Below are 72089 nucleotides of genomic sequence, written 5' to 3'. Positions count from 1 at the left end.
ACTTTTTACGTCAAATAATGTTTTAACGTCGTGTCGTAAATATACGAGTGGTTATACTTTCTTCAATATAACCCGGTTTTGAGCGTTCTTTATGTTTTTGGAAACCTTGGCATGATATCAAATATTTGAGGCATCCCAACTTAGATACTTGAACACTTTATTTTCGAGGTTATTTCCGTTGTATTTGGCTTTCGAGTGTTACAATGCTTTTGGAAAATATAGGGTTGTCACATCATCCCCCTGTTAAGGGAATTTCGTCACGAAATTTAATCTAAGATAGAGTTTACAGTTTTAGGAAAAAGATGCGGATACTTTTGTTTCATCTGATCTTCGTGTTCCCAGGTGTATTCAGGTCCTCGCTTGGCATTCCAGCGGACCTTTACAATGGGTATGCGGCTTTGTTTAGTCCTTTTGATTTCCCGATCCATGATCTCTACTGGTTCCTCCACAAATTGGAGGTTTTCATTTATTGCAATTTCGTCTAGAGGGACGACAAGGGTCTCGTCGGATAAGCACTTCTTTAGATTCGATACGTGAAAGGTAGGGTGTACGTTGTGGAGCTCCTGAGGTAGTCTAAGTTTGTAAGCCACTGGACCGATCCTGGAAAGGATCTCGAATGGTCCGATGTATCTAGGGTTCAGTTTTCCACGTTTTCCGAAGCGTATTAAACCTTTCCAAGGCGAGACTTTGAGTAGGACATGGTCTCCAACTTGTAATTCCAAGGGTTTTCGTCTCTTATCTGCGTAACTCTTTTGTCTATCCCTTGATGCTTTTAGACGTTCTCGGATTTGAACAATCTTCTCCGTAGTCTCCCTTATGATTTCTGGCCCAGTGAGCGTGTTGTCAGTTGCTTGCCCTTTTGCTAGTTGTGTGTCCCCCACTTCGGCCCAGCACAAAGGTGACCTGCATTTGCGGCCATAGAGGGCTTCGAACGGGGCAGCTTTGATACTGGTGTGGTAGCTATTGTTGTACGAGAACTCGACCAAGGGTAGATGTGTGTCCCATGCTTTGCCAAAATCGATTACGCAAGCTCTCAGCATGTCTTCCAGGGTTTGTATAGTTCTCTCGCTCTGACCGTCGGTTTGTGGGTGATAAGCGGTACTCATGTCTAGTCTTGTCCCCAAAGCTTTTTGTAGCGACTGCCAGAACCTTGAGGTGAATCTACTATCTCGGTCCGAGATAATGGATATGGGCACACCATGCAGTCGTACAATTTCTCTGAGGTATGTCCTTGTTAACTTCTCCAATTTATCCGTCTCTTTGATTGGTAGGAAATGCGCTGACTTAGTTCACCTATCGACAATTACCCAAATGGTGTCGAGTCCGCTTGTTGTTTTGGGTAATTTTGTTATGAAATCCATGGTTATCCGCTCCCACTTCCATTCGGGTATTTCTGGTTGTTGTAATAAACCCGAGGGCTTCTGGTATTCCACCTTGACTTTGGCACATGTCAGGCATTTGCTCACGTAGGTAGCAATTTCGGCTTTCATGTTTTGCCACCAGTACAACTTCTTGAGGTCGAGATACATCTTATCGGATCCGGGATGTATGGAGTATCGTGTTTTATGGGCTTCGTCCATAACGATTTCTCTGAATCCACCAAACTTCGGTATCCAAATTCGATCCATGAAATAACGAATCCCGTTGCTCTTAGTCTCAAGGTTTTTATCCATTCCCCTTAGGGCTTCTCCTGTCACATTTTCGGATTTCAAGGCTTCTATTTGGGCTTCCTTGATTTGTGTGAACAGGTGTGATTGGATCGTCATAGTTAGGGATTTTACTCGGCGACCTGAGTACTCCTTCCGACTGAGTGCATCAGCCACTACATTAGCTTTTCCAGGGTGATATCGAATTTCGCACTCGTAATCACTTAGTAGTTCTACCCATCGTCTCTGTCTCATGTTGAGTTCCTTCTGATTAAGGATATGTTGGAGGCTTTTATGATCAGTCAAGATGGTACATTTTGTGCCGTAGAGATAGTGTCTCCATATCTTCAGAGCGAAGACGACTGCTCCTAGCTCAAGATCATGCGTTGTGTAGTTCGCTTCGTGCGTCTTTAGTTGCCTTGAGGCGTAGGCGATGACCTTCCCTCTTTGCATTAAGACACACCCAAGTCCTTGGTTTGATGCATCACAATAGACCACGAAGTCCTCCGTTCCCTCTGGCAGGGTTAAGATGGGCACACTACATAAGGCTCGCTTTAGTGTCTGAAATGCGCTGTCTTGTTTTTCTCCCCAGTCGAAGGTCACATTCTTCTGGGTTAGGGTGGTAAGTGGCTTGGCAATCTTTGAAAAGTTCGGTATGAATCTTCGGTAATACCCGGCGAGTCCCAAAAATTGTCGGATTTCTGTAGGGGTTCTTTGAGTAGTCCAACTATTTATTGCCTTTATCTTGGAGGGGTCCACGTGTATTCCTTCTTTGCTTACAACATGTCCTAGGAAATCCACTTCCCGAATCCAAAATTCACATTTGGAAAATTTTGTGTAAAGTTTCTCTGCCCTTAATGTTTCCAGTACTTGGCGAAGATGTTGGCTGTGTTCTTCCTGGCTTCTTGAATAGATGAGTATATCATCTATGAATACGATAACGAATTTATCCAGGAAGGGACGACATACTCGGTTCATCAAATCCATGAACACTGCTGGAGCATTCGTCAATCTGAAGGGCATTACTACAAATTCGTAGTGACCATAACATGTTCGGAAAGCCGTTTTGGGGATGTCTCCCTCCAGCACTCGCAGTTGGTGATAACCAGATCTTAGATCGATCTTTGAGAAGTAGCTTTCTCCCTGTAGTTGGTCGAATAGATCGTCTATGCGCGGTAAGGGATATCGGTTCTTGATCGTGAGTTTGTTTAGTTCCCGATAATCGATGCACATGCGAAAGGATCCGTCCTTCTTTTTCACGAATAGGACTGGCGCTCCCCATGGTGAGAAGCTCGGTCTGATGAATCCCTTGCTCAGCAACTCGTTTAATTGACTCGATAGTTCCTGCATCTCGGCTGGGGCTAAACGGTAAGGTGACTTTGCTACAGGGGTAGCTCCGGGGATTAAGTCGATTCTGAACTCGACTTGACGTTCCGGTGGGATTCCTGGAAGATCTTCTGGGAAAATATCCGGGAAGTTGTAGACTTCCGGAATATCTTTAATGTTTTTCGATTCTCGTTTCTTGTCTACTACGTGGGCTAGAAAGGCATGATATTCCTTACGAAGATACTTTTGTGCTTTAATATAGGAAATGATTTGTAAACTTGAACTAGGTTTGTCGCCATAAATGACAAGAGTTTCGCCGTTTGGCAGATTTAGGCGAACAGCCCTTTCGTGGCAAAGGATATCGGCATGGTGAAGGCTCAACCAGTCCATACCGATGATGACATCGAAACTTCTTATGGAAATGGGCATAAGATCGACTCGAAACAAGTGCTCGTTTAAATTTAGTGTGCACCCTACGTACAAATCGTTTGCGTGTTCTGTTTTACCGTTTGCCATTTCTACAGTGAATATTTTATTGAGTGGTTGGGGTTTTTGATTAAGTAGGTGTTTGAATTTATGACTCACAAAACTTCTCTCCGCACCGCAGTCAAAAAGTATGCATGCATAAGTGTTGTTGAGTAGGAACGTACCCGTAACCACCGTGGGGTCCGCTATTGCTTCATTTTGTCCTACTGCCAGCACTCTCCCCACACCGCCAATATTCCTTTCCTTGGGACAATCCCTCCTGAAGTGTCCAGTCTCCCCGCACCCATAACACGCCCGGCTTACTCCAGTGCCAGAAACTTGAGTGATTGGTCGTGCCGGTGCTTTACAGAAACGGGCTGTGTGCCCTTTCCTGTCACAGTTCTTGCAGTGCATCTCGCGACAAATACCATGGTGATGGTAGTTGCACTTGCTGCACTTGGGCAGATTCCCCGCATATGGTTTTGTTGGTGCAGAGGTAGCAGGAGTTATGGTGGGGGTAGTAGCAGCATGAACCGCAACCATTTGCTTCTTTGAAGGTTCTTGCGAAGTTTGCCCCTTCCTTTTGTTTCAGAATTTCTTCTTGTTGTTGTTGTTGGCATTGATCTCGTTGTTGCTGTTCCCTTTGGTTGGTTCAGCCATAATAGTCGCGACTCCTTGACAGACACCATGATCAACAAGAGATTGCGCTAGTTCCTTGGCGCTGGCGAAGGTCAAGGGTTTGGAAGCTAATACACTTCCTCGAAGTTGGGGTGATAGTCCCCAGATGTATCTCTCGACCTTTTGGCTTTCTAGGGTTAACATTCCTGGGCAAAGTGTTATTAAGTCACTGAACCTGTTGGTGTAACCTGCTATGTCCGAACCTACCATCGAGAGGTTCCACAGTTCCTGTTCAAGCTTCTGAATCTCGCCTCTTGGGCAGTATTCTCGAAGGAGCATTCTTTTCAGGTTTTCCCAACCCATGGAATTCGCCACCACTAGGGTTAGTGTCTGGACGTGGCCGTTCCACCATGTCAGGGCGCGTTCAGAGAAAGTAAAAGCGACAAACTTTACTTTGCTTTCTTCAGGACATGCACAGATTTCGAATACAGCTTCCGTTTTCTCTATCCATTGAGATAGAGCCAATACTCCCCCAGTCCCGTAAAGGGGAATAGGTTTTCCGTTGGTGACGTCTTTGTAAGTGCATACCCCTGAACGGCTTTGACCTTGGCCATTTGTAAAACTGTTTGTTCCTCCCCCCGATCCGTTGTTGCTTATTTGTGCCATTGCTGCAGTTACAGAAGCGGTTATAGCAGTCTGGAACATAACAGTGTCCATAATTGGAGGAGGTGGTGGAGGTGGTGTTGAAGTTGAGTTTCTGCGTGTTGATCTACGAGGAGGCATGTTCTGGTAGAGAAGAATAAGAATGAATACTATAAGTTTCTAATGTTTTGACAATCGTGTGTTAGTTGTATCTTGTAATTTGTTTTGACTTTAGTTTATGGTTTCAAGGTAGGCATAGAAATTTAAAACTCGTAATTTTTGAGAGGTATAAACTAAGAAATACTTCATATTCATACATATAGGTCACACCTGAGGTGTGTTACATTACATGTTTTTGTTTGGAAATTTTGATCCTCCTAGAGGTCTCCGATTACAGATACAACAGGGAAAATAAGGGAAATAAGGGAAAAACTTTTTATCCGAAATCCTAATCTATAACAAAATTGTTGGGGCTCGAACAAGTTCTACTTGCGGCGTTTGGAGCTAGATTCGGCATCCGACCGTTTGACTTCCATCAGTCGCCTCTCAAGATTTGCTCGTTGTTCCTTCATCTCTCTTATATCTGCCAGAGCCGTTATTATTTGGTTCTAAAGTGTCCCCGTGTAGATTTGGGTATTCTCATGTAGTCCTTCCAAACGGCGGATGTCAGCGGCGTTACCTTGGGTAGCAGCATTGACCTCGCGAACTCTGGCTGCTTGCCTGTCCGTCTCGTAGTTCTGGGTAGCTATAGCGTTCACAATAACAGGAAGTGCTCGATCAGCTGAGCTTCCCCCACTGACATTGTAAAAATCTCGGCACATACCGAAAGGAGGGCGTACACCTTGCTGGCGGCTCCAGTAGTAGAGGTGACTTCCCCACATGGGAATGGGTCCCGGTTGATATGGTCGGATTTCGGGAGGATGAGGGATGGGAGGGTCGAACACTTCTGGCTCGGAGTCTGTCCCGCTAGAAATCTCCTCGATCTCTTCGTCGACTTCGAATTCCTCTCCGACTTCGACTTCGAATTCTCCCTCGATAACCCCTTCGGGTTCTTCCTCGACCTCTTCTTCGATTTCCTCTGGGTCTTCCTCCGGGTCTTCTTCTATCCAACCGTCGTTGCCTTGGTTTGGGTAGTAGGGATCTCCTGGTAAATGGAATCCGGCCATTTGTCTGTACTAGGATAGATATATGAGAACTTTATAAAAAAAGAAAATTCTATTTAACGACTTACTATTTTTAACTATAATTTTTACAACTATTTTTAATAATACTCCTATAATATTTCAATTTGGCGAAACTAAAATAATTTGTATTTGGTAAGTTCTTGGCTTGTTGTCCACTACGACCATTCCTCGACGTACGTTGGTCAAATCCAGGATAAATATAGTTGATCAGGCTATATTTATTCTCGACCTGATTACATACCCCAGGGCTCAATCGTAGTGTCGTAACTTGCCTTAATACTTTTTAGTAAAACTTGTTATGATACGAGATTAATGCATGCTTGTAAAAATGTATATCTTTAAAAGAAAGTATTTTTTTTCATGAAAATGTTTCATCAGAGGGTTTTTGGTCCCCTTTGCATTTATAGTTTGTATATCGTATGTAGTTCGATATACTTAGTTCACTATACACAATGCTCTGATACCAATCTGTCACACCCCCAAACCAGAATGGCGGAAACATTCGGGGGTGGATGACTTCATGTAGTATCACAACCATTGAATATTGTAAAGAAAGTAACACAACCATCACATATATAATGAAAACGTATGTTGTTGCGTTATACATATTAGCAAAAGAATATTACAATAAGATGATAAATGTTCAATAATAAAACATCCTTAGTGTTCCCTTCTCCAAAAGCCGGTGGTTACCTGTATTACTGATTCCCTGAGAAATACAAGTGGTTTCGAAAAAGTGTCAACAATTAAGTTGGTGAGTTCATAAGTGTTTTGCATTGAAAAGTATGTCCTTTTTGATAGTAAATCGATGAACGAGGTTTTTAGAAAATCCAATATTTTCTATAAATGATTTGAAAAGTTTCCCGTGTTGGAATGCGTTAGTGTTTTCCATACTTGAATAATAGTGATAAAATTTGTGTTAACAATAAAATGGAAAACTGAAATGCATATATGAATCTCGTAAATCAAACTTGTTTTTATACTTTTATGTGATTTTTATAACCATACTATTGACACTGACGGCCTGTAACAACATTCTTCAGGTATTGTAGTGTTATGACATTTGTCACCCCAGACCTGCCGGTCTAACTATAGCTAATAGTTTAGGTGCGGGGTTGTCAATCTCGTATAGATCTATACACAAGTATCACGTTCTCTCTCCTAGAGATTATGGTATATAATACAGGACTTGAAATGCATACATACGAGTACGTTGAAGTTTAAATGTCTCACATTACTTGGTATAAACAGATTTACGATAATAAAGACTTTACTTCTTTTGAAAGCATTTCATTTATCGAGATGCATATGAAAAATGTATGAATCACCTGAATACTACACTCATTATAGTTTCTCAAAAGTATGTTTCCATTTAGTAAGAACAACTTGGTGATATAATAGCCCTTTAGACATAACGTTATTTTTGCATCAAAACCCTATAAGAACGATATTATAATTATGTTTATGAAATGATACTTTGGCTTGTAATGTACTTGTATTCCCCCCCCCCCCCCTAAAGCGTGAAAAGAATTGAAAAGTAGGGGTATGAACTCACCCGTTAAGTTTGAAGAGAGAGGCTAGAGTTGAGCAGAGTTTCGACCGCGGAAAGTTGCGTCTTCGGGTTCTCGGGAATCTCTGCAGCGTAGATCCTTTGTCGGGGGCTCGAGTGCGGAAACCAAGGTAAGGAAATGGTCTCTGGAGCTGGGAGAATGGCTGAGGAATTGTGAAGGTGTGCCAAAACTCGAAGCTCATGCCATCTATTTATAGTGCTGGAAGAGTGAGTACGCGGGGCATAATTTTGGAGTACGCGGCGCGTACCTCGTTACGCTGGGCGTAATATGGCGTCATGGCTTACGACTCCTGGCTAGCTGAGCGTAGAGGGGGCGAGCCGATGGGACTCGACTCTGGATCTAGTACGTGGGGCGTACTCCCAGAGAATGTGGGGCATAATCCGGCCTGTCCTCCTCTAAATTCCGTAACATTCGCGTACGAGCTCCGTTTTTCGTGTTCTTTATATCCACGTGTAGGTGAGATTATGCTCTACAACTTTCATTTAGACTCCGTCGGCTAATTTTGACTTCATTTTTAATGATATATTTTTAATAGGCCGGGCCTCCTAAAGTTCGTAAGAAAATTCATAGGTTCTTTATTCGACGTCAGTTTTCGTTTGTCTTTTTATCGTTTTATTACCACTGAGGAGATCTTCAACTTCCATTTAGGTGGCGATAGCTAAATAACACTCGATCTTCAATCCGAGTTTTTAGCCCTCTACTACTATTACGAAACTTTGAAAATTCGTAACTTCTTCATACGAGGTCCAATTTGGGCGATCTTTTTATGCACACTCACCTTTCAACGAGATCTACGACTTTTGTTTAGATACTTAAGGCAAGAATGTATTTTATTGAGATTTTACTTTTTACGTCAAATAATGTTTTAACGTCGTGTCATAAATATACGAGTGGTTATACTTTCTTCAATATAACCCGGTTTTGAGCGTTCTTTATGTTTTGGAAACCTTGGCATGATATCAAATATTTGAGGAATCCCAACTTAGATACTTGAACACTTTATTTTCGAGGTTAATTCCGTTGTATTTGGCTTTCGAGTGTTACAATGCTTTTGGAAAATATAGGGTTGCCACAAGGGAGGATGCTAATTTTTGGCCCCAGGGTTTCTCTTGGAAGCAAGTGGCCGAAAATTGGAGCCTTGGGGTCATATGTATAGTCCTAGCTGCTAGGGTTTCAGTCTAAACCCTAATGGATAACTTAGCCACCAAGAAGCCCAAGGAACCTTCTGGACTAATGCCCTTGGACGAAAATATGATGATCCCTCATCATAATTTCGTTCCCCCTTAGTCCAATGGGTTTCCTTAGCACAAAACTCAACTATCATACATTTGACAGCTTATGCCCCTTTATTTAATTAATCTCTTTTAGTCACCAAATTAATTCCTAATTAATTTATGACCAATACTAATGAAATAAATATGATTTCTCCTTTAATATATTATTCTTATAATATATTAATAAACAATAATATCCTCTCTCTCTCTCCTCAAATTACCTTGTCAAGTTGCTTCTGTAAAGGCAACCTAAAAGGACCATGCACAACCGGGTCAAGTACATACTAAATATAGTTACAGACTTAGACACTAATCCAAAAGGAAGTGGGGTCAGGACCTACTCGACATGTCAGAAGTATCCACTCGGCGAATAGGAGCTGAAGAAAGAAAACCCTAGGATGACCCTCTATCAGTCTCCAAACCCTAAGAACGTCTGTGCAAAACCCTAATCCCCATTCTATTTTATTTTATAGGCTAGAGTGTATTGTGATGTTTAAAAAGAAGGAGATAGTGAGAAGAAGAAGAAGAAGAAGATCCAGTAAATCAAGCCCTCATTCTTGAACTTGACCACTTGGTGGACTGTGGTAAGTCCACAAGATTCGATTTTTATCTTAGGACACGGCTAGATCGTGAGTTTGCTCTTCATTTTCATTCATTTCCATTGATTGCATGCATGGGGTTCATAAAGTTTGCAACTTTATGAATCTCCAGGGAAAAATAGTCCCAAGGTGGGCTAGATCTAGCTTTTGATCAAACACGGAAGCCATACAAGAGTCTTAGAGCATAATTTCCCTTTTTTGGCCATTTTGACCTAAAGACATGCATTATACGTGCATGTCCATAAAGTCTCCATCTTTGGAATGTTTTGAGGGCTAGAAACTCCTCTAGAAAGGAGGGATTCCAGATCCCTAAAGTTTTGGGTATGCATGACAAGACTTTAACCTTTCCAACCTTGGATAAGGACCATAGAGCATTTGGAGTGGTTATAGAGGGAAAAGTTGGAAACTTTATCCCTCTAGACATAGATCTAATCCATGAAGTCCTTGCATTTGGTGAAACATCATAGTAAGCAAACAGGGAGGAGGACTCGACGAGTTGTGGAATATCAAGTGAACTCGTCGAGTTGAGGAAACAACTCGGTGAGTTGGCTAGGGTTTGATCAGGTTGTCTGGACTCAGTAGGAACTTGACGAGTCGCTAGATGCACTCGACGAGTTGAGGTCAACATGGACTGTTTACTTTGATTGTTGACCATGAATTTGACCATGGTTGACTTTGAGGGTAATTTTGGGATTATGACAAGTCTATCTTATGATGCTTACAGGTAGTTGAGTTGGAGCGACAAGTGGCACATATCTGATTCTAGCTTGTCAGTTAAGAATTCGTGAGAGGTGAGTCTCCTCACGATACCAATGGGTCGAAGGCACCAAGGCCGGCCCATTATTAGCTATGTATATGCTAGTGGAATATGTGATATGTAATATGCTAGTTGTATCTATGATACTTGTATGGAAGAGCTCGGGGGGTTCCCGGGGCACTTAGGTATAAGACCTTGGAGGGTTTCCACGGCATCCTAGGTCAAGACCTCGGGGGGTTCCCAAGGCACTTACATGTAAGACCTTGGAGAGCCTTCCTGGCATCCTAGGTCAAGACCTCAGGGAGTTCCCGAGGCATTAGGCTAAGAACATGTGGGGGTTCTTATGGCACCCGGAGTAAGACCCTAGAGGCTTTCCAAGGCTTCCTTATATGTTGTTATGTATGGCTTATGTGATATGTGTAGCTTTTATGGCTAACATGATATGTGTTATGTGGATTGTATGTGTGGTATGCTTTGGGGAACTCACTAAGCATTAGCTTATAGTTTGTGAATTTTTTTCAGGTACTTCTGAGACCAAGGTCAAGGGCAAGGCTTGATGGCGCAGCGTGTACTCTCTCAGACATTTCATGGGACACTCTGATGTTTTGAAAATAAAATTGTATTTGATATGGCCTTTGAAAACAATTGTACTTGAATTTTGTGGATTATGGAAATGTATTTTGACTAATCAAAAATGAAAATTTTCTTTTGAAAATTGGATCGTTATAAGTTGGTATCAGAGCCTTTTTTGAGGGATTCGGGTACCCCCTCGGGTGAGTCGGGACAGAAACTAAGCAAATGGTAAAAAAAACTGTTTTCAAAATAATAAATAAAAGTCGGAACTTTTAAAGTTAGCAAAAGAGGAGAGCGCAACATGCGTGATCAGCCGAGATAAGTAAGTGTTCCCCCATTATGTTAGCCATATTATACTGATATTTGAGTTGTGATAACCATCTGAAACGTGCTATGTGTATGCTTTTAAAATTGTATACGGTTAGGAGCTTATAGCCTTAGAATGATTGATTTGGCCTTATTTCTTGTTCCTTGTTTGGTTGTGGTCCTAGGGTAGAATCTATTATTTGAAAGTCTATTTGATCCTTTTATGTGTACAATTTGCATGCATACAGGAATCATTTTATGATTGGTGTGATTGATGTGGGTAGAACAAATTTTAGGGCAACCTAGGATTTAAGCTATACGGTAGCCTACGACATATGGTTTGTTTTGGAATTAATTAGAGTTTTCAGGTATAGCCTTGGGGAAAGGTACGGGTAGTTGTGGAAGGTAGTATTGGGCCCATACTACCGAAAGCATGTGACCTGTACCCGAATCGAGGTCAGATCTGGAATCTCTAAGGAGGACCGGTGTGCGAAGATCCCCTCTATTGATATCCTGATCATTATATTTGTGATATTATAGTACAACATGGTGGTGACATGATTTGGAGGAGGATTTGGATCGGGGTCAGGATATCGATCTGAGTCAGGTGACACTGTTGAGCCCATTGACGACAGGTTGCGTGAGCTCATCGCAATTGAGGTTACAAGGGGCATCCTTGACGCTACCCCAATTATCTTTGAGACGATCAATGAGAGTATGATGGAGATCATGGGAGAGAGGCTCAGAGCATTCAGAGTTGAGATTGTTGTGGGCCAGGTCGGGGCCCGAACTCCCTCATTTCGGGAGTTCAAGGCGTGTGGGGCGTCAGAGTTCTCCGGGGTCAGGGACCCCATTGTTAGCCGATGTTGGGTGACGGATATCGAGAACGCCCAATGCACGAGTTCTTTCCCCGAGGCAGCGAAGGTGGGTTTTGCTTCATGTATGCTGAGAGATAGAGCCCGAGATTGGTGGGGAGAGGTGACTAGTGAGGTGGGAGCAGCCAGTGTGGCTGGGATGACATGGGCCGAATTTGTTCGTTGATTTGATCTGGAGTTTGCACCACCGATTGAGGTGCAATGACTAGTGAGAGAGTTTCATGACCTGCAGACCACCGAGATTGTGGCGGAGATCACCGCCAAGTTTCAGGAACGAGCATTGTTGATTCCTTAGTATGCCACCGATGAGGACATGAGGAGGACGGGATATCATTCCATGCTGAGGGATGATATCTGGGAGTTTGTGAGCTTCACAGGGTGCAAAACCCTGAATGAGATGGTAGAGAAGGCCCGTGAACGGGAGATGGAGTTGGACTTCTGCACCAAGCGGAACCCTGAGCAGGCGCAGACAACATTAGTTCAGGCTAAAAATCCTAAGACCTTGGACTTATCCAGTAAGAGCCAGCAGGGTCGGGGTCGGTGTGCCAAGTGTGGGAGATCACATGGGGAAGCATGTCGAGGGCAGGGCATGGTGTGTTATACTTATGGTCAGCAGGGCCATGTAAGCAGGGACTGTCCCAAGAAGGGCTTGATTTGTTTCCACTGCAACCAGACCGGCCACAAGCGGGCCAATTGTCCGAAGTTGCAGGGAGGGGGAGGAGAAGTGGTGATGCCTGCGCCCTCCACACTGAGGATCACAGATGCCCGCCTTGCTAAGGCGGATGCTCCATCGGTGAAGAGTCGTGCGTTTCAATTGACTACTGAGGAGGCTCCGTCGGTGCCGAACGTTGTAGTTGGTATGTATTTATTATCCCGCTCCATATTTATTTGTATTGCTTATGTGTGTATTGTGCTTATGTATAGGGACCTTTTTGTTCAATGGTATGTCTGCCCATGTATTGTTCGACTCGGGGGCTACCCGATCATTTGTGTCTCTTGTGCTTAGCGAGAAGTTCCGGGATGCTCCGGGAACTTTGGATTCCCCACTCGAGGTAGAGGTTACAGATGACCGCCATGTGAGTGATGCGAAGCTATATAGGGACTGTGTCCTGAATGTTCTTGAGGAGAGGTTTCGTGTTGATCTAGTCCCGATACCGCAACGAGGACTGAAGGTTATTGTTGGGATGGAATGGTTGGGGGCAATGGGGCCATGATCGACTGTGAGCTCCAGCTGGTGAGGGTTCGAACCCCAAGTGGGGGAGAACTGGTTATTCATGGTGAAAGGGCCTTGCAGGGGCCGACCCTTTGTTCAGCCGCGAGGGCTAGGAGATTACTTCATCAGAGTTGTTTGGGATTTTTGGATTACATCACTGACACGAGGGTTGAGACTACGTGGGACGCGGGAAACATCCCGATTATACAGGAGTTCCAGGATGTCTTTCCCGAGGAGTTATTGGGGGTGCCTCCGGAGAGCGGGTGGAGTTTCGCATTGATTTGGTGTCGGGTGCCGCCCCGATAGCCAAGGCACCATACCGACTAGCTCTACCTAAAATGTAGGAGCTATCTATGCAGCTTTAGGAACTACTGGACCAAGGGTTCATTCGCCCGAGTAGTTCCCTATGGGAGCACCAATCATGTTTGTGAAAAGAAGGATGGATCACACAGGATGTGCATTTGATTACCGAGAGTTGAACAAACTAACGGTGAAGAACTGTTATCCGTTGTCTAGGATCTATGATTTGTTCGATCAGCTGCAGGATGCGTCTTGGTTTTCCAAGATTGATCTTCTGTCGGGGTATCATCAGATGAGGATTCGGGATGAGGATATACCAAAGACAGCGTTCAGGACTTGATATGGGCATTATGAGTTTGTTGTGATGCCGTTTGGGCTCACCAATGCCCCCAACAACATTCATGGATCTCATGAACAGGGTGTGTAGACCGATGCTAGATCGGTCGGTGATCATTTTTATTGATGATATCCTATATATTCTAAGACCAGAGAGCAGCATGAACATCATCTGAGAGAGTTATTGGAGACCCTGAGGGCGGAGAGGCTGTATGCCAAGTTCTCCAAATGTGATTTTTGGCTACGAGAGGTACAGTTTTTGGGGCACATCATAAACCAGGAGGGCATTTCGGTTGATCCACCCAAGGTTGAGGCAGATATGCGGTGGGAAGTACTGAAGAATGCATCTGATATTCGTAGCTCCTTGGGTTTAGCGGGCTATTACCTGAGATTTATCCAGGATTTCTCTAAGATTTTTGTGGCATTGACTCGCTTGACCAAGAAGAATGTGACATTTCGGTGGGGCACGGATCAGCAGTTGGCCTTTGAGACTCTGAGATGGAGGTTATGCGAGGCTCCGATCCTAGTACTACCTGAGGGGTTAGACGATTTGGTGGTGTACTGTGATGCACCGATTTCAGGGTTAGGTGCGGCACTAGTGCATAGGGGGCACATGATATCTTACGCCTCGAGGCAGTTGATGTTGGGTTTTGAGCATTCTAACACTCCTAAGTGTACATGAAACCCTAAATACCTTGGATCTATGTTTTCTCTAGTATACATGCAAATATGAACTTTCCAAGGTATTCATCCTAATTAGCATAATAACATTGATTCATATGAATATCTCAAGTTAGAATTACATACCTCTTTGATGTAGAATGTCTTCATGAAGCTTGAGTGCCTAGTGCCCCAAGTGTGACACCTCAAATGGTTCATACAACATCAAATACACATGGAATACTTGAGAGAAATTGGAACACTTCATAAAATCGTCTAGCCCTCATATTCACACACTAGTGCATGATTTATTGAGCCATGGGATTCTTTTATATGGTGGCTATTAGGGTTACACTATGTAACTCATAACTTTACCCATTCCTTATGCTCCATGGATTTTAACATCCATGGAGTATCCATGGGTCACCCCATGGACTTAGTCCAACATAAGGAATCTTGGATCACAAGCCCACATATATAAGAATGAATGATTTACACAATCAACCCATATATTTAATTAGTCTCCTTTTGATCACTTAATTAATTCCAAATTAATTCTTGATCAATACTAATTAAATAACCTTATTAATATATTAGAACTTCTAATATATTAATAAACCTTAAGTGTTATTTCTCTCATTATAGTCTATCCAAATGCATGATGTCATGCAACCCAAATGGACCATGTCGGGTCGGGTCAAGTCTTACCAATTATAGTTATGGACTTAGACATTAATCCAACAGTCTCCCACTTGGATAAGTCTAAAACTATTATTGCGTATGACTTCAAGAACCGACTGGCAATCGTAGCTCTCAAAAGCTTTTGTCGAACTTTGACCTTGCCGATGATTTCTGACCTTTGTCAATGACTTGTCCATTAGATAAGGGATCATATATTCCTCCATTCTAGATATCATATGGACTGAGACATGGATTAAAATCATTCTCTCTGTCCATTTGTTGTTTCCCTATTTCCGATTCATGATGACTGACTGATTGAACAGATCAAATCAGTCCTGGCTTGGCCAAGCACTCACACGTATCATCATTAAATCATCAAGGGGAGCACAAATATCGCTTTTATCCCGAAGGTAAAAGGAATGGATAAACTTCGACTCATATGGCTTGTTCTACTACTTGTTGAATCATACACAAAGGCACGTTTTATAACATCGAGTTACCGAATGCGTTTTCGTGCAATCAATGTACAACCAACTCATAGTAACAACTCATATCTCTAGGTTTGAAGAATATAAGATATTATCGTCTCATGATCACTCGTGATAAAATCCATGAAGTGATTCCAATGAGCGCGGGTTGAATCCAATACTCAGAACTTATGAGCACTCATGAGTGTTGTAGCACAACTTTGTCCACCAACTTGGACCTCTACAAGCCAACCCATGACAGTCTTGATTCATATCTACTTCCAACATATGACCGACTGTGGATGGTTTGAATAACTTAGTCATTCCGGAAGAATAACCTAGTTTATTCTGGAAGTCAAAACATGCAAATAGAAACACAAGAATAATTGAATCTAATATGGTATCAAAACCTATGAACATAAATAAAACACCTTTTATTTATCACCATATGATTACACATTATTCATTGCATACTGTTTCAGCTATCAACTTTATTCTTGAATTAAAACAATAGTTGTCCCATGCTCCGAGCATTTACACTATGTTTTTCTAAACAATAGCTTTGCCATACACCAAGTATGCACTGTATATTTGTCTATGATCCTTACTTTGTGAAATAAACCAACTGACCAAACTTTCAATGATTCTAGTTTCACACTCCTGAATTCTTATGGAAAACGTAGGAATTCCAAATTCATGCCATTTTACCGAAATCTGTTAGATTCTAAACTTATATGCAATGATTCTCTTGTAATGATTATGCACAAAGTCACAAAGACTTGACAACAAGCATTAAAGAGCATTCCAAAGGAGATCAATTCCTTGGAAACATCCTTCTTGCATTAAGTTTCCTAATCTTACATAGATTTATTGAACAACTTACACGTATGGGATCATTTCCATATTCCCCTTTTGACTATCACTTCTGAACAATAGTTGCCTTTTTTCAGACTATGTCAATATGGTCCTTCCAACAATTAACACTATACTTCCAACTGTTCCTGAGAAACCAATCTTTAGTAAACCTTAGATTTTCCTCAACAATTGCTTAATCATTTTAGTCATATCTAGTTCTAGACCTTTTCCCTTCTTAATGCCCCGGGCATTTGGAAAATTTTAGAAATGATGAATATAGCACATGTAATCGATCCTATATTCGAAGCATATGGGACACGATTCATGATGTCTCACATAAAGACTAAACCACTATTTTGCTATAATATTTCCATTTCTATTTGCCAAGTTCTCATCATTCAGATTATGAAAAGGGGTGTTGTAATCATAATCGAATTTTAGAACGCAGATAATGAACCCATATATAGAATTTACTTATGTTGAGCCATTCCAACATGAAATTCATATATATATATATATATATATATATATATATATATATATATATATATATATATATATATCCTTGACTAAATTTGATTAAAATCTCAATATAAGCTTTTAGAATTGAAATGAAATATAATTTCCTCTCCCTTAATTATAGCAAAACAATTTTTTCAACCCCTGCAGCCTCACAAATTGAAACTTTTGTTTTCTATAATTAACATTGCTAACTTGAAATACTTATCATAATTATCATGCTCCCACTAACATGATGATTATTAGCATAACACTTACGCTCCCACTAGCTTTGACATGTACTCAGAAATCAGCTGGACTTCTTACCAAAGTTCAGATTTCTTTTACTAGATTGCTTTGATAAGACTTTATCAAAATCATACACCTTTCATTAGATAGCTCACAGGTGTGTCTAAGCAATTTAAGAACTATGAAAAGGCATGTCATAATCATAGTCTCAATTGTTTAGACCTTTTCCACTTCTCACAAGTCCATGTTAGTGTGCCGGTTAACCACACACACTCCACTAACGACTTTGAGAATGCAAATATCACAATTGCTATCTAGTTAAAATCTACTTAGTGAAAGTGTTTCCTCACCATCATTTTCATGAATTGGAGAGAAACCTTATGACACTTAGATTTAATGGTGTATGTGTTCTTATCCATGTGAATTGTCTAAACCATAATCACAAAATCCAAACTCATATGGATTGAACTTGTGCAATCTTAACTTCTTGCCACTTGGAAGCAAAAGGGCCTGCCATTGCTTCCAAGTTGTTATGCAACTAATTGAGAACTCTAAGAACTCATATGCAAAGTCAACTTTAACTGGAATGGGCACAGAAATAAAAATATGTCAACACGATAGGTTATAAACCTTACGTTGTGTGCTAGCGATAAACTTATAGGTTTTTATTCTTGATTATACTTTCAGGATCTTTAAGACTCCCACTATCCTCTTGACACATAAGACTCACTTGCCAAATATTCAAGAGATAATTTGGATTCTTTATCAAGACAAACACTTTACTCAATTGGCCTTAGTTGGTCTTTGTTTTATCCAAAACATCACAACTTACCAATTTCAAATGTACAAGAGTAGGACACTTTTACTCTTACATTTGAAAAGTGTTTTAAACCTTTCTTTAAGATATGTCACTCAACTTATAGTCTTGGAGTATGACTCTAAGACTTGTTTTGGAACGAAGTATGACTCATCTTCTTGATTTGACCACTTCAACAATTCATAGCTCCTCTTCTTAGATATCAGAATGTACTTAGAGGATGAATTGTGATAAGGTCTCTTAATCATTAAGATGATCATATAACATGATACTAAAGTACTCTCCTATCTTTTCAGATTTTAGAAACTTTTATCCTTCTGTCTAATTTGATTCTTGTCATTCGTTCTGCCATACATCGAAAATTTTCCAATGTATCATAATTACACTTAAAATTGTAAGTGTAACCATATTTACTAAACTTTAGTAAATCATGGAGAATAGTCTTATAGATCTTTTGTGGTGGACTTGGCCAGTGCACAAGAATGTGTACTCGATCCCTTAGTCCTTTACTTGACTCACTTAAACAAGTGAACAAGGAATTAGTCTTAATTTTCCAAAGCTGAAAGTTCTCATTCATCATACTATGCAACTTGCATGATTCCAAGTTTCTATCCAACTGAAATGTGGGTGATGAGAATGTTTCCTTATTTGGAAAATTTAGACACTACCACAAATGAAAGAATCAAATTCATATTTCCACTCTTGCTATTAATGGAATCATATAAGCTACAAATTTTTTTTCAAATGTCATTGTAAGGATATTTTAAAATAAATAAAATCATCATTTTTCCTTTTATTTTAAAAACTTTGTGGAAAAAACTATCCTTACAATGCAAAAGAGCATGAAAACTTTGTTGTTATCTATTCCTAAGCAATATATCATAACTCCTAAGAAGTAGCTCAAGAATCCGATCTTCAAACTATGCAATAGAAAACCATCTACGCGATCAGATTCAACATATTCTTTCTTTAAGTTTCTTCACTTTTCTTTGATTCTTACAAACATCAACATGTGACCCAGTCACATCATGTATCAAGAATCTCAGTATAGAAACTTAGCAGAGTTAGATAGTGGATTTTACCTGAAGTAGGGTCAAACTTATTGACTTTAACATCCTTAGGTAAAATTGGCAGCTTCGCAACTAATGCCCCTTCCATTGGCAATATAAACATATGGACCCTTTGGTAATGGTACCGGTACTATCACAGACTTAGCTTTTCTCTTTACCATTTGGTCAACCGATTTGACTATGGCTGATCCCTTTCCATTGGGAAGAGAATGCTTTTTCTGGATTTCCAGTGTCTTCATTGTCAATGTCCATAAAGTTTTTAGGAAGTTGATCTTATCAAATAGATAAGATCATTAAGGTTCTTGTCATTGTATGTTTCATAGGGGTCCCAAAGGAACTCACTATGTCACTTAGAAAGTGATTGATCATCCAACTTTCTCAAGACTTTGACACCCAACTCTCCCGGCTTGTCAATATGTGACTTCATCTCCAAGATGTGATCACACCTAGACCTTGCCTTGCCAATAGGGCTTGAGTGACCTTGAACTTTGTGGGTTAGGGAGAATAATTGGAGGAGGTGGAGGAAGTGAAGTTCCAAGAGATTTGGGAGGATCATAGATGTCTGAACCAGACATCTTTTGGGAGACATTCAAGATAGTTGATTAAAAGTCCTTAATATAACACCCAATATGAAATATCAAGGCTAGGACCCAACACAATATTTTTATAACTTGGAAGAGGTATGCTGTAATCCAAGTTATAAAATATTTGAAGGTAGGAGAATGATGATTCACCAATTTCCACCATGAAAACGAAATAATTTAATTAGCTTTTACTTGGATTTGAAACTCCTAAATCTTTTGAGATTCATTGAACTGTTCAATGGCATGTTTCAATCTCGAGTGTGACCTTCAGGTTTTTGTGACTGGGATTCCGAGGATCACAAAACAAGGTGTGAAGTAACCATGCAAATATACTTGGTACCCTTAATATTTACCCCTTGATCGATGTGCCGATAAACCACACACGCTCCACCGATACTATGATAAATATGAAGTTACCCTTTGCCTACCTTGTTAAGTCCAGGTTAGTGTGCCGGTTAACCACACACGCTCCACTAACGGCTTAAACAAAGTGCAAAGTGTAATTTCATGGATTAGAACCGTATTCACATTTTCCTAAGTAACTAAGATTGATTATTAATAAGAGTTTAGATACTTAGTATTTATCATTAATACTTCTAATTAAGGGAGAATTCTAGTCCTTGTCCTACCCGTTCGGCTAATGACCCGCCACCGATCAAGGAAGCGGTGGGTGAGAACCAGCCATTAAACTGCCATTTTATAGGCAGTAATCTTATACCCACCTTATAGACCAGCTTCGTGAATGAGGCCTACTAACGGTAAGACTGACTTTACTCTTATACATATATATATATATATATATATATATATATATATATATATATATATATATATATTATTAACTTATAATATTATAAAGTATAAGGGTTGAATTTTAACTTTTAAAATTCTAAGGGCTAACTTGGAATTAAAGTATTCATAAGTGAAAACTTTTCCAAATTCCAAAACTTGAGGGCAAGTTTTGAAACTATTCAAAACTAATTAATTCCATAACTTATGTGTTTAAATTAGTTTTAATTAAAAGACTCTTCAAGTTCCATAACTTGAGGACAAGTTATGGAAGACTTTAAACTAATAAAAGAATGTAACTTTTTTTATTTTGTAACTTATGGAATTAATTAAGGTTACACATTTTATTACTTAATGAAGTGACTCTTGAACCTCCATAACTAGAGGACAAGACTCTTCATTTTTTGTAACCATTGCCAACTTTTATGAGTTTTATGAAACTTAAATGTGACTTTTCATATAACTTGAGGACAAGTTACAAAAACACATTTTAGAATCAACTCTTAGATTAAAATGGATTGAAAACACGTAATCAATTAACTTTTCTATTAATCTAAGCAACTCATAAGAACAAGATAATTCAAATCAAACTTTTTCATGTAATTAGTCTAAACTTTAAACTAATACAAAACATGAATCTATTGACAATTATCTTTGAAATTGGATTAGCATGAACATTACCACATCAAAAACAAGTTTATAAGTCCAAAAACATCTTAGGGTAATGTTCCTAGTCCAATTCCAATAAAAACAATTGAATATATGTTGTCTGGGGGTCCAACTCGTTGAGTACACGAACCAACTCGGCAAGTTGGATGCTTTTTATCTTGGACTCGGCGAGTCTATCAGTGGACTCGGCGAGTCTGCTGAGCAGACAACATAAAAACTCGATTTTTCAGCCAATTTTGCAAGTATAACAAGAAAACAATCCTAGGCTCTGATACCACTGTTGTGTTTTGAGCTTTCTAACACTCCTAAGTGTACATGCAACCCTAAATACCTTGGATCTATGTTTTCTCTATTATACATGCAAATATGAACTTTCCAAGGTATTCATCCTAACTAGCATAATAACATTGGTTCATATGAATATCTCAAGTTAGAATTACATACCTCTTTGATGTAGAATGTCTTCATGAAGCTTGAGTGCCTAGTGCCCCAAGTGTGACACCTCAAATGGTTCATACAACATCAAATACACATGCGACAGAGGAGGTGGTTGGATGTGTTGAAGGATTATGATTGTGAGATCCTATACCATCCAGGGAAGGCCAACGTAGTGGTCGATGCTTTGAGCTGCAAGACGGCGGGGTCCCCGATTTGGAACATTTGTATGACGATGATGGTGATCTCTCCATTGTTGGATATGATCAAGGAGGCCCAGGTCGAAGGAGTGAATAAAGAGAATTGGAAGATAGAGCGAATGCGGGGACAATATCCTTTGTTTGTCAAGGATAGTCCTGGCCTTTTGACACAGTGTGGCCGAGTATGGGTACTTCTGATCCCAAGGGAAAGGGCTAGGTTTGATGGTGTGGCACGCACTCTCTCTGACATTTCATAGGACACTCTGATGTTTTGAAAATAAAATTGTATTTGATACGGGCTTTGAAAACAATTGTACTTGAATTTTGTGGATTATGGAAATGTATTTTGACTAATAAAAAATGAAAATTTTCCTTTGAAAATTGGGTCGTTACACCCTCAGTTTCCTTCTCTTTCCATCTTCCAAGCTCTTTCTCAAGTAATTCATCAAACACATCAACTGAAAAAGTCATATTGTTACTTATCCTTGAATGTTGGATTTCTAGATTTACTCAAAATGTGACTGCTTTTTCTCCAACTCAAAAAGTTAGCTTGGATTCTCTTACATCAACTAAAGCTCGAGAGGTCCTCAAAATGGCCTTCCAAGAATAATTGGGACTTGTTCGTCTTCCTCCATGTCTAAAACAATAAAGTTTGCGGGAAAAACAAACTTGTCAAATTTTACTAGTAAGTCTTCAAAAATACCTCTTGGAAAGGTCATTGTCTTGTTGGCTAAATGGATTACCATGTGGACCGGTCTAGGTTCAAGAAGATCAAGCTTCTTGAAGAATGAGTATGGCATTAGATTCACACTTGCTCCCCAGTCGCTTGAGAATGGCTTGTAGCTAGATTTCCAAATTGGGATGGTAGTGTAAGCTTCCTGGATCACCCATTTTCATTAGTAGCATATTCAACATCACAGCTGAGCTAGTTTCATTTAGCACTACCCTTGACAACCCCTCCATCTTCTTTCGGTTAGTTAGGAGGTCTTTGAGAAACTTTGCATATTTTGGCATTTGGGCCAAAGCTTCAAGGAACGGAATGTTGATTTCAAGAGACTTTATGTGATCTAAGAACTTCATGTAGTCTTCAACATTCTTTTCTTGGATCGCTTTACTTGGGAAGGGTAACGGTGTATAACATCCCAAAATACGATCCAAAAAATTCATTTTAATTATTCATAAAAATCATGAAAACATAAGTAATGTATCTCAAATCATCATAACAAAATATTGTATCAAAATCATATGTCAAAATATCAGAGTAAATCATCCCAGGCTGAAAGCTTTTGTGTGTGCCATGCAGTCATTCCGAGCTCTTCCCCTTGCTACTAGAAGTAACTGAAACCAAAATTGAAAAATGTAAGCACGAAGCTTAGTGAGTTTCCCCAAACTACCACATACCATACACATAATAACATACTGCAAACATTAGGCCTAGCCTGCTACCTCGAGCCCCGCCCGGCATCGGAAGAATCCCGCATCAGGCCTCGCCTGGCATCAGGCCCCGCTTGGTATACAAATATGTTTCTACTAGGCCCCGCCCTGTATGTACATACAAATATATAATCTTAATCAAACTAGTACATAACATATAATCACTACACTATAACTGTTAGTCTCAAGGATCCGCCTATCTGGGGCCCCGCCCCTACTCTGCTAATAATAAGATATGGAACCCCATCCACACTCGGCTAGTGATGAGATACGGTCCCCCGCCCACACTCATCTCCCTACCAGGCACAAACAAGTATCATAAAGACAACAAGTATAACTAAACATGCATTCCTTCCTCAGGTACCACCCGGCATCGAACCGTAGTTCGAAAACATACAAATGCACCTTCATTAGGCCTCGCCCGACATCGGACCAAAATCAAGAACATATAAACTACATCGGGCTAACCCTGACATTGGATCTAAATCTGGTATACACTAACATACATAAACGGTCCGGCATTGATGCCTTCGACCCGTTCCTACTGGAGAAAACTCACCTCGCAAAGCAGAATGTAGAATCCCACGGATAAACCTCTGGCTGCTAGCTGGCAGATCCCCGAACTGCTGATCTCTCGACCCCCAAGCTACTAATCATCAGAATAACACTCAGTCAAAAAGCAATAATCCTTCTTAGGGTAAAGTTACCATTTTACTCCGGATCTAATTTGGTCCATGACACAAGCCCAAATCCATAACATGAAAGGTCCAATACTAGGTAGATTTCCTAAGCCCACTAATAACCCACCAATGGCCCAATTTTCTAAATTGGGCCCAAACCCTTACATGGGCCTTTTCCCAAAAGCCCATTTACTTTTCTGAACCAATGACTTTCTTTTGGCCCAAAGGTCCAAGCCTATTGGGCCTAATCAAGGCCTAACTACATTGGGCCCACTAAGTCCTAATTCATCATCCAAGGCCCATTAGGGCAAGCCTAGAAAGGCAAGCCCAACCAGAAGTCCATTACTCTAAAATCCTTAGCCCATTATGAGCCAAACCAAAAGACAAGTCCAATACCAAGCAAGCCCACAATCAAAGAGTCCAAAACTTGCACAGGGGTTGCTCACATCGTGAGCTCTTTATGCTCACGTCGTGAGGTCATGGTTTTAGTCCAGGAACTTCCTTGAATACATTCTCACGTTGTGCGGCTTCATTACTCACGTCGTGAATCCAGATCTGACCAAAATGGAGCATTAAACTCCTAATCCATTAAGCCTTAACATGGGACAGTCTAGAGGGTCATCCTTGACCTCAAGGGCCATAAAAATCGAACCTTGTCAGTCACATATGTCCAATATATGATATAAACACCAACTTGGGTCAAAATGAAGTAAAAAGGTCCAAGAATCAAACTTGGAGTCCAAAACCATGACCAAAATCCAGATATGCGACTTATAAGGCTTAAGGTACCACCATGATCCATAAAGTTACCAACTTTATGGATTCCATGCTTGCTAACCAACATTACAAGCCATAAAATGCATGGAAACTTAGATCTAGCAATCAAAGAAAGGAAAGGTATGAGCTTAAGGACTTACAAAGGTCCAAAAGCTCCACACCTAGCTAATGATGAAGCCAAGAAGCTAACCAATGCACCACCAATGATCTTCTTCTCCTTAATGAGCTTCAAAGCCTCCTAAATCTCTTAAATAACACCAAAATGACCAAGAACTTCAATAGGGGATGAGATTAGGGTTTCTAGAGGTCTTGGGAGTGTAGAGCTCAAACTGCCACTTTACCGATATACCCCTTGGCTCCAAGACACAACCCAAACTCCCGGATCACCTGAATTACATAGTATGTACCTAAATGGTTCTAGATCTTTCTTTTCCAAAGGCCCTAAGCCTTATGATAACCCATATTCAGGCCACAGTCCCGAATTAGGAAATCGATTCGGAACAGGGCGTTACACAATGGGCGGTATGGCTTAACGGGCTCACGACTTTTCTTTTCAGATTCCTACCACATCGTGGCGACTGTTTAACTTTTCTTATTTGACTTTTTTCTCGGCTTTCCTGATCAACATCCGGGTTGTTTCTGTCAATGGGAGTCATATGGGTAACAATATTCCCACTTCTAGTTGTTATAGCTTGGATGTGAGCTCCCTGTGGGTTTTGTACAGTATTTCGTGGAAGTCCTCCCGGTGATCTTTAATTAAATTGTTTAGCTAGTTGCCCAAGTTGTTTTTCGATGTTCAAGATGGAAGCTTGTTGATTTATGAGTAGAGTTTGCTAATCCCTCATTAAAGCTTGTTGTCATCTAATTGTTGCTTCGGTTTCCTCGTGCCTTTTTTCGGATGCAGCTATAAAAAAACGGGTAAGCATTGACTCAAAATCGGGCTTCTTTTCAGGAGTTGGTTCCTCACGTTAGTAAAAGCCTCTTCCTTTTTGTTCATACTTCTCTTCTTTGGCTTTATTGTATTCATCATAAGGTAACCACTCCTTCTTGGGCTTTCTCTAATCTTCATCATAACGATCACCGCTCAAGTAGAAAGCTTGAACCTTTCGGTTTCCATTTTCATCAAGATCACAATCTTTGGTCAAATGTGGCGCGTTACAGTTTTCACACCTAACTCTTATAGCATGGATTGTTTGATCATCTTAGTCATACTTCTATCCATATTTTGCAACATTGCTAAAATCGCCGACATGACTTTTGAAGCTGAATTTTCAGACCCCTTGTTACATCATTTTGTCATTTTTTCAAGTAGACAAGATTCAAAACTATTATCCAACTTTAGGTCAAATGAATCCAATACCCTATCCTTTTGGAGTTGGCCTATGCGCTTCTTGCTTACATGTCCAAGACGACAATGCCATAGTGATGCTTTATCCAAGTTAGTGGAAGAATCAATACACAATACATTATTACCTAGGTTATCTAAAACCGACACAGCTTCATACACACCATCACAAGGTAATGCTTTAAAATAAAGAACATTATTAAAGAAAGCATTAATACTACCATATTCATTATCAAAAGAAAAGGAAAACCCTTGTTTGTAAAAAGCATGAAAAGAAATAATATTCCTCGCCATTTCAAACGAGTAACAACATTTATTCAAATCTAATGTTAACCCACTACTTAGCAACAAAGTATAAACTCCAATCTTGGTAACAGGTGATGCTTTCATATTCCCCGTGATTAAGCTTATCTTCCCATGCTCCACATCCTCACTTCTTCTTAGTCACTGCAAGTCAGAACAAATAGGAATACCACAGTCCGTATCAAGGACCGAAGAATTAGAAAGGGGTGAGTTATTATACAATATAGTGTAAATACCTACATGGTTGGGTTTCACTTTCCCACCCTTCACATCTTGCAGATACTTTGGGCAGTTTCGCTTCCAGTGCGACTTTTTGTGGCAATACAAGCATTCAGCCTTTTTATGGTTAGCAGAAGGAGTGACGGAACCTTTCTTGGTTCCACTTGAAGAGGATCCTTCACGGGAATTTCCATTGGTACCCTTCTAAGGGCTCTTCCTCTTCTTCCCTTTGCCTTGCCCAATTGCCAAGACCGAGGCCGCAGTAGGAGTAGGAGTGGTAGCAACCGAATTATCCTTAAGACCACTTTTGACGGTCTTAAAGAGTCCTTGAAGTTTGTTGAGTGTAACTTCCTCCTTGTTCATGTGGTATGTCATTCAGAATTGATCAAAAAAAGAAGGTAAGGAGTGCAAAATGAAGTCAATTGCCAACTCCTCGGGGAAGTTCACATTTAGCTTCAGCAACCGGTCCACATACCTTTGCATTTTCTAGAAGTGTTCGGCAATGGGTTCACCATCCTTCGTTCGGGTTCTTATCATGGAGCAGATGATGCCATACCTCTCTTCCCGAGCACTTTGATGGTAGCGGTCCATCAAGTCCTGGTGCATCTCAAAAGTGTAATAGTCCTCATAGGACTTTTAGAGCTCGGATGTCATCGTGGCCAACATGATACAAGCCACTTTCGTGGCATCTCTCTCATGAGTCTGGAATTCAGCGATCTCCTCAGGAGTAGCAGACGACTCATCAAGTTCCTTCAGCTCCTTGTCGAGGACATATTCCTTGTCATCGTAACGAGTAACCATTCTGATGTTCCGGATCCAATCCATAAAGTTGGAACCATCGAAGATGACTCTCCCACAAACGTTCATGAGAGAGAAGGATCTGGTAGGGTTTGAGCCAAATGGAGCATTGTTTGAAGACATCTAAAAAGGAAGAAAGACAAGTTTAGATTAGATATAAAGATAGTCCTTAATAAAACACCGAAATGTAATATTAAGGCTAGGACCCAACACAATATTTTATAACTTAGAAGAGGGATGTCGTAATCCAAGCTATAAAATATTTGAAGGTAGGTGAATGACGATTCACCAATTTCCACCATGAAAAACGAAATAAATTATTAGGTTATAATTGGTTTTGAAACTTCTAGATTCTTTGAGATTCATTGAACTTTTCAATGGTATGTTTCAATCTCAAGTGTGCCCTTCAAGTTTTGTGATTGGGATGCCGAGGATCACAAAGCAAGGTGTGAAGTAACCATGCAAATTACTAGGTACCCTTAATATTTACCCCTCAATCGATGTGCCGGTTAACCACACGCGCTGCATCGATCCTATGATAAATATTAAGTTACCTTTTGTCTGCCTTGTTAAGTCCAAGTTAGTGTATCGGTTAACCACACACGCTCCACTAACGACTTAAACAAAGTGCAAAGTGTAATTTCATGGGTTAGCACCTTATTCACATTTTCCTAAAGTAACTAAGATTGGGAATTTATAAAAACATTTAGTTACTTTAGTATCATTATACTTTTAATGAGGATTAAAGTCATTGTCCTACCTGTTCGGCTAACGACCCTCCACCAGTCAAGGAAGCGGTGGGTGAGAGTGGACACCCATTAAGCTGCCATTTTATAGGCAACAACCTTATATCCCCCCATTATAGACCGACTTCGTGAATGATGCCTACTAACGGTAAAACGACTTATGTTCTTATATATATATATATATATATATATATATATATATATATATATATATATATATATATATATATATTAACTTATAATATTATAAGTATAAGGGTTGAATTTTAACTTTTAAAATTCTTAGGATTGGAACTAAAGTTTTTAAAGAGACTTTACATGTTCCAAAACTTGAGGGCAAGTTTTGTAACTTTCAAAACTTTTCATCTTTCATAACTATGAGTTAATGGTTTATTAAAATTAGAGACTTTTCATTTCATGTAACCTATGTGTTTCATAATGGAGTTTAAAAGGGTGACTTTTGGTAATTCATAACTTGAGGACAAATTATGGATTCCATTAAAACACGTCAAGATCAAGAATTAAACTACCAAGCAAGTTACAAATAATTCCTATGATCTTCTAAACTCCTAAGTTCATGAATGTTCATATCAACAATTTCAAGAATCATAAATAAACCATACAAAACTTGAAATTATGATATCATCCATTGAAAACGGATTAGCACCACCATTACACCATCTAAAACAAGTTTTACAACACCAAAATAGTTTAGGGTAATGTTTCTAGTCCATTTCCAACAACAAAAGTCGAAAAACTGCACTTTGACATGCTAACTCGTCGAGTGCATGAACTGACTCGTTGAGCTGGTTGAAGAAAGGCATGGACTCGTCGAGTCCCCCCATGGACTTAGTGAGTTCACCCAGGCAGAAAACAATTTTTTCGATTTTCTTAAGAAGTTTGCATCAAGTATCAAATAAACAAGCCTAGGCTCTGATACCACTGAAGGGTTTTGAGCATTGTAACACTCTTAAGGTGTACATGCAACCCTAGAAACCTTGGATTTTTACTAAGATACATGCAAAAATGATTTTCCAAGGTTCTTAACCTATCTAGCATAGCATGGGGAACTTTTAAACATAAATTCTAGAAGAAGAACATACCTTTTTGTAGTTTGGATTCCTTGAGAACCTTGTGAGCCTAGCACCTCAAGTGTGATGCCTCAAATGTCTCACACAACACTACAACACTTGGAATAACCTTGAGAGAAGTACACTTACACTCTAAAATCGGCTTGCCCTCTTACTTGCTTGTAGTAGTGCCGATTTTGCTTACATAGGGGCCTTTATATAGTTGTAGCACAAGTAGGGTTACACCATGTAAACCCTACTTGTCATGGTTTTCCATATTCCATGATCCGTGGGTTTGTAACCTCCATGGACTATCCATGGAGCACCTTGAATTAATTCTAAATTAATTCTTGATCAATACTAACTAAATAATATTATTAATATATTAGAACTTATAATATATTAATAAACCTTAAGTGTTATTTCTCTCATTTAGTTTATCCAAGTGTTGCAATGCCATGCAACCCAAATGGACCATGCTAACCGGGTCAAGTACATTCCAGTATAGTTATGAACTTAGACACCTAATCCAACATGGTACTCTCTAGAATGGTTAGAAAATTCTTCAATGAGCTCCTTCATTTCAGCAGATTTTTCTTTGTGAAGGTTCCTTGAGAATCAAGTAGTTGCCTAGTCGTGACATTCACCCCATCGTAAAAGATAGAAACTTCTTGTTGCACATTTAGGTCGTTTTGGGGGCAATTTTGAAATAGGCCTTTGTAGCGCTCCCATGCTTCAAATAGCGACTCCCCTATTTGTTGTTCAAAATTAGCAATGGCCTTTTTGAGCTTCGCCACCTTGGATGGTGGCAAAAAATTTCCAAAAGTTCCTCACGTTTTTTTGCCCATGTAGTGATTGCACCTGGTGGAAATGCCTTTAGCCAATCCTTTACAGCTAATTTGATGGTAACCGGAAGCATTCACAACAACACCGTTTCTCGTGGAACATTTGGAATGTTGAAGTAGTCGGCGATGTCATTGACTTCATCAACATGTTTGTAGGCATCTTCATGATCTTTTCCGGTTAATGGAATCTCCTTTAGTGCAGCAAGGATGTGCCCCTTAAGTTCAAATGTGGCAGTGGCTGGTATGATGGGTTGCACAAGGCACGGACCGGTATCGTCACGAACTCTTTTCTTGTATGCCTCAATGGAAATGTCTTCAATGTTTGCCATGATGTTTCCAGGTTCACTTTCTTGTTTGCTTCCTTTTTTCCGATTCGTTGTCGCTTTCTTCCTCTTATGTTTAGTAAATGCTTTCGTCTTTCGGTGCCTTGCTGGATTCTCCCACTTGCTTTCCCTTATTCTTACTAAAAACCGATTTGAGATTCTTAAAAGGTGATTTTTCAGGCGTGTTAAAATCTTCTACGGTTTTATCCTTGTTTTTACAAAAAGCGGATTCTAGGTCTTCAAGTGGTGGAATCAGAGGTGTGTTAGATCCTCTGGTCATATACTGCTGCAAAAGAAACAAATGAAACGCGTAAAAAAACAAAGACAAAAACTGAAAGCTAAATGTTACAACACCACGACGTGGTGACTGTGACCGTGACGTGGTGAGTCAAACAGAACCAAAACCTAAATAAAAAGTTAAAAACAAATAAAAGCAAAATCTTAATAAAATAGCAGATTAAAAGTAACTAAAATTGTATCGTTCCCCAGAAACGGCGCCAAAAACTTTATGTGAAAAATAATTACGCAACAGTTTATCCTACCAATGTAACTACTTTCTACTTAAGGCAGTGTACCTTGTTGTAAATAGTATAACACAATAGACAAGTATTGAACACAGGGAACGATGTTATTAGCTAATTTTTACCTACTATTAACTAAATTACTAAGAAATTTAAAAAAAAATGTTTTTTCTTTAGTTTTTCAAGACTATAAACTTAATAAACTAAGCTAAACTAACAATTAACTAAGGAAATTATCAAACTAAGCAAGGAACAAAGAGAAACGATTTAAACCAAGTTATTTGAGAGACTTTCGTTTAGCTTCAATTTACTTGATATTATGGTTGGTTTATGGAAGTGCAATGGATTAATGCTCAATTATTTATCGATTCCTAAGACGACCAAGTTAATATTCACTAACTTAATCATTTAGCAAACAAGTCCATTCATACGGTGATCAGGCGAATAAACTAACAAGCTTACTAGTGTTCGTTCGAGCAAAATTAGACTTATAATAGATTGATCAAATTGGTTAACTGATTCAATTCAATATAAGATAAGTCATCATATATTAGCTCCCACAATTATTTAACCACTTTTCTATTTAACCCTAGGTTTTAGTCAAAACTCTAGTCCTACAATTTTTACAATCCACAAAGATCATAAGATTCAAGCTCAATTAAGAAAGATAGTCATACAAACATAATTAAACTCAGCAATAAATAGATAAAACATTTATCATAATCACAAGAGGTTCTTTAATAAGCTAATTAAACAAATAACTAATAAAATATTAATTCAACCATAAATCAAACCACATATATTCAACTAAATCTATGCCAAACGAAAGTCATGGGGTTTTAGCCCATGATTTTAGCAGCTAAAGTCATAAAAACAAATTCTATATGCAAAGACATGAGCATACTAGAATATAAAATCGTAAATAAGAAGTTATTGCCATATTACTCTCAATTCCCAAGCTACAATCGATTCCTTCACTTCCAAGCTTCAATTCAGATCCTTGGCTTTCAAAAATCGTCTATAGCTCTCATCAAAAAGTCTCAAATTCTGAGAGAATGACATCTATTTATAATTTCTGAAAAACGGACCATCACGACGTGGTCTTCGTAATTATCCCGTATTCAGCAAGTCTTTGAAGTCAACTGGGAAATGAAAAAACACCACGTCGTGGTGATGTCACCACGACGTCTTAGGTATATTTTTCTTCATTTAATAATCTCTAATCAAATTCCTTAGCTTCCAGCTTCCAGCTTCCTTTCTGCCCCAAACATATCTTTTACCCTTACAACACAATATATAACAAATTAAGTACCTTTTGTTCTATAAGGGTATAAAAGTAATTAAAATATTAAGATATTATGTATAATTAGATGTATAAATATGAACATATCAGCTTTCACTATAACTTTTCTAGAAACCAAAGGGGACTCCAAAGGTCCATAAGAATGATTACTTGGTGGACATGCAAGCCTTATGCATGTCCTTCATCCATTCTAGGTCAAAATGGAGGGATTCTACCTAAAATCCTCATACATGGGTCTAATAATCAACCAACTCCTAGATCTTAACAATATCATACTCAATGGACCCTTAGAATGCATAAAGTTGCCAGCTTTATGTATTCCTTCCTTTCAAACTTGCTTGGACATGAAAGAAATGGAACAATAACTTAGATCTAACCACCTTAAGCAATAAAGTTTGAGTCTTTTCCACTTACAAAGGTCCAGAAACAAGATGAGTTGATGATGATTTTTCCTTACAAGCTTCACCAATAGAACACCTTCATCTCCTTTTCTCTTTTTCTTCAAGCCAAGAAATGCTCCAAAAGGCCAAGAATCAACCAAAGAATTAGGGTTAGGGTTTTTCTGAGGTAAAAGGGTGTTGGAGGCTAATAATTATAATTAAAAATGACTTAGAGGGGCTTAAATACGAAGGAAACCCTAAAAGCTCATGGGTTTGGGCTGCAGTTGTTCCTACGTCGTGAGCACTTGTGTCTCATGCTGCAAGCTTAGTTAAATCTGTATTTTTCATTTATTCACTTGTCACGTCGTGACCTCTCTATTATAACATTTCGTTTAAAATATAATAATTAAATAATAAACCCGTAACCCCGAGAAGTAATTATTATTATTATTTTATATTATTATAGCCCAAAATCAAATATTAATTAGCGGGGTGTTGGTTTCGAGGAGCCAAATGACAAGATTTGAATCTCCGGGGGTTAAAGTATAATTTTGAGATTTATTTTACAAAGGATTTTAGAATTCAGGGGGTGTTTGGTATCATTTGGACTTAATATGAAAGGGTTTTGGATGGCTGGGGTTAAAAGAGTAAATTCTGGACCTAAGTTGAAAAGGTTTTGTAAAGGAGGGGTCATTTGGTAACATAAGGACTTCAATTGAAAACAATTCATAAAGGAAGGGGCTGCTTGGTAAATTTCAGATTTGATTTGTAATGAATTTCAGAAGGTGGGGTTTAAATGGTAAATCATGGACTTCTTTTGGAAAGATTCTTATGGGGGAGGGACCATTACTGTCATTATGGGGTGAAGTTTCATAATATCGGGTATATAACCCTAGCACCATCGGTTATCAAACCCTAACCCTAGCCGCAACACACCAGTCGCCACCCTCATGCCTCCCTCCCTCGAGCTGCCGCCACTACCCCTTCACTCTCGTTTTCCGACGGGCAAATGTCACACCCCCAAACCGAATTGGCGGAAACATTCGGGGGCGGAGGACGTCATGTACAGTATCACAACAATGCATAATAGTAACCAAGCAACAACATCATCCATTGCATTAATAGTATAATTCAATACAAGTGTGCTCTATGTAATAATAATAAGACACCAAAAATGAATAATCAAAATAAAGACGAGTCTGAAAGTGCTCCGTCTTCTCTTAACCTGTCATCGGTACCTGTCTATTGATGACCTGAGAATACAAGTTATTTTGAAAGAGATTATCAGCATTTAGGCTGGTGAGTTCATAAGTATTTAGTGTCAAATGTTGTATTTGTCTGAAAATGTTTGTAATGGAAGTTTCTTGTAAATGTTTGTAGTAAATGTTTGAAATCTCCTAGAAAATCCTATATTTTCTACTAAAATGCAGCCTTCTACCAAGACTCGAATGTTTTGAGTGTTTGTTACTTGTAAAAGTGAGTGTTTTTCCCAAGTGTGACTATCATTACCAAAATATAGATTTACATTACCGTTTATGTGAGAATATCACAAAGTGAATGCAATGGGAAAAATAATAAAGTACTGTAGTATTGTATATAGTAACTATTGTTGTACTAACTACCTTAAATCAATTGTTAATTAATGTAAAATGTGATATGATCATAACCATGCTTGATTGACTAGTGGTAAACACGACGCTCGAAGACGTCAAAAAGTTACGACATTCGTCACCCGTAGACCTGCAGGTCCCACTGTAGCTAGCAGCAAGGTGTAGGATCGTCAATCCATAATAGATCTATACACAAATTCACGCTCTCCCTCCAAGAGACTCTGGTTACGAAGTGAGACACAGCAGTATGATGCCATGCCCCGAAGTAGTGGCTCACATTTATGGTATAGTATTCTTGTATTTGTATAGTATGTTCTATTTGTTCTGGTGTATTGTATGTTCTCTTTGTATAATGTATATTATGTTCCTCCTTATTTCTCATTATAGTATGTTCTTTCTGTTTCTTGTTATAATATGTTTGATCTAACTCATGTATGAACTGACTCTTAAATGTTTCATTGTACTAGAAATAGTGAGAAGCAGACCTCTAAACTATACCTATTATAGTTTACTAGTAATGTTGTTTGAATGATTGAGTATATTTATACACCTTTGCTACACAAAAGTGTTCAACTGAGATAAAAGATTTTAATCACATGTGATTGATGTAATAACTATAATGTTTCAACTTGTATCCCCCCCATAAAAGAATTCAAAATCATTTAAAAGGTTAGTTAGGGGTATGAACTCACCTGATGTGAGTAATGGGAATGTAAGATTGTTATAGGCTGCTAAGTGTCAAGTGAAGACTCGAGCACACACGGATCCTGGTTAGCACATGACGACACATATATATGGATATAATTAGTGTTTATACAACTAATAATGCAAGGAAAACACCTTAGGGACTAGGAGCACTGGAATGGAAGTGTTACAATCACATGTGATTGCACATAAAGGGGTTTATGGCCACACATGGAGTTTATAGCCATGATGTTTACGGCCCAATGTGTTTATGGTCAAGGGAGTATGCGGCCAAAGGGAGTTTTCGGCCAATGATTGTACGGTCATGGAGTTTACGGCCGTACACTCATTGAAAAGCTTGCAAACGAGGCATTCTAAGGCCCTAACAAGCATTTCCTAATTGTTCTTGGTCCTAGGTTTGGACTAGATGAGTTTGAAGGCCAAGACATGAACCAACACAAGGGTTTACGGCCATGCAAGGGTTTACGGCTGTAAACTTTTGGTGCTCATGTTCTAAATGGTGTTTTAAGTCAAGGAATCCAGTGTATATCAGGCCTAACTAGAAGATGGAAGAGATACATACACTTTGGAGGCTTGAAAGGGGTTCACGACCCAAGAACTTAGTGAGTGTTCTTGGTGTTCTTGGTTTTCTTGAAGATCTAACCCAAAAAGATGATTTTAATGGATGAAATCAATGGGTGATACTAGATCAAGAAGGATAACAACAAATAAAATGGAAGGAATTCTTACATTTTGGAAGATCAAGGTGTAAGCTTGATGATAACTGAGAGAGAGTTGACTTTTCTTAACTTGGAAGTGTAAGGAATGACTAAAAATGAAGGCATAACTCATATATGGGTATGAGTTTATGGCCAAGGAGGTGTTTACCGCCGTAAACTCTAGTTTACGGCCGTAAAATCCTTATGAATGGAGTTTTCGGCTTGTATGCTGCACACTGCACTCTAGAATACACCTCCTATCATTCCTTCTTGAAGGTACTAGGCTTATAACACTCAAATAGACCCTAAACAGTGCTAAAAGATAGCACAAACGAGTCTGACTTTGATTGAATTGAATGGTTGTACAAGATAGAAATTTTGGGTTGCCACAGCAAACACCACCGGCGATCGCTTATGACTCCGATGACGGACGAGACTGATACCGCGGCTATTGTTGTTGTTCTAAATTGTTGTCCTTCATTCTTCTTCTTTTGTTTGTCGGTAACACGCAATGACCACCAAAAGGCCACCATTATAGCTCTTGTCGCCAATGAAGATAAGAACTGGGGTGGTTGCTATTTCCACTATCGTGGGTCGCGTAAACCCCATCCTTTCTCCAACATGTCGTATGTTACGCTCCGGTGTCACCAACTGTGACCGTCATCGCCCATCGTCGGATGTAGCGCCGTTGTTGCTGCCGTTGTTGGATTGTTCCAACAAGATGGTGGTTGTGTTCGTGGTTTGAAATGCGGATACTCGTGTGTGGGGGTTTTCGTTCGAGTAAAGATCTAAAGAACCACCATGGAAGCCGGCCATGGTGGCTACTGTTGTCAACACTATTGTTAGCCGTCGCTGCCCGCCGTCTCGCGCCATCACCGTCACCGTACGCCACCAGGTGGGTGGCTGGGTCCATTTTGCAAACCGAAACATGTGTCTTTATTATAGTGAAGTGGTGTTTGGGTGTTTATTCGGCCGGAAAAGTCACTACCACCACCGTGAGGTCATGGCTGCCACCTCCAACCACCGCCTACCGCCACAAGGGTGGTTGGGTGTGTGTGTATGTGATATTTGTGTGTGTGTTCATTTGATTAATTTGTTGTAATATTTTATTTTGATTGGAATAATTAAGAAAAAAAACTTTTCACCACCACCGTGAGGTGGTGGCCGTCGCCGTGAGCCGCCATTGACCACTACTACCCGAGGTGGTAGTAGGTGGTGCCCAATTTAATTAATATCTAATTAACCTAAAAACTTAACGAATGGGCTAATTGGATTGCGATTGGGTTGAAAACCCTAATTAGGGTTTAGAAAACTCTAATTTTGGAATTATTGGTTTGGACTTATCGGGACCCGCATTTTGGACCATTGGAATTGAATTGTGAATTACACCCGATCAAACCATATGATTTATCTAGTAGAGTGATGGACTTAATGGATTAAGTCCTTAATGGGTTAAGTAAGAAACACTTAACCCTAATCGTCATTTCATGTGAAAACCCTAATTTCACTTGGGCCTTGAGTTGGGCCTTTCTATTGGGCTTTGGCGATTGGGCTATCCAAGAACAAGTAAATAGACTAAAACGACTGGATGGGCTTTCGGATAAGGCCCATGTGAAGGACTTGGGCCTAATTTGGAAAATTGGGCCATAGGTGGGCCATAATTGGACCTTGATGATTATGAGATATTGGGTCATTGAAATACCAAGAGTTTGGACTAGAATGAATGAACGTGCCTTAAAGAAAGACCATGTAGAGGTCTAGGCCCAATTTGGAAAATTGGGCCATATGTTGGGCTTTGGCCCATTACTTGACTATTGGGCCTTTGGAGTGTGAGTTGGACCTTAGGCTTGGAACCTAATTATTAATTAGGTGTTGTTTGATATTGACAGTTAGGGAATCTGTCATCCAGTAGCTAGGGTTTTATCCGTAGGACTTCAGCAGTGTGAGGTGAGTTTTCCTCACTATACTCAATGGTTTAAGGCATCAAGGTCGGCCCTTTTTGGATTGTTATCCTGATATGTTATATGCTCAAGTATCGTATGATCTGTTAGATCAGTATCCTGGTGGATAGGATGTTATTATGTTGTTATGATCAGTTAGATCGGTTTGTCTGTCTATAGACGGTTGTGTAATTATATGTTATATGTGCACATGTTTGATTAGTGGTTGAGGCTTATCTGCTTTGTGCGAGAGCCAATAGACCTATGCATTCCAACCCGATGGTTGTGGGGCGTGAGTATTCCATCCCGATGATGATTGGACTCGTAGTATGTAGGCATTCCAACCTGATGGTTGAGTGCTTGGGGTATTCCAACCCGATGGTTGAGTGGACCCATAGTATGTTGGCATTCCAACCTGATGGTTGAGAGCCTAGGGTATTCCAACTTGATGGTTGACTGGACCCATAGTATGATGTATGTGATTATGTGTGTGTTGTTGTGTGTATGGATATTTTGGGGGGAACTCACTAAGCTTTGTGCTTGCGATTTTAGTTTATTGTTTCAGGTGCTTCAGATGTCTCGGCAAGGCGAAGGCGTGACCATACACATCCTCGTGTTTTGGACTTATGGTTTCTGGGATTCTCTTATATGAAACTATTTTGAAAACATTTTGTAATAACTAATGGCTTTTGGATGTTTGAAAAAGTTTTAAATTGGCTTGATTTTTTTATGCGTGTTACATTTGTGGTCATGTCATGGCACCCAGTTTTACCTAAAAACCATGTCTTTGACTCCTTGATGCCCTAAACCGATCCGTTCGGAAAACTGGGTGTTACTGTTTGGTTGTTACAAATTGGTAATGATATATACAAACTTCTTTCTCATTTTCATTTGTAATAGTTATTAACTAGCAAGGCATGTGAAAATTTTGTTGTCTAGCAGTAACTATTGACTATGGCTAAATGGTTAATTAACTTAATTTCATGCTCTTAAATTTGTAAACCCTAAACACTTAGAGAATATATATATATATATATATATATATATATATATATATATATATATATATATATATATATATATATATATATATATATAAAAGAAATAAATTGGTTGGTATGGTGGTATTGTGGTATTTAAAGTTTTGTATCATTATCGTACTATGATTATTTAATTGGTACAGTATTACCATTAAACTTGTTAGCTACCAAAGACATTGGCAGAGAAGTTTCTTGGTTCGATTGGTAGTAGTGAGGAGCATAAGCGGGTACCCGCCTCATTTCGGGGGAATCGGAACCGGCGGTTCGGATGAAGTTAAAACCAGAACTGATCTAGACGGTTCCTAAATTTTTGGAACCAGTCCCCGGTACCGGCGATTCCGTTTCCGGGAGCGGGTAACCCGGTTACGTCATTTTTTTTAATTTCCTTAATACAAAATAATTCTTAGCCATTGAAATGATAAGAAGTATTATAACCGGTTCATTACGATACAAGTTACAAATGACAAAAAAAATAATAATAACCGTTTTAAAAATAATCCAAGTTACTAAATATAAGTCAAAACCAAAGTTCATGTTCTTACCTTCAACCTCTTAATGTTATTTAACATCAAATCTTTTCAAATGATAGTACCATCATATATATTCAAATTGTTTTACGGTCATACATTCACATTATGACTTCACATTCATATCAGAGCATTTGTTTTGAAAAAAACATTACAAATATGACTTATTAGCATCTTATTTCCAAGATCCAATTAGATAGTCCCAACAAATGTCTTAGTCATCGACGTTGTTACAACCAGTTCATCTAAATATAAAGTGTTTTAAATTTTAATATTTCAGAACCGGTTCTGACGGTTACCCGACGGTTTACGGTTCTTAAAAAATAAAAAACGGAACTGGAACCGGTCCATGGCGGTTCCCACTTTTAGGAACCGGAACCAGTAACATCGGTTTCGGTTCCAGAAACAGTTCTGAGGCAGTTTTGGTTCCAAAATAGGTATCCGTTATCCGTACCCGTCCTTAATTGATAGCATGTTATAACCACTTGGATTGTGGTGACTTGGTAAGACATGTTGAAGATATGGTGGATAACATAGTGACCCATGTTCAAATCCTGACACCACTCAGCCTTTATGGCTATGGAGGTTCGCCTGCAGTGACTCAAGGGTATGAGACAACTCTTTATATTTGCAGCGGAGGATTAATTGGTGCGCAAAAACTGGCCTGAAAACCCTTGTTAGAGAAGTTCTCTTTCCAAAAACATGTTTGTGGTTTTCTGCGCTACATATTTGATAGCTCTAAATTTTAAAAGGGTGTGTTTGCCTAAAAAATACGAATACCTAAGCGTGATAAGATCATATTTTGAAACCCTTTCAACCACAAGAAACGGAGATATTCCAAAGCACAACTAACCAACCCAACTATTATTATTATTATTATTATTATTATTATGGATTAAAATATAAAGATTATTTACACTATAATAAGTATAAGCTCATCGCATCAACTTTATTTTTATTAATTTAACTATTGAGATCAAATACTCATATCTTTATAGCTTTTGCAACATCAATAATCATTTTACACCTACCATTACATATTATATTCATTTTGGTTATGTTATTTCTTATTATTATACAACAATTTGTTCTAATCGAACTTACGATAAATAGTCCGACTTAAAAATATCCATGTAGGAACCGTGTGGTCGTTATTGCACCAACCTAAAAGTAAATTATATTCATATATTATAATAAATAAAAGCTGAACGAAAATATATGACCAAATGAATCCATCACTGTTTAAACTTTAAAGCCACACTCAAGAGTTGATAACTTTATATGATCACTTCTGTATTGTTATGTTCACGAAGGATTGAATTAAACTTTTATATGTATTCTGCCAAGTAGAAGCATACTTTGGTTAATGTCATCCACAAAACTTTTCATAGAAAGGGAACAATTAAAAGACGTGAATTTGGATTAACATGTGCTACATATAAAACTTCCCATTTATACTTTACACACAACATTATCTTAAATATAACCATTTAATCGTTAACATGCTTTCAATTAACTTCTCTAGTGTGGACAAATATTTAAAACAATTTTATCAATTTTTTGTTGGAATTATATTAATCTCGGTTTCTAAAATAATGTATGAACTTTTTCTGATACAGTCATTTTTATTGTAAAACTTTTATCAATGCTAAAAATCTTTCTAAAGTTATTTTTACCTTATCAATGTGCTAAATATGTATCCTAATCATTCCTAGTTGATTGGTGAAGTCCCCTTAATCGTAGGTTAATAAAAAAAAAATCAAATTGCTTTTCCAAGCATAAAACCATTCGTTTGGATTTCTTCTCATAAGTATAAAACTTCATTATGTCCCTTAAATGTAACAATCATATAGAAAAGTCGAAATAGATACAATCTTATAATTCAAGGGTCTAAAATACATTAAGATTTTCAAACCTCATTATGTGTCCTTAACCCTTTTTACCTTTTCTTTTACCATTTTGTATCCCTATTTTCTAAATTCACAAGAAAACACGTAAATTTGTAAACTTTTTTAAGGTTTTACGCTAAATATTTTCTTTCTTCCGTAAATATAATTTTTATTCAACTTGTTAATTTTACTTTTTGTCCCGATTCACACGAATTGTCTTATAAAAAAAATGAAAAAAAAATAGTAAGAAGGCGAGACCTTTTGGGCATAATACATGGACAAAATTGCAAGAATGGTCCTTGTGGTATGTCAAAACTAGCAACTTTGGTCCAAAATAGGTTTGTCTCGCAAGGATAGTCCAATAGTTTCATTTCCTTGCAAGTTTGGTCCAATTTGGTTTGAATTTTTTTGTAAAGACGATTTTGCCCTTATTGTTTAATTTTTCATTTTTGTTTTATTACATGTAAATAAAAAACAATTAAAAATATAACAAAAATAAAATACCTCTCTCTCTCTCTCTCCAAGAATCGGCCTATTCATCTTCTTCCCACACTTCCATTTTCTCTCAGATGTGCACAATCTTTATTCACCGGAAAATTGCACATCCACCGGAGACACGTCTCTTACCCTCAAATCTGTCATCTCCATCTTCTCAGTTGACCACCAAGCACTCATTACCCTCAAATTTGTCATCTCTATCGAAGCTTTCCTAAACGATCAAGGTGAAATTCAGATTTGTTCATTCAACGAAGACGATGACGTTGTCCACCACTAGAGACGTCCCTCCGCCTTCTCCAACTAAGGGTTTTCTGATCGTGCCATATTTGTTCGATCTACGTTTATGAAGGGTTGTAGCTCCAATATCCGATCTACGTTTCTGTCTCTTTTCATCTTCTCTTGTGTCTCTTCAAATCCCTCTACTGACTTCAGGTGGTGGTGGTGGTGGTTATGCTTCAGGCGGCGGTTTCTAGAGCCATAACTCTCCTTATGGATTTCATTGACTGTTCATCTCTCTCCTAAGCTTTCTCGTTCTATGAGGGTCGGAAATCCCCAACTTTGTTCGTCCAGTGGATATCTTGAGTGAATGTGCCACAGAAAATAGCTGAAATCGTGATATAGGGTTGAGATTTTTCGTTACTATGTTTGTCATGTTTCTTTCCTTCTTCTTCTTCTATCTAGATTGTTGTTGTTGGGTTTGTTTGAAAAAATTCTTGATTTCGATTCAGGTGGTGGTGAAGGGCAGTTCATCAGATCAAGAAAAATGATTTATGGGTTTGTGAATGTGATGTTCTTGTTCTTGAACTCAGGAAAAATGAGTGTTCTTGAGATTCATATTCATATTTGTGTGTGTATGTTTTTAGTTCTAATCGACTTCACAGCTAATGATATTGAGATTTGTTTCCGTTGTTTAAATCAAATTAATCTAGATGTATGTGTAACTATGTATGTGTGTGTTTAGAGTCTGGAACATTTGTAAACTTAATCTAATAGATTGGACAAAATCGATAAAGTGAAGGTTCTTCGTTTTGCAAATCCACTTCCAGACATGTGCTAAATTTGTTTGTGTTTTATTTCAGATCCAAAATCAAGATCGAAGAACACCCATTGTGGATTTGGATTTGGGATGTTAGATAGTGGTGGGTCACGACAGGGGGAGGCGGAGGAGCTGCCACAGTCGGCTGTGGTGGCTCTCTTCGCCGGAGAAGTGTTACGAGGGAGATAGACGAGTTGGAAATGAAAAGGAGAGAGAGAGAGAGAGAGAGAGAGAGAGAGAGAGAGAGAGATTTTCTTTTTTTCTCTTTCTTTTTTTGATTTCTGTAATAAAAAAATTGAAAAAGGGAAAATACCAAGGGCAAATTCGTCATTATAAAAAGTTTTAAAATTTTTGGACTAAACTCGCAACAAAATAAAACTATTTGACCATCCTAGCGAGTCAAACTCATTTTGGACCAAAGTTGCTAGTTTTGACATACCACAAAGACCATTCTTGCAATTTTGTCTAATACATGTATTTTACGAGTTTACCAAACTATATTTTTATAAATAATGCTACTTTAATTAACATTATTTAAATTATATTTCTGTAACTAAAGCAATGGATATAATTAACATTAACGTAGTGTAAGCCACATTTCTTAGACCCAAACAATATCCATATTTATATTTACTTTTCTCAACTCTTGTACATCGAAAATTAAATTCAATTTTTTACTACAAATTCATAAGTTGTTTCTTGAAATAGCAATCCATCAAAAACATTTAAACTCATATCTACTAAATTCATAAGTATTACATTGCTTAAAAATAACGAGTCTACAATAGTCAAAAACCAAATTTATCATACAAAAAAAATAATAATAACAAAACAAACACATGATTACTCAAAACAAAACACTATCAAGTATCAAATCAAGTTTTACATTTTATAATTTCAAAATCAAAGAAAGCAAAATTCAATCACATGATTACTACTCTCTCCCCTTCATGTTTCTACTTAAAACTTCACCATCTCAACAACATACCAACCTTACCTTTAAGAGGGGTATTGTCGTAATTTTACACGAAGACGACTTCAAATTTCGCACACGGGTTGCTTCTAATATGACTTTCAAATGCATTACTAGTTTTGAAACTAAAAGTATACAAAGCTTGCCTTTGAGTCATACCAAGAGGGTAGATTCTGTAAATTTTAAGCACATTTTCATCACCTCTTATGCTTTCGGGCCTCTCATTTCTCCAAATTGGTTCGTGTTTTAGAGACTTGAACTTTGAGAAAATAGCGGTTTCCAACGCCTCCATGGTCAAATTTCCTGACCTGTCGGTCAAACTTAGGTAGTGTTTGGTATGCAGTAATCGAAGAGGGAATGGAATTGAGGATTACAACGGAATGAAAATTTTACCTTAGAAAAACCGATTCCATCTCAAACCTTCCTCTTTCTCTTACATATATGTGATAAACAGTTTCAGACCCTTTTCTACACTTGCAAGGGCGTTTTGGGAACGTGGAACTTTTTTCTTCTTTTTCACGGATTCTTGTTGCAAGAAAAATGCATAATCTACAAGATGAATGAACAGCAGCCATATCTACAAGGGCCTTAAATGAATCCGAAGGCCCATCATATTTCCATCTTTAAAAATAAAAAAATTATAATCACAATACATAAATTATATATCAATCCCACAAAAAGTATAATAAGATTAAGAAACATCATTATATTATTCATTACCTTAAAGATTCATTGAATGCAATGGGATTTTCTGCAAGATATTTCATGGTTTTAGCAACTGGATTTATATCTTTTAATTCTTTAATATGTAAAATGGAACCAGGGGCAGGAGCAAAATCTTGGATATTTGGAGGACCAACAACAACAGGGATAGTTCCTGGAAATTAATAAAAAGAAAAAAAAAATTATAAAAAAAATATATATCAAACAAAAGGAATAATATTAAATTATTAATATATTATATACCTGCAACAAGGGACTGAAAGAATTTTTCAGTGACATAATCTTCTTCATTTGAATTCTCAAAAGCTAAGCTGAATTTATAACGCTTCAAAGCTTCAACCTTGTTTACTATCAAGAAAATAAATTTGATTTATATAAATTGAAGGGAAAAAAAAAAAAAAAAAAAAAGAAAAAAGAATTACCATTTCCATCACGATTTCGGTGACAACCACCATAAGAGTCAATCTTGATGTTTGACTTTTCAAGGCCTTCAAGGGCTTGTAAACGAAAGTTTCTTGCAGCACAATTTGATATAAATGCAGCTGCTAATGCTTTTTCGGTTTTTGGAGGAACAGGGGCCATTATGTCATATTCTGCCCATGAAAAATAACCAACAGGGACATCTGAAGACAGACTTGTGGTCATAATGATGTCATACCCTTTCCTGAAATATGATACATTGTCAGAAATACCCTTCTCTAACAATCATGTAAAGAAAGAAAGAAAACTTAAGATTTTGCATAAGATTGGAGCAATATCTAAGATAGTGCTTACCCACCGTCGAGCCATGGCAATGTTGTTTTCAGCATAGTATTGAGCTGACTCCATTGATCGAAGAACGCCAGCTGTCCCACCCCCATTGGGTAACCCAAATGCAGCATCAGCCTTCTTCTGTTCAAACCCAAACTTGCAGTTAACAGCACAAGATTTCCACTCCTTCAAAACAACAGTCATGTTTACAGATTAGAGCTTATTATTGGGGATACTTTGGGACATTGTATGAAAGGCTTATAAGTGATTGCAGATTCAAATTGACAACCAATAGATAACAAGATGAACTGATGAAGGAGCCTAAGCCAATGAACTACAATCTGTTATTGTTACTCAGACAATATGATCAAAATCTAAATCTTGCTCGGTTACCAAAAGAACGTAAATTGAAAGTATATATCCGATTACAAGAAGTAAAACTAAAAGCACTGAAATGCATAAATAGTGATACTAGAATAAGAATCACAAACCTGTTCGCCACCAGTGACGAATACAGGTTCACTTTTGAAATCCCTAGAATATTCCACGGAGTCTTCTCTCTCCAACCACTCCTCGCAACTCTCACCGCCATCGCCGGAATCTAACACATCCAAGGCGGCGTCAGACAACCCAAACAATGATACCTCATCGGCGGTATCAAGAGAAGAGGAGGAGAAGGAAGCCGTCGTGAATTGGTAGAATGATTCCGTCCATGAATTTAGGAGATCGGCGTTCTTAATCAAGTCGAGTCGACCTAGGAAGCTGATCTCGGCTATAAAAACTAGGACTAGGAATACAGGCAACAAATTGGACCATTTCTTCCTCGAATTATGGATAATGGTTGGTGATGATGACGTTGATGTGCTGTTGCTGCTACTGGTGCTAGGTATATGAGAATCTAATGGAATGCCTCTTGATGGTCTTTGATTAGGGTTTAATAAACCCATATTTCTTGTGCTAATCAGAGAAAAGATTGAAGTGAATCTGCAATTGATGTAGGAAGAAAAATGCCTGAAGCAAAGTAGAGGAAATTTGGGGTAAAAGTTAAGTTAGAAGGTTGTAGATCATATGAATATGAATATGATCGATCATGGAAGAAGTCCACGCTTGCGGTCTGAAACTTGAATTTTGGTTGACCTAAAAGATGAGGGCATGAGGCCACTTTCCGTCTATAAAACATTTGCAGTCTTTAAAGCCACTCCAATTATTAAAATATTAATTATCTCTTAATTTTGTATAAAATGACTCATACCATAAAAGCCTTTAAGTTTTAGATATGTAATTGAAAAAAAAAAACTCTTAACACTTTTCTTTTGGCTTTAACTATAATTTTTACTCACCATTACCACTCTAGTCCATTTAATCAGTTTCATAGTATATTTTTTTTTATCTTTTTTACAAAATCAGTCTTAAAATTAGATTTAAAATCAAAATTTGGTCTTTGTAGTTTGCAAAAAATTACACCACATGTCCAAAACGTTTTCAACTAACACCACATGTCCCTGTAGTTTAGGACTGATTTTGAGATTTTCCAGCAAGAATAGGATTCTCCAACGAGACTTTTCTGGCAACAAGAACTTGAAATTGACGGCATGGGTTTGTCTGTGACGGGGAGAGGAGTAGAAAGGTGATAGCGATTTGGAGAACGGGGGGGTGGTGGAGGTTGTACTAGCTATTTTTTGGTGAGGGTGGGTTTTCGAAAGCGAGGTTCTCCAGCGGAGCTAGAGACACTGAGGTTAGATACAGCGGAGCTAAAAACTATATTTTGTTAATGATAGTCACATTTGGGAAAATACACACTTTTACAAGAAATAAACATACAGAACATTTGATGTCTTGGTAGAAGGCTACGTTTAATAGAAAATATAGGATTTTCTAGGAGATACAAACATTTACTACAAACATTTACAAACTTATACATCAAACACTTACAAATATTTTCATACAAACAATGACACTAAAATGCTTATGAACTCACCAGCTTTAAAGTTGATCAACTCTTTCAAAATAACTTGTATTCTCAGTCTCTCAGGTCATCAGTAGACAGGTACCGATGCTAGGTTTTGAGAAGATGGAGCTCGTTCAAGACTTATCTCTTATATTGATTTATATTTTTGGTGTCTTATAAACTTCATAGAACACACTTGTATTAAATTATATTATTAATGCAATGGATGATGTTGTTGCTTGTTTACTATTATGCTTTGTTGTGATACTATACATAACGTCCTTCGCCCCAGAACGTTTACGTTGTTCCGGTTTTAGGGTGTGACAGTTGGTATCAGAGCATTGTTTATAGTGAATCGAGTATATCAACCCATAAAAGATATACAAACTATAAACACAACGGGATTAAAATACTATGACCAAGAGTTTATACTTTTAAATACTAAAATATTTAACTAAGTATACATACCTGCATTCATACTAAAATCAGTGTCACTAAGACAGAACAAAAGTATTACGATTGTTGAACATCACAAGTAGGCTTGGGGGATGTATGGTCAGTTCTGGGAATGATATAGCTTGATTAATTATGTTGGTCCGAGAAGTGATTAGCATATGCCCGAGAATGGTTGTGATGTGGCAACAAGTCTAAAAACTTACCAACACTACTACAATGATAACATTAGAACAGAACATGAATCTAAAATACTATAGGAGTATTTTGTGTTACTATAATTACTTATGTGAGAACTAAAAAGGTCTTTACTAGTAGGTCAATAGTTGCTAAGTGGATACGTTAAGGTTATATGTGACTAAGGTGTTATAAACTTAGAATCTGTGATCTTTGCTTTACTCCCTGTTCCTTGTCTGGTTGTGGATTTGGAGTTAGGGTCACTTATTTGAAGGTCTATCCTGTTTTGATTACATGTAACTGGTATGCACTATGCAAGTATTGAAGAAACTAATAAAGATCATCTTATAATTATCTAATTAGTACGTCTATTAATTATTTCCTTACCCCTTTTCTCGCGTAGATATCATGGCTGGATTCCATCCTCACGGCGACCCGTACTTCCCAAATCAAGGCAATGTTGGATGGCTTGAAGCATAGCCAGAGGAGGATCATTCAATCCCTTTGGATGATCACCTCACAGAAGGCTTTTCGGATGATTCTGACTCCGAACCAAAAGTGAACAACCAACCCCCAGTGGCTCAAATCATGAATCCTAACCCTCGTCCAACATTTCAAGGTCCCACACCTTTGTGGGCAACAAACTTGAACAGATGGAGCCACGAAAGGCGCATGAGAGACATGGAGCGCCGTCTGTTAGAATCAAGGACTCATTCTAGTGGTTCTTGCCGTAGATAGAGCCTACTCAACTTTCTCTTTTGGATACAACTTAATCTATGTAAAAACTCTAGTTTAATTTCCTATCTATGTTAAGACTTTGAATCTGTTAAGTCTTGTTAGGTCGTAGCTCTGTCAAAATTTTCCTATCTTGGTTTGATGTAAGACCTACTTCTAGGTCATTTTTCCTGAACTTATTACATCTGTAATACCAGTATTACTGACAGATATCTAATCTCATGGAAATTGATATCCAAATGCTTTCATCCTTCTAGCTCTAGATCTACATTCAATCATACTATTCAGTCGTGTTGTTGGGCTATGGAAAGTTAGTCCATGAGTCACTCTCATCATTCTCTCTATTGAATTCTTACCAATATCTTCATCTTTGTGATCTTATAGCTACAAGATGCCTCCGCGTCGATCAGCGAGATGCACTACTCCGATAACTTTGAATCAAACTCCAACTCCTTCTTCCCAATACAACCCAGCAGCTATCCAAGTTGCTGTGAATTCAGCTGTTACTGCAGCTTTAGCACAATTCACCAATACCAGTACTAGTGGGAGTGAAACTTATGTGCCTCCCACTGTTGTCGAAGCTCCAGTGCGCTCTAGAGAGTGCTCGTACAAGGACTTCACCAACTGCAAACCCAGGTCCTTCAATGGAACTGGCGGAATCATTTCCCTCTCGTAATGGTTCGAGAAGATGGAATCGATCTTTAAAATCCATTCCTGTCCGGAAGGGAGCAAGGTCAAGTTTGTCGCCTGCACCTTCGCAGACCGAGCTTTGACGTGGTGGAATAGCCATGTCAAGTCACTATCTCTTATAGTGGCAAATGTTATAGGCTGGGAAGCTCTAAAGGAGCTCATGATTGAAGAATACTGCTCGAGGGGCGAAGTTTAAAAGCTGGAGCAAGAGCTCTGGAGCCTAACCATGAAGGGCTCCGACATAGTCTCCTACACTACCAAATTCAACGATCTGGTAACGTTATGTCCGGGAATGGTCCCTTCTGAATCAAAGAAGGTGAAAAGGTATATCTGGGGGTTGGTGCCTCCATTTCAGGGGAATGTGCTAGCTTCAAACCCCGCTACCTTCGATAGTGCCAAGCGATTGGCACAACGGCTCATTGACCATGGGGTCCGTACCCCATCGTCAACAACAACCCTAGCCATATCAGAACCCTCCAAAGCCACTAATAACAAGCAAGAATTCTGGGATGACAAGAAGAAGCAGAAAGTTTCCAAAAAGCAGCAAGTCGTGGCGATTCATGCTACGATAGTACCTGTCGCTGCCGCTTCGGTAAAGCAGTACGCTAGAAGTTTGCCAAAGTGCAACAAGTGCAACTTCCACCACACTCGAGCTTGTCGGGAAATGTAGTGTTCTAACTGCAACAGGAAGGGGCACACTGCCCGTTTTTGCAAATCTCCGGCAAGGCCAATCAACCAAGTCCCCGACGCTGGTGTGGTCCAGGCTTGCTACGGTTGTGGCGATGCGGTGTCACACCCTAAAACCGAGAACGGCGGAATACGTTTTGGGGTGGAGGGCGTCATGTACAGTATCATAACAATGCATAATAGTAAAAACAAGCAACCACATCCATTTCATTAATATATAAATTTTAATACAAGCGTGTTCTGTACAGTTTGTTATACACCAAAAGTATACTCAAAAATAAAGAGGAGTCTCGTATGTGCTCCGTCTTCTTAAAAGTTGCATCTGTACCCGTCTACTGACGACCTGAGAATACAAGTTATTTTGAAAACGAGTATTAGCATAAAGCTGGTGAGTTCATAAGAATTTAGTGTCATTACTTGTATAAAAGTGTTTACCATTGTGTAACATGAAAGTTGTTATCAAGTTTGAAAATAGTGTGAATCTCTAGAAAATCCTATATTTTCTAATAAAAGTAGTCTTCTGCCAAGACTTGGTTATTTGTAGGTTTGATCCTTTGAGTGTGTAAAAGTTTTCCCAATTAGACTCTCAATTATAAAAATATAGTTTGGACTTCATTTGAACAAAGTAAATGGGAAAATAATGTATTATTCCAGCAGTGTTACTGCCGACTGAGTGGTAAACAAACCGCAGACTCTAGGTAGTGATAAGTATTTAATACACCTCGGGAAGTCTACTTTACCTTTAATTCTTAATTTGTTAATTTAGGGATCCGAATGTGAATCTTTATGTAACCATGCGGATAGGCGATCGAATGTATCATGACCCTCCAGGTCACACGTAGTGTGGTAGCATGTTATCATCCCTGGGCCTAGTCGGCTCGGACTGTAGCTAGCAGTCGGGATGTGAGAGTGTCCGCCCTGTATAGATCTATACATGTAGAGCCCGCTCTCCCTCCAGGAGACTAAGGTTACACGGCGAAGGCGCTGAAAAGTGTCGTATAGAGGAATAGTGTATCACATTCTGTTTTAGTATGTTCTCTTGTATTGGTGTATAGTGTGCTTCTCGGTATAATGTATTTAGTGTTCTTTTGTATAGTATATAGTATTCTTCTTGTATAGTACTTAACATGTAGAGACTCATAATAGTACTAACCGTGGTAAGTATCATAGTAATGGTAGTGAGGAGTGGTAAACCTTAACTATACCTATTACAGTTAACTAGCATGTTGTCATTCTTGGATACCCAAAAGTATTGAACTGAGTGAAGATATTCATATCCAACACAAATACATACAATATATAACTAAGAGTTCTACTACAATCGGACAGATACAATATACCCTAAGACCCCAATCAAACAAGAACAGGAAATAAGGCGAGCTATCAGTCCTAAGTCCTTCAAGTCTTACTTATATAAATATATTGGTGTGGATATATTTTAGAAACATAAGAAATTTAAAAGATTTTGAAAATAGTTTTATAACAAATTAATATGAAAATGAGTTTGATAAACATTGAAAGCAGTTTTGATAGCAAAACGGTTAAAAGTATAGAAATCCTTTATGATTGTAAGATACAAATCACATGTGATTGATACTATAATTTGTTGGATTCAACTTGTATTCCCCCCCCCCCCATAAAAGCATTTAAAAACATTTGAAAGGTTAATTAAGGGGTATGAACTCACCTGCAGTGAGTGGAGTGGATGGAATGTCGGGTAGGATGCTAGGTGTCAAGTGAGGACTTGAACACGTCCATGGATCCTATGTAACATATAGTGGCACATGATGGTGTCTAATTAGTCATTTTATCATCGATTTAGTAAGTAAAGACCCTTTAGTGCATGAAAACACTTTGCTACAAGTGCAAGGAGTGCTAGGGGTTGCTTCTAAAGAGTGTATGGCCTCACTATGGAGTTTACACTTCAAGTGACCACCCTAACATGAGTTTGCGGTTGAGAGACCACTTCCCCCATGAGTCTACGGTCGTAAACTCATGGGAATAGTGAGTTTGTGTGTTTAAAGGTCTCTTGCATCACTAGGAAGGGTTCTAAGGTCAAAACAAAGGTCTTGAGAAGTGATTAGGGTTCAAAAGGGTACTCCCTTGGAGTTTGCGGTCCTTGGACCACTCCTTGGGAGTTTACGGTTCTAAACACTAGGGTTTACGGCCATGAACCCTTGGTCACATCATTTCCTTCGTGTTTTGTGGTCCTAAGCTCATTTATAAAAATTTCATGTCCATTAAACATGCTAAGGAAGGAGTTAGGGACACCAAAACACCCTTTATGGTGTTTACAGTTCATGAATGTTCATGGACCGTAAACTCATGTTTACTCCCCTAAAGACACGATTTTGGGTTTCTAATTTCATGCATGCAAGTTTCTAAGTCATAGATAAGCATTAGAAGGGTTTTGGAGGGATTTTAAGGCTTCAAAACCCCCTTATGGGAGTTTACGGTTTTAGGGGGTGTTCCACAACCGTAAACTCTAGTTTTTGAGGTATTTGGATGATTCAACCCCGAATTTTCATGTATACAAAGCTAAACAACAAGCTAGGAAGGATTACTTACGATTTTGGAGCTTGAATAAGGTGTTTCTTGACCAAAATCCAACTTGTAGAGAGAGAGAGAGAGTAGAGAGAGAAAGCTTTAGGAGTGAGAAAAGGCTCAAGTGAAGGCCACACAACCCTTATATAGGGTTTGAGTTGGCGGCCAGGTGGGGATCCACCCAATACCGACGTTAAACAAAGTTTATGGTCGTACCCGATTAAATGGTCGTAGACTAAAACTTTCCAAATGAATTCGAGGGTGTTTCACGTGTTTTTATTTATTTCGTTTCGACACTTATAAAATAAAATAAAAACATTAATTGATTTGTCTAACCCAAATGTTAACGGAAATTTCAATAAAAATATATTTTACTAACGGAAATCAGTTACAGCGACGGAATAAATTTCAGGTTGTCACATGCGGGCCACTACAAAAGGAACTGACCGATGGCAGGGAATGTCGGTGGAGTAGGAAGAGTTTTGGCTATAGGCCACGAAGAAGCAGTTGCCGACCCCACAGTGGTCACTGGTACGTTTCTCGTCAATAACTCTTATGCATGCATTCTGTTTGATAGTGGAGCGGAGAGGAGTTTCGTGAACCAAAAATTTGCTCATTTAATTAAGCAAAAATCACGAACACTTAAAGAACCGTTCACTATATAAATGGCTAACGGAAAGACTGAGAGTACTAGCAGTATATACATAGGAAGTACTCTAACTCTAGATAGTCATTCATTTTCAATCGACCTCATGTCGGTCTCAATTAAAAGTTTCGACGTCATTATCGGCATGGATTGGTTGAGTCGACATCGTGCCGACATCATGTGTTATGAAAAGGTTGTTCACCTTAATCTGCCATCTGGCGAAACTCTAGTAGTCTATGGCGACAAACCCGGCACGAACCTTCGTATCGTCTCGAGTATTCAAGCCCAAAAGTACTTGCGAAAAGAATGTCGTGCATTCCTTACTCATGTCGTCGATGTGAGCCAAGAAACGAAGTACATTAAGAACATTCCAGTAGTACGCGATTTTCCCAACATCTTTCCAGAAGAACTACTAGGATTGCCTCCGCAACGTCAAGTCGAGTTCATAATCGACTTAGTTCCAGGGGGTACCCCAGTAGCCAGATCGCCCTATCGCCTAGAACCTGCGAAGATGCAAGAACTGTCCGGTCAACTTAACGAACTGCTCAGCAAAGGCTTTATTAGGACAAACTTCTCACCCTGGGGAGCACCGGTTTTGTTCGTATGTGCATCGACTACAGAGAACTGAACAAACTTACCGTTAAGAATTGTTACCCTCTGCCTCGCATAGATGATTTGTTCGACCAACTGCAAGGGGCGAATTACTTTTCAAAGATAGATCTGAGATCCGGGTATCACCAGTTACGAGTACTTGAGGAGGATGTCCCGAAGACAGCCTTCCGAACTCGTTACGGACACTACGAGTTCGTAGTGATGCCATTCGGATTGACCAATGCACCCGCAGTATTCATGGACTTAATGAATAAGGTATGTCGTCCTTACTTGGATTATTTCGTCATTGTTTTCATTGATGATATACTTATCTACTCTCATAGTAAGGAAGAGCATAGTAAGCATATACGTCAGATCTTGGAAACATTATGAGCAGAGAAGCTCTATGCGAAGTTCTCTAAATGCGAGTTTTGGATTAGAAGAGTCGAATTCTTGGGTCACGTTGTTAGTGAAGAAGGAATTCATGTGGTCCCTTCCAAAATCAAAGTCATTGAGAACTGGTCAGCACCGAAGTCGCCTACAGAAATTCACCAATTTCTAGGCCTCGTTGGCTACTATCGTAGGTTCATTCAGAACTTCTCTCGGATTGCGAAACCGCTTATGACATCGACCCAGAAAGGCGTGGCCTTTAACTGGGAAGAGAAGCAAGAGAAAGCGTTCCAAACGCTGAAGCGAGCCTTACGCACCGCACCGATACTATCCCTCCCAGAAGGAATAGAAGACTTCGTGGTCTATTGCGATGCATCAAATTAAGGGTTCAGGTGTGTTTTGATGCAACGAGGTAAGGTCATCACCTATGCCTCAAGACAGCTGAAGACGCACGAGATCAACTACACCACACATGATCTTGAGTTAGGAGCAGTTGTGTTTGCTATGAAGATCTGGAGACACTACCTGTACGGTACGAAAAGCACTATCTTTACAGACCATAAAATCCTACAACATATATTCGACCAGAAGGAGCTCAACATGAGACAACGACGGTGGGTCGAGCTACTCAGTGATTACGAATGTGAAATTCGTTATCATCCCGGCAAGGCCAACGTAGTAGCTGACGCCCTAAGTCAGAAAGAATACTCTGGTCGTAAAGTCAAATCATTGACTATGACTATCCATTCACACTTTTCCACACAAATTAAGGAGGCTCAGCTCGACGCCTTAAAACCTGAAAATGTGGTGAGTGAATCCCTGAGAGGGATGGATAAGAACTTGGAAGTCAAGGGTGGTGGAGCCTTATATTTTATGGAGCGGATCTGGACACCGAAACACGGTGGCTTCAGAGACTTGATCATGACCGAAGCGCACAACACTCGATATTACATCCACCCAGGTTCAGATAAGATGTATATGGATCTTAAAAAGTTATACTGGTGGCCTAACATGAAAGCAGAGATTGCTACCTTCGTGAGTAAATGCCTTACTTGCGCCAAGGTTAAGGTCGAATACCAGAAACCATCAGTTTTACTTCAACATCCGGAGATACCTGAATGGAAGTGGGAGTGAATCACAATGGACTTCATAACCAAGTTGCCCAAGACAATGGGTGGTCTCGATACCATATGAGTAATCGTTGATAGGTTAACAAAGTTTGCACACTTCCTGCCTATCAAAGAGACTGATAAGATAGAGAAACTAACAAGAACTTACATTAGGGAGATCGTACGACTGCACGGTGTTCCCATATCCATTATCTCTGATAGAGATAGTAGATTCATTTCGAGGTTCTAGCAATCGCTACAAAGTTCCCTTGGAACGAGGCTGGACATGAGTACAACCTACCATCCACAGATCGACGGACAAAGTGAGAGAACTATCCAAACCTTGGAGGATATGTTGCGAGCCTGTGTGATCGACTTTGGCAAGGCATGGGACACTCATTTACCCCTTGTCGAGATTTCCTACAACAATAGTTATCACACAAGTATAAAGGCTGCTCCATTTGAAGCCCTCTATGGCCGAAAGTGCAGATCCCCTCTGTGTTGGACTGAGGTGGGTGACACTCATTTAGCTAAAGGACGAATTCCTGACAGCACTCTCATCAGTCCAGAAATCATTCGAGAAACGATAGAGAAGATCGTTTAGATTCGTGAACGATTGAAAGCCTCTAGAGACCGACAGAAAAGTTACGATGACAAGAGAAGGAAACCATTGGAATTTCAGGTGGGAGACCGCGTTCTTTTGAAAGTCTCACCTAGAAGGGCTTGATACACTTCAGAAAGCGTGGGAAGCTAAATCCAAGATACGTAGGGCCTTTCGAGATTCTCGCTAGAATCGGCCCTGTAGCTTATAAACTCAATCTGCCTCGCGAACTCAGTAACATACATTCTACTTTCCACGTCTCGAACTTGAAAAAGTGTCTGTCCGACGAGACTCTTGTAATCCCACTCGACGAGATCGAGATCAACGAGAGCCTCAACTTCGTGGAAGAACCTGTAGAGATCATGGACCGAGAGGTCAAGCAAATGAAAGCAAAGTCGTATCCCGATAGTGAAGGTTCGCTGGAACACCAAGCGAGGACATGAGCTCACTTGGGAGCGCGAGGATCAAATGAAATTGAAATATCCTCATCTTTTCGCTTAGTTATCTGTAACTACTTAATAGCTTAAACTCTAATTTCAGGACAAAATTCTCTCTAATGGGGGGATGATGTGACAACCCGAAATTTCTATCTTGTACAAACCATTCACTTCAATCAAAGTCAGACTTGTTTCTGCTAACTTTTAGCACTATTTAGAGTCTGTTTGAGCATTTTGATCTTAGTACACCAAAGGAATGAGTGAAAGGAAGTGCCAGTTGAAGTTGTAACCTATCAAACAAGCCATAAACCCTCAAATGAGGAGTTTACGGCTAGGAACCAGGAGTTTACGGTCGTATACCAATGGTGGCCGTAAAGTCCATGCTATATATATGGTCCTTAGTCATTTTCAATCACTTTTCACATTTCCAAGAGTAGAAATCAGATTCTCTCTCAAGGATCATAAGATTTTTGCTTCCAATCTTCAAAAATGTAAGTAAATCCTTCCATCTATGTGTTAATACACCACTTATCCTTGATAACCCTTTGAATTCATCCATGAATTTCACCTTTTGAGTCTAGATCTTCAAGATCCTCAAGAACATCAAGAACACTTAAGTGTTTTGGGCCGAAAACACCCTCATTTGCCTTCAGATCGTAAGTACACTACCCTTAGCTTGTTATATACTCGAATCACTCATTAAACACCTTGAAAACATCAAGAAATCAAGAATAAAAGGGTGTTTATGTCCAAGGAAATCTCCCTTGGCCGTAAACCCTAATAAGTGGTGCAATAGTGCCACTACTCCTTCCTAAGCCTTGGAACTAAGTCTAGAACCCTTCAAGGAAGACCATAGGACCTTAACACACAAAACGGTACAAGATACCATGAGTTTACGGCCATAAACTCATTAGGCCGTAAACCCATGGGCCGTAAACTCATGGGGGATTACCATTTGGGCCGTAAACTCCTATGTGCGGCCCTACACCCCTTAGATGCAACCCTTTGTACTTCTAACACTTGAATCTAAGTGTTTTTCGTGTCCTAGGGTGTCCTTACTTTCATAATTAGTTGTTTAAACACTAATTAGATGCTTATATGTATCATTATATGATAAATAGGATCCGTGTGGGTGCTCAAGTATTCACTTGGCACTTAGCATCCTATACCACTCGTTCCTCTAAACCACTCACTACAAGTGAGTTCATACCCATTAATCTATCTTTTAAATGATTTTAAATGATTTTAGGCAGGGGGGGGGGGGAATACAAGTTGAAACATTATAGTTATTATATCAATCACATGTGATTAATAACTATCAAACAAATGGATTTGCTATACTTTTAGCTGTTTATCAAACAAACTACTTCAAAATGTTTATCAAACTCTTTTACATGTTAAACTCTTTATCAAACTTGTTCTTGTTGTATTAATGTCTAAGTCTATAACTATATTTGGTATGTACTTGACCCAACCCGGCATGGTCTATTTGGGTTGCACTTCACCGGCACAATTTATATGGATAATATTTTGAGAATAGTATATTTATGATTATATTAATATATTATAAGTTCTAATATATTAATATGGAATCATATTATTTAATTAGTATTGATCAAGAATTAATTTATAATTAAATAAGTGATCAAAATGAACTAATTAAATATGGACTCTTATATATATATATATATATATATATATATATATATATATATATATATATATATATATATATGTCTGTGTGTGTGTGTGATGGGCCAAGTTCATTTAGGTTGGGCTAAGCTTTCATGGATAGTCCATGGAGTGTTTAACCCATGGATTATATGAAATGAAAGGTCATGGGTTTAACCCTCGTCTCCACACTATATAAAGATGTCCTTGGTTGGTGAAATTGGCACTACTGTGGATACACTAAGAGGGCTAGCCGATTTCACTAGATAGAACCAAAGTATTCTTATTCTCAAAGTCTTCCAAGGTGTTTTGGTGATTTGTGATTCCACTTGAGGCTTCCACATTATTAGGGCTAATCTCTTAAAGCTTGAAGACATCACGCTACACCAAAAGGTATGTTATCTAACTAGTCTTTATAGTATAGTTGCTTCATAATATGCTAGTTAGGATTTAAGCCTTAGAAAGTTCTTATTTGCATGTATAATAGAGAAAACATAGATCCAAGGTTTATAGGGTTGCATGTACACCATAGGAGTGTTAGAATGCTCAAAACCCAACAGTGGTATCAGAGACTAGGCTTGTTTTCAATTATACTTGATGCAAATTGCTGAAAAAAAATCATTTTCCTAGCTTTCTGGGTAGGTTGATACACTCGACGAGTAGGAGCCCCAGACAGCATATTTTCGAGTTTTTTGGCTAGAATTGGACTAGGAACATTACCCTAAGCTGTTTTTCAACTTATAAACTTATTTTTGATGTGGTAATGTTCATACTAATCCAATTTCAAAGATAATTGTCAATAGATTCATGTTTTGTATTAGTTTAAGTGTTATGCTAATTACATGAAAAAATTTGATTCCAATTATCTTGTTCATATGAGTTGCTTAGATTAATAGAAAAGGTTAATTGAATAGTTGTTTTCAATCCACTTTAATCTAAAAGTTGATTCTAAAATGTGTTCGTGTAACTTGTCCTCAAGTTACATGAAAAGTCACATTTAAGTTTCTTAAAACTCATAAAAATTGTCATAGGTTACAAAAATGAAGAGTCTTGTTCTCATTAAATGGTTTTATGATTCCATAACTTGTCCTCAAGTCGTGGAGGTTCAAGAGTCTCTTCATTAAATAAAATATGTGTAACCTTAGTTAAACTCATAAAGCTTCCATAAGTTATGAATTATGAAGAGTCACTTTCTTAATTAGTTTAAAGTCTTCCATAACTTGTCCTCAAGTTATGGAACTTGAAGAGGTTTTTAATTAAAACTACTTTAAACACATAAGTTATGGAATAGAAAAGTTTTGAAAGTTACAAAACTTGCCCTCAATTTTTGGAATTTGAAAAGTTTTCTCTTATGAATACTTTAGTTCCAAGTTAAGCCCTTAGAATTTTAAAAGTTAAAATTCAACCCTTATACTTTATAATATTATAAGTTAATATATATATATATATATATATATATATATATATATATATATATATGTATGTATGTATGTATGTATAAGAGTAAAGTCAGTCTTACCATTAGTAGGCCTCATTCACGAAGCCGGTCTATAAGGCACCGTTTGGCAGAAGAACTGGATGGGACAGAATTGGACTAGACTGGACTGAACAGAACAGGACTGGACAATACAAATAATTTGTATAACGTTTGGTAAAACTGAACAGAACAGAACAAGTTGTCTGAAACTGTTTGGCAACAATAGTACTGAACAGAACAAGATGTAAAAATGACCATATTACCCTTGTACAAAAAATATTCAAGATAACACAATTTAACATACATAACTTGAAAATAAACATTTTTATTAAAAAAATATATTTAAAATTCTCATATTAAAACTAGTTCTAATACCAAGTAATCCAAATTGCTTCAAAATTAACAAATTTCTAAACCAAAATGGTTTCCAAAATCCTTAATTTAAATAAATAAAAAAAAGAACAAACTTCAATTGTCTTCTTCCAATATAGTCTTCGCAAAAAGTGGTTTGGTAGCTGCATCCAAGCTATTCCACATTGGTAACAAATTCAAGTTTTTTGTAAATTTTAAACAAACGCGCATGACTTCTGAAGAAGACAACTCCATGGTCTTTAACTATTCATGTATGGTTTTTAACCCTGCGAGGTCATTAGTAGAAGAAGTAATAGCCCTAGTCATTTTCTGGATTTCCTCGGATACGATAGCTAACCCCTTTCCAATTATATCTGTTACTTCTTCAGATGCCGCTTTTCTCTTCTTATTTTTCGAGGAGTCTTTTGGATTTGGATTGGAGGAAGTTGCAGTGTTTTGAGGATTAGAATTGGACGATGGTAAACTTTCTCCTTCTTCGTTATCAATATTTTGATTTTGTGTCACATCAGCCGCCGATTCAGCCATACCACCTGTAGCTTGATCTTTACCAAAAACATTTGCTAGTCGCTCGTACGCAGGGAATGGTTTATTCGCGACATAGTTTTTGTTTAGATGTTTCTAGTAAAACAAACAAAGTTACAGGTAAAATCATATATTTAATACTTAGACACACAGAAAAATTATATATATATATATATATATATATATATATATATATATATATATATATATAATCACTAACCTTTAGATATTCCTCTAATATCTCAGGAGAATCAACTACTACACATTTGCAAACATCATCCCAACCAAATCCACTTGTATTTTGCATATCATATGCAGCAGAAAACTTATCCTTTAAACGCTTGATTTTGTTTTGCACGTGCTTTGCTGTTATATTAATACCAACGACTTTTTCCCGTAACTTTAGAACGACTTGGTCATAGGTTCCAGGCCTAAAGCTTCCATTATCACCTCTACCACCGATGACAACAATGTATTGAAGGATGGTAATCAACACATCCTCTTCTTCTTGAGTCCATTGACGCCTATCTGCCATGATTTGTTATCTGTATTTGACATATCATACATAGCAAAGGTAAATAGATAAAGATGGAAAATATTAAAACAAATCATCCATGAAGTTAGTTTAAATTAATATAAAAAAACATACTTAAAGTTAAAAGTTGTTCACATCCATAACAATTATGAATAACAAACTTAAAAAAAAAAGTTCTCAGATTAATTAAAAAAAACAATCTACTAAGATCTAGTTGACATCCAAGACTCAAACATTTCTTGGGCTAAATCATCCCTCCATTGAGTCCATTCATTACTTGATTCAACAACATCGACAATTTGAAATTGATTTGGTTGTTCTTCCCTGATAGGCATATCTTCAACATTGCTTGACGTGTATTCTTCTGGATCCAAAGCCATGTGTGTCCTAATAAAATTATGCAACAAAGCACACGCTATGACTATTCTCCCTTGAATTCTTATTGGATAAAATGAAGGACTTCTTAATATAGCCCAACGTCTCTTTAGTAGACCAAAACACCTCTCAATAACATTCCTGGCTTGTGAGTGTTTCATGTTAAAGTATTCCTCCTTATTTGTAGGTGCACGTGTATTGCCTTCCCATTCTCGTAAATGATACCTAATACCTCTATATGGTGCTAAAAAACCTTCACCATTGATATATCCTCCATCAGCCAAATAATAATTATCTATAATAAATAAAGTAAAAGGTATGAATATGTAACTATGTGTTTACCTATAATAACTATTTAGTAATTATTATATTAGCTTACCAACTAGGATTTTTAATCCATTATGTCTAGTAATCACATCCCGCAAAACCCTTGAATCAGTAGCTGAACCTTCCCAACCAGCTAAGACATATACAAAATTCATGTCACGATTGCAGACACCTAACACATTCATTGCTATACTACCCTTTCTTGTTCGATACCTTGGTTTATCAGAGTCAAGGACATTAACTTCTATATAATTTCCATCAATTGCTCCTAGACAACCCTATAAATAAAATTTTAATGCATTGTTAGTTAAGAACCTATATTTTGTAATATATCAAAATAATATTATAATGGTTACCTGGAACCATTTCCACCGGTTATCTGTACAATCATTTGCAACAGGCGTTGGTCTGACAAACAATATCTCTTGCAAACGCATTAAAGCATCTAAAACACGATGAAAATACCGACTTACTGTTTCCCCTGACCGATAGAATCTAACTTGAATACATCTGTTTTTTTGTGGTGTGCTAATATATTTAGGAATGTAGCAACTTGTTCCTCAATGGTCACTAAACCATCATATAATAAACCACCACGAGTTTGTAGTAAATCACACAAAACTGCAAATGTATTCCTATCCATACGTAACTCGTATATACAATTATCATCACTTTCACGTGTGATATGATGTATTTCTGTAGACCTTTTTGAAAGGGTGTCTAATGTATTATTACCTAGATCTATCCATTGAGCTTCTTTTTCCTCACATTCAATTAACCAAACTCTAATTGTAGCTAGGCACATCAACAATTGAATATAACTCTCCAACAGTTTCACAAACAGGAGCAAATGATTTCTATCCATATCTACAAAGTTTATAAAAAACAAGTAAAACAACAACATTTTACTGATTTTAAAGAAACACGTTTGAGAGACGAAGATGGGAAAAAATAGTAACGAAAAATAAAAATTAATATTATTTTATAAATGAAATGCCATGAGGAGTCTATAGAAATAAAAAAAGCTAATTAAAAACAAAAGGAAACTACAAGGGCATTTTTGTCCAAAATTGAGTATATATAACATGAATCGGGAAGGAACAACATAAAGTATACATGTAGTAATAACAACTAATTATAGGGACATATTCGTCATAAATTGAGTTTCTACAACATGAAATGGACATGAACAACACAAACTAGACAAAGTTCTGACAAAAATTATGCTTAAATAAGCCTCCCAATAACTAGTTTGTATCTTTATCATAAAGTAGGCAGAAACAAAAACTTGGGCCAATTTAGTCTAAATAAATGTGAAGTCTAATGACATCTTTTATTCATTCCATGTGTTAATAGATGCAGGTAGTATAAAAACATACAAAAACATTATTCTTTTTGGTAGTATAATCAGAAAACTAATAAGTTATAAGAGAAAATTAAATCCCCAGAACTCGAATTCATTACAAAAAATCAGATCCATATAATCAATTGAATCCCAAAAATATTAAAAGTGTTGTAAAGAAAAACTACTCCAGTTGATATTTCAAAATGATCCTAAGTATTTAGGTGAAAAAATTGTGCTTAACAAGTTATTAATCAAAAAACAAAGTGTAAACAGATTCAAATGAAGATTGATCATAGCATACTCACACATAACATGAAATCATCTTAAAGGGTAAAAAAAAAACCCAAAATCCTACCAAAATGCTGATAAAATAAGAGAGAAAATGTAGGGAAATCATCTCTGCCTTGATTAGAAATCGAAGCAAGAAAGCTGGATTCCCAAACACGCAGGCAGTAGTAAAATTGTGCGTGTTTTTTGTGTTGATTTACACCAATCGCATGATAGCAAGAGAAATAATCAAAAATCATTCAAAGAGATTTTAATACTCATTCAATTGATACAGGTAAGACAGCAAGAGAAATAATCAAAAATCATTCACAAATAGATTTCAATTGTGTAGCCATAGATAACTTGATAACTTGAAGTCGATCAAAATTAATACACAACTAAATTAACAGATGCAGGTAAGGATAGGAGAGAAACAAATCAAGAAATCGTTCAAGTAATTGAAGAGATGCACACACCGAAAATTAAAAAGAAATTGTACTTTGTGATCTTCAGTATAGACGATAATGATTGTTGGAGAGTTCGAATGGCACAAAATCGAAAACCTATAATCAATAATCAATTCTTACGTGTGTTTGATTGTAACACAGGAGAGGAGACGGTGATATTTATTTGAAACAGAGTGGTAGAAACGAGAAAAGTGGAGACGGAGGCTGAGACCCGTTCCAAGCAGGGATGTTTCCGTCACATTAGAAAAAGGATAGTACGTGTTCTGATTAGTTCCACGTTTTTGGGTGGAACTATTTTTCTAATGAATTGTCCCATTGGACTTGGTCAAACCTCCGATTAGTTCTTGTTCCAGTCATGCCAAACACCCGCTAAAAAATTTAGTGTTGTTCTGTTCCATCTAGTGCTCCTCACCAAACGGGGCCTAAGGGGGGTATAAGGTTACTACCTATAAAATGGCAGTTTAATGGGTGTCTACTCTCACCCACCGCTTCCTTGACTGGTGGAGGGTCGTTAGCCGAACAGGTAGGACAAAGACTTTAAATTCTCCCTTTATTAAAAGTATTAATGATAAATACTAAGTAACTAAACCTTTTATAAATACCCAATCTTAGTTACTTAGGAAAATGTGAATAAGGTGCTAATCCATGAAATTACACTTTGCACTTTGTTTAAGTCGGTTAGCGGAGCGTGTGTGGTTAACCGACACACTAACTCGTATTTAACAAGGTAGGAAAAGGGTAACTTAATGTTTATCATAGTATTGATGGAGCGTGTGTGGTTAACCGACACATTGATTGAGGGGTAAACACTTAAGGGTACCAAGTAATTTGCATGGTTACTTCACACCTTCTTTTATGATCCTTGGTATCCCAGTCACAAAACCTGAAGGGCACATTCAAGATTGAAACATGTCATTGAACAGTTCAATGAATCTCAAAAGATCTAGGAGTTTCAAATCCAATTAAAAACCTAATAATTTATTTCATTTTTCATGGTGGAAATTGGTGAATCGTCATTCACCTACCTTCAAATATTCTATAGCTTTGATTACAACATCCCTCTTCCAAGTTATAAAATATTGTGTTGGGTCCTAGCCTTAATATTTCATATTGGGTGTTATATTAAGGACTTTAAATCAACTATCTTGAATATCTCCCAAAAAGATGTTTGGTTTAGACATCTATGATCTTCCCAAATCTCTTGGAACTTCTCTTCCTCCACCTCCTCCAATTATTCTCCCTAACCCACAAGTTCAAAGGTCACTCAAGCCCTATTGGCAAGGCAAGGTCTAGGTGTGATCACATCTCGGAGATGAAGTCACATATTGACAAGCCGGGAGAGTTGGGTGTCAAAGTCTTGAGAAAGTTAGTGGTTCAATCACTTTCTAAGTCACATAGTGAGTTACTTTGGGACTCCTATGAAACAGACTATGACAAGACCCTTAATGATCTTATCTATTTGCTTGGTGCTGCTGAATCAGCAATGATTTGGAAGGCTAGTAAAGCAAATTTGATTAGAAGATCGACTTCCCAAAACTTTATGGTCATTGAAAATGGTGACACTAGAAATCCAGAAAAAGCATTCTCTTCCCAATGGAAAGGGATTGGCCATAGTCAACTCGGTTGACCAAATGGTAAAGAGAAAGGCTAAGTTTGAGATTGTCCCATGTACCATTCCCAAAGGGTCCATATGGTTCTATTGCCAAAACGAAAGGGCATTGGTTGCGAAGCTGCCAAATTTACCTGAAAGATCATAAGGTTGGTAAAGTCAATAAGTTTGACTCTACTTCAGGTAAAAGTCCACTATCTAACTCGGTTAAGTTTCTATTTTGAGTTTCTTATTACATGATGTGACTGGGTCACATGTTGATGTTTTAAGAATCAAAGGGAAAGTGAATGAAACTTAAAGAAAGAGTATGTTGAATCTGACCGTGAAGATGGATTTCTATCGCCTGATTGAAGATCGGATTACTGAGCTACTTCTTAGGAGTTATGATAGATTGCTAGGAAACATGTAATAGCATAGTTCTCATTTCAAGTTACATTGTAAGGAAAAAGTTTTTTCTGCACTTTAAAATAAATAAAAGTTTGTCTTACTTTATTTTATATCTCCTTACAGTGGCATTTATGAAAACTTGATGTCTGTATGTTTCTAGCAACATTGGAAAAATGAACTTGATTCTTTCATTTGTGGTAGTGTCTAAATTTACCAAGTAAGGAAAGATTCTCATCACCCAAGTTTCAATTGGACCGAAACTTGGAATCATACAAGGTGTTTAGTGTGATGTATGAGAATTTTCAACTTTGGAAAATTAAGACTAGTTCTGTGGTCACATGTATATGTGACTCAAGAGAAGGACTAAGGGATCAAGTACACTTTCTTGTGCACTGGTCAAAGTCCACCACAAAAGATGGATAAGACTATTCATCATGATTTACTAAGGTTTGGTAAATATGATCATACTTACAAGCCTAAGTATAATTCTGAAACATTGGAAAATTTCAATGTATGACAGAATGAATAAGAAGAATCAAATTAGACAGAAGGATAATAGTTTCTCAAATCTGAAAAGATGGGAGAGTACTTTAGTATCATGTTTTAAGATCATCTTAATGATTTTGAAACCTTATCACAATTCATCCTCTAAGTGCATTATGATAGTTAAGAAGAGGAGTTATGAATTGTTGAAGTGGTTAAATCAAGAAGATGATTCATACTTCGTTCCAAAAACAATTCATAGAGTTATACTCTAAGATTGTAACTTGAGTGACATGTCTTAAAGAAGGTTTAAAACACTTGTCAAATGTAAGAGTAAAAGTTTTCTACTCTTGTACATTTGAAATTGGTAAGTTGTGATGTTTTGGATAAAACAAAGACCAACTAAGGCCAATTGTGTTAAGTGTTTGTCTTGATTAGAATCCACACTATATCCTGAATATTTGGAAAGAAAGTCTTATAGGTCAAGGAGACAGTGGGAGTCTAAAAGATCCTGAAAGGGTTTCAAGATGTAATCAAGAATAAAAACTTGTATTTCATCACTAGCACACAACTAGAGGTTTATAACCTATCGTGTTGACATTTCTGTGCCCATTCCAGCTAATTTGGCTATACATTTGAGTTCTACATCTTCTCAATTATTTGCATAGCTACTTGGAAGCAATGGCAGGCCCTTGAGCTGCCAGGTGGCAAGAAGTTAAGATTGCACAAGTTCAATCCATATAAGTTAGGATTTGTCACTAACCTAGTCTTGTGATTATGGTTTTGACAAATTCACATGGATAGGAACACTTACACCATAAAATCTAAGTGTCATAAGGTTTCTCTTCGATTCATGAAAATGATGGGAAGGAAACTCTTTCACTAAGTAGATTTTGAGTAGATAGCAATTGTGGGAATGACAAAAGGTCTAAACATTATGATTACGACATCCCTCTTCATAATTGTTTAGACACACCTGTGAGCTATCCAAGAGAGGTGTATGATACTGATAAATTCTTATCAAGGCAATCTAGTATCATAAATCTGAACTTTGGTAAGAAAGTCAATAAAGTATTGATTTCTAGAAGTCCAGTTGATTTCTGGGTACATGTCAAAGCTAGTGGGAGCATAAGTGTTATGCTAATAATCATCATGTTAGTGGGAGCATGATAATTATGGTAAGTATTGCAAGTTAGCAATGTTAATTATAGAAAAACAAAAGTTTAAATTCGTGGAGTTGCAGGGGTTGAAAAGTTGTTTTGCTATAATTAAGGGAGAGGAAATTATACTTCATTTCAATTATGAAAAGCTTAGATTGAGTTTATAATCATTCTAAAGAGTTTATATTGAGATTTTAATCACCTTTAGTCAAGAATATATATATGAATTTCATGTTGGATTGGTTCAACTTAAGAAAATTCTATATATTGCGTTCTCAAAATTCGAGTATGATTATGGTATCCCTTTTTTTAAGAATATCGCAAACAAAAATTATTATGGCAAAAGACTGGTCTAGAACCATGTCTTTATGTGAAACATCATGAATCGTGTCCCATTTACTTTGGGTACAAGATCGATTACATGTGCTATAATATTTATCCTTTCTAAATTTTCTAGAATTGGATATGACTAAAGTGATTAAGCAATTGTCGAGAACAATCTAAGGTTTACCAAAGATTGGTTGCTCAAGGACAGTTGGAAGTATATTGTTATTATTGGAAGGACCATATTGACGTAGTCTGAAAAGAGGCAACTCTTGTTCAGAAGTGATAGTCAAAATGGTAATATAGAGTTGTCTTCATAGGTGGAAGCAATATGTGTAAGGTTAAATAAACTTAATGAAAGAATCATGTTCAAAGCAATGCGCTTTGAATTTGAGACATCGTTTCCATGAAATTGCTCTCCATTGGAATACTCTATAATGATTGTTTCCAAGCCTTTGTGGCTTTGTGCATAATCATTACAAGAGAAACAGTGCATATAAGTTTAAAATCTAAATAGATTTTGATAAATGATAGGAATTTGGAATTCTTACATTTAAGACAAGGAATTGGGAGTGTGAAAAGAGAATCATTGAAATTATGTTCAATTGATCTAATTCACAAAGAAAAAGGATCATAGACAAACATAGAGTTCATACTTGGTGTATAGCAAAGCTATTGTTTAGAAAACATAGTATACATGCTTGGAGCATGGGACACCTAGTGTTTTAATTCAAGTATAAAGTTGATAAATCTGAAACAATGAATAATGAGTAATCAATATGGTGATAAATAGAAAGTGTTTTATTTATATTCATAGGTTTTGATACCATATTAGATTCATTTATTCTTGTGTTTCACTTTGCATGTTTTGACTTCCATAATAACCAGGTTATTCTTCTGGAATGACTAAGTTATTCAAACCATCCACAGTCGATCATATGTTGGAAGTAGATATGAATCAAGATTGTCATGGGTTGGCTTGTAGAGGTCCAAGTTGGTGGACAAAGTTGTGCTACAACACTCATGAGTGCTCATAAGTTCTGAGTATTGGATTCAACCCGCGCTCATTTGAATCACTTCATGGATTTTATCACGAGTGATGATGAGACGATAATATCTTATATTCTTCAAACCTAGAGATATGAGTTGTTACTATGAGATGATAGTACATTGATTGCACGAAAACGCATTGGTAACTCGATGTTATAAAACGTGCCTTCGTGTATGATTCAACAAGTAGCAGAACAAGCCATATGAGTCAAAGTTTATCCATTCCTTTTACCTTCGGGATAAAAGCGATATCTGTGGGCCCTTTGATGATTTAATGATGACACATGTGAGTGCTTGGCCAAGCCAGGACTGATTTGATTTGTTCAATCAGTCAGTCGTCATGAATTGGAAATCGGGAAACAACAAATGGACAGAGAGAATGATTATAATCCATGTCTCAGTCCATATGATATCTAGAATGGAGGAATATATGATCCCTTATCTAATGGACAAGTCATTTACAAGGTCAGAGTTCGACAGCAGCTTTAAGAGCTACGATTGCCAGTTAGGGTTTGAAGTCATACTCAATAATAGTTTTAGACTTATCCAAGTGGGAGACTGTTGGATTATTGTCTAAGTCCATAACTGTATTTGGTATGTACTTGACCCGACCCGACATGGTCCATTTGGGTTGCACTTCACCGACACAATTTATATGGACAATATTTTGAGAATAGTATATTTATGATTATATTAATATATTATAAGTTCTAATATATTAATATGGAATCATATTATTTAATTAGTATTGATCAAAAATTAATTTAGAATTAACTAAATGATCAAAATGAACTAATTAAATATGGACTCTTATATATATGTGTATGATGGGCCAAGTTCATTTAGGTTGGGCTAAGCTTTCATGGATAGACCATGGAGTGTTTAACCCATGGATCATATGAAATGAAAGGTTATGGGTTTAACCCTAGTCTCCACACTATATAAAGATGTCCTTGGTTGGTGAAATTGGCACTAGTGTGGATACACTAAGAGGGCTAGCCGATTTCACTAGAGAGAACCAAAGTATTCTTATTCTCAAAGTCTTCCAAGGTGTTTTGGTGATTTGTGATTCCACTTGAGGCTTCCACACTATTGGGGCTAAGCTCTTAAAGCTTGAAGACATCACGCTACACCAAAAGTTATGTTATCTAACTAGTCTTTGTATTATAGTTGCTTCATAATATGCTAGTTAGGATTTAAGCCTTGGAAAGTTCTTATTTGCATGTATAATAGAGAAAACATAGATCCAAGGGTTATAGGGTTGCATGTACACCATAGGAGTGTTAGAATGCTCAAAACCCAACAGTTCTTACATGTCAAACCTTTCCTTTTAACTCTTTTAAACTTATATATTGTCAAAACCATGTTTAATGCATATATAGTTATATAAGCAAGGTTGGAAGGACTTAGGACTGATAACTCACTTTATTTCCTGTTCCTTGTTTGGTTGTGGACTTAGAGTACCCTGTTGTTTTTCCGAGTGTCGTTTGATCCTTAGTTATATATTATGTATATATGTATAAGACATAAAAGCTTTTATATCAATTCAACACACTCAATCATACAAACAACTCAACTAGTAAACTATAATATGTATAGTTTAGGAAGTCACTATTCACTATTTCTAGTACAATGAAACATACAAAGAGTCAGTTCATACATGAGTCAATACATACTATAATGAGAAACGGATAGAGAATACAATAATGAGAAACAAATAGAGAATACTATAACGAGAAACAATACATCTATACACTATACAAGAGAACATACTATGATGAGAAACAAAGAGAACATACTACATACTAGACAGAGAGAACATACACTACACTAGTACATACAATACATATACAAGAATACTATAACATAAATGTGAACCACTGTTTCGGGGCATGGTATCACTGTCATGGCTCGTTTTGTATCCAGAGTCTCCTGGATGGAGAGCGTGAATTTGTGTATATATCTATATTGGATTGACTATCCTACACCTTGTTGTTCGCTACAGTGGGACTTGCAAGCCTACGGGTGCCAAATGTCATTTCTTCCGACGTCTTTCAGCGTCGTGTTTTAGTCGATAGTATCGTACAATCATATCACATTATACCTTAATAAACAACCGGTTTAAGGTAGTTAGTACAACAGTAGTTACTATAATACAACACTACAGTACTTTATTATTTTCCTATTGCATTCACATTGTGATCTTCTCACATAAACGGTAATGTAAAAACTATATTTTGTTAATGACAGTCACATTTGGGAAAATACACACTTTTACAAGAAACAAACATACAAAACATTTGATGCCTTGGTAGAAGGCTATGTTTAGTAGAAAATATAGGATTTTCTAGGAGATACAAACATTTAAAAACTTATACATCAAACACTTACAAAAATTTTCATACAAACAATGACACTAAAATGCTTATGAACTCACCAGCTTTAAAGCTAGTCAACTCTTTCAAAATAACTTGTATTCTCATGTCATCAGTAGACAGGTACCGATGGCAGGTTTTGAGAAGATGGAGCTCGTTCAAGACTTATCTCTTATTTTGATTTATATTTTTGGTGTCTTATAAACTTCACAGAACAAACTTGTATTAAATTATATTATTAATGCAATGGATGATGTTGTTGCTTGTTTACTATTATGCTTTGTTGTGATACTGTACGTGACGTCCTCCGCCCCAGAACGTTTCCGCTGTTTCGGTTTTGGGGTGTGACAATTTCTAAGACGACAACTAATTTTCAAGATTAACAATACATTTAGCACGGGGAAACATACATTCAAATGGTTTTATATATATCAAAACTACATATTACTATTTTAAGTATAGAAATAATTATACATTTCGGTCTTTGGGTTAAGGAAAATATTGGATTTTTCGAAAACAAACACTATCATTTTACAAGGAAAGGCTTACAATTCTTCATACAAACTCTTATGAACTCACCAACTTAATTGTTGACACTTTTTCAAACTACTTGTATTTATAGGGAATCGTTAAGCAAGATAATTACAAAGTTGTCAGGATGGACGTTACAGCTTCACATTATTCATTTGTCGTAATGTAATTGGAATTGAAGCAAACAACATTCGGATACAATGTAATTTTCCCAATTATAATTATGATGGTTGCGTTGCTTTGATCACTATTATTCATAATGTTATGATACAATACATGAAAGTCATCCACCCCCATATGTTTCCGCCATCCTGGTTTGTGGTTGTGACACCTAGAGATTACAAGGGACCTTTATATATTGAACAAGACAAAAATGAATATTTCAGAAATGATGATAGTGATGATCAGATAATAATGAAGAAGAAGCGGAAAAACTAGTTAACATTAGGAATATAGAAGAGAACAAAGAAGACAATGAACTCAAGTTTGTATTTGGTTTGGATGAATCACCAGTCCGATCTAGTGAAAAGAAAGAATGATGAGAAGAAGAAGAAGACAGAGATGAAATACTTCGGTTAACGAAATTGAACAAGGAACAAAATGAATAGGTGTATTGGAATCCAAAAAATCTCAAATCTTGATGTTTGAACTAATGAACTGATTGCCAAACGAATTAGGGTTCAAATCCCTTGAAAAATCGAACCTGAAGCCTTCAATATGTAGGTTTTAGAGATTGTATGTTTTGAGTTCGAGTTCAAGTGATTTTGCACACATAAAACACCAAGAACAAACATTTGACCAAAGAAGATGACTGGAAAAATCTTAATTTGTCATAAAAGACGCTGAAAACCGGCAAAACCCACCATTACCGGTAATAAGGGTATAATGTGAACATTTTAAAAAATTCATGGGTATAATGTGAAAAAGTTTAAAAAATGGGTAAATCAAGCACAAAAAATAGTTTAATGACCAAATGTAAGAGTTTTTAATAAATATGTGGATATATCAAGCA

At 37.7% G+C, this 72089-nt stretch overlaps 3 protein-coding genes, 1 non-coding gene and 1 pseudogene across 4 annotated transcripts; 2 read left to right on the top strand and 3 right to left on the bottom strand.

The window, feature by feature from the left end:
- The first annotated feature begins 12566 nt into the window (after positions 1-12566).
- Positions 12567-13050, top strand: LOC128127358 (uncharacterized). Its single transcript, XM_052765830.1, has 2 exons — positions 12567-12693; positions 12761-13050. The coding sequence occupies exons 1-2, from the start codon at positions 12567-12569 to the stop codon at positions 13048-13050; spliced, it is 417 nt and encodes a 138-aa protein (XP_052621790.1).
- A 16665-nt stretch (positions 13051-29715) lies between these two features.
- Positions 29716-29822, top strand: LOC111895754 (small nucleolar RNA R71). The gene has a single exon (XR_002851673.1). It is a non-coding gene; the product is annotated as a small nucleolar RNA R71 (small nucleolar RNA).
- Positions 29823-43082: 13260 nt separating this feature from the next.
- LOC111895636 (glycoprotein 3-alpha-L-fucosyltransferase A) lies at positions 43083-45963 on the bottom strand. The gene is made up of 7 exons (XM_023891713.3): positions 45284-45963; positions 44821-44978; positions 44465-44706; positions 44286-44390; positions 44040-44196; positions 43713-43940; positions 43083-43627 (listed from the first exon to the last, which is right to left on the bottom strand). The coding sequence occupies exons 1-7, from the start codon at positions 45737-45739 to the stop codon at positions 43369-43371; spliced, it is 1605 nt and encodes a 534-aa protein (XP_023747481.1). The 5' UTR covers positions 45740-45963; the 3' UTR covers positions 43083-43368.
- Positions 45964-59416: 13453 nt separating this feature from the next.
- Positions 59417-60377, bottom strand: LOC111895602 (uncharacterized protein At2g29880-like). The gene is made up of 3 exons (XM_052765829.1): positions 60063-60377; positions 59586-59938; positions 59417-59474 (listed from the first exon to the last, which is right to left on the bottom strand). The coding sequence occupies exons 1-3, from the start codon at positions 60375-60377 to the stop codon at positions 59417-59419; spliced, it is 726 nt and encodes a 241-aa protein (XP_052621789.1).
- A 203-nt stretch (positions 60378-60580) lies between these two features.
- LOC111895601 (uncharacterized) lies at positions 60581-61944 on the bottom strand (annotated as a pseudogene).
- Positions 61945-72089: the final 10145 nt, after the last annotated feature.

This window comes from Lactuca sativa, chromosome 7, assembly GCF_002870075.4.
Source record: "Lactuca sativa cultivar Salinas chromosome 7, Lsat_Salinas_v11, whole genome shotgun sequence".
Lineage (NCBI taxonomy): Eukaryota > Viridiplantae > Streptophyta > Magnoliopsida > Asterales > Asteraceae > Lactuca > Lactuca sativa.
This window is presented reverse-complemented; position numbering and strand designations above follow the sequence as displayed.

What these genes read in the sequence shown, in the direction of transcription:
- LOC111895636 (XM_023891713.3), bottom strand. Translation starts at nt 45,739, where the DNA reads ATGGGTTTATTAAACCCTAATCAAAGACCATCAAGAGGCATTCCATTA. An exon ending in CTTTCAGTCCCTTGTTGCAG is followed by an intron (nt 44,197 to 44,285) that starts GTATATAATATA and finishes ATTAATTTCCAG; the next exon opens with GAACTATCCCTGTTGTTGTT. An exon ending in ATGGAATCGGTTTTTCTAAG is followed by an intron (nt 43,628 to 43,712) that starts GTAAAATTTTCA and finishes TTTGACCGACAG; the next exon opens with GTCAGGAAATTTGACCATGG.
- LOC128127358 (XM_052765830.1), top strand. Translation starts at nt 12,567, where the DNA reads ATGCCTGCGCCCTCCACACTGAGGATCACAGATGCCCGCCTTGCTAAG. An exon ending in GGTGCCGAACGTTGTAGTTG is followed by an intron (nt 12,694 to 12,760) that starts GTATGTATTTAT and finishes GCTTATGTATAG; the next exon opens with GGACCTTTTTGTTCAATGGT.
- LOC111895602 (XM_052765829.1), bottom strand. Translation starts at nt 60,377, where the DNA reads ATGGCAGATAGGCGTCAATGGACTCAAGAAGAAGAGGATGTGTTGATT. An exon ending in TATTAGAGGAATATCTAAAG is followed by an intron (nt 59,939 to 60,062) that starts GTTAGTGATTAT and finishes TTGTTTTACTAG; the next exon opens with AAACATCTAAACAAAAACTA. An exon ending in TCTACTAATGACCTCGCAGG is followed by an intron (nt 59,475 to 59,585) that starts GTTAAAAACCAT and finishes AATGTGGAATAG; the next exon opens with CTTGGATGCAGCTACCAAAC.